Here is a 72089-nt window from a genome sequence, read left to right on the forward strand (position 1 = left end):
CAGCAGCAATAATTTTATTATTTTACACAAAGTTATTCTTTTTTCATCCACCTACCCCATATTTTCCCTATAAATAGGATATTATTTCCCCCTCATTTGGATAAGCTAGCAGCCCCTAAAAATTCTGTTAAAACATCACTCAAACCCTCTCCTTAAACCTAAACCCAAAAACTGATAAAAATCATTCCCTCTCAAATAGCAACCAATAAACTTTTTCTTCATTTCATTTTTTCCTCAAAACCTTCCATTCTCTAACATTCACAACTCATCCCCTTTATTAATTTCCAACCATAATCACCTTTATTCCAAGCCTCTTACTTCATATTCGAGCTCAACACCATAACAACTTAGTTTTTCACATTTGGAAATGATTGTAGCTCAAACTCATTAGCATTTTAGTTTTGTTTTTGTGTTAAAAATGGTTGGGTTTTCATGGGATGTTTTTTGAGAGAGGCTTGAGTCAAGTTTGAAACAAATGGTGTTGTTTCGTTTACACACTTTTTTTTGGACTTTTACTCTTACTACTTGTTATTTATCATTTTTAATCAAACTATTATTGTTGTCATTTTTTGTTTGTTTATTGTTTATCTTATTGTTATATTTATATTGGTTGATAAGATTTTTAACATAATTTATTAATGATCCTAAGGTTGAATAAATCTTCAATATTTCAAACATGCTGGTGAATGATCAATAACTCACTCTTGACACTTTGAGATGTTGATAGCTTGCCCTTGGTTGACTATTTGTTGAATCTTTTGATGGTAGATGAGACCTTTTGTAATTTTGACATTGTAACACCTCAAAATTTGCCCTCCTCTCTTGGGACTAGCTTAGCATATTGCATTTCATCTTGTAGGACATTAGTCATTGCATTCTTGCATATCATGTGAACAATAAGCAAGTCATCCTCCTAAGTCTTTATCAGAAGATTGAAAAGTTAAAAGATGCAAGCCTGAGGGTCTTATTGAATTGATCACTAGCCATCTGAGGGTTTGTGCTTCAATTGGGGTTTCTTGGTTCCTCAAGGAGATTGATCATCATCTTGGTTGAAATGGTACATCACCATCATCATGGTATTATCATCACCAAGAGGTTCATTGTTCCTGACAAGCTTCCTTGGGATTAGGGTTTTGACCTCTGGTCAACCCTAATCAGTTGCATTATGTCAGTCAGGGTTTTGCAATGAGATGAGGTCTTCATTGAGATGGGGATCATCATATGGTTTTGTTGAGCTTGTATAAGCTAGGGTTTCATTTTGGAGCCATTTCATCAAGAGATTGAGGCTCAAATTCATCTGTGCATGACCAAGTCATCTATCAACTGCAAAAGTCAACCACAAGTCAACTGTTGGATTTGGAGGTGGGAAGTGGTTAGAAATACTTCATTCATGTTCAAACAAGTCTCATTTGACATTTCAAACATCAACTTTGAAGAAAATAAAGTCAGGACAAAACTTTCCAAAAATAGAAAGTGACCTGTAATTTGAAATTGCCAAAAATGGAAAGGTTTTCAACTTAAGATTACATCATCAAGAAAGCTTCAAATGAAATTTTATTGAACATGAAAGTTGTAGGTCTTGTTCTCCCATTTCCAAAAAGTCCAAGATCATCAATTTCTCATGTGTGGTTGAGGAGATATGATCAAAACTTGGTCAAGTGAACATGGAACTTCAAAGGGGCATAACTTTCAAACCATAAGTCCAAATGAGATGGCTCTTTTTGCAACATTCTCCTTTTAACCTCTAGTTTCCAAAATTGGCATTACATGGCATGCATTCCATTCACATAAATATTTGAAAATTCAATTGATTTTTGGAGGGAAAAATGAAATTCAAAATGTGTGCATTATTTGAACATGGCATCACTTCCATTGGCTCCAAAACAGGTTTTTGAGTGAAAATAAGTGCAAATTCATACTGTTCATCCATGCATGTCCATGCATAAGGTGAAAAGTTCAATTTTGCAAAACACCTCCAAACTTAATTAATTTTCATTAGCACTTGGTTTAGGTTAATTAAACATGATTAGTGAGGCATATATAACACAAATCATAACAGAATTCATCACATTTTTCCAAATCTAGATCTAGAATTCTCAAAATCTCAAAATTCTCTCTCACTTTTTTCTCCAAATTTCTTCAAACACTTGCATTCTTCCTTGGTTCATTCATCATCCAGAGGTATTGTGGAGCATATTTGGATCAAGATTCAAGGGAAATCGTGGCTGAAGAGTTCATGTTCATAGATTGAAGCTTTCATGGCAGTTGGAGATTCAGTCGAATTCAAGAGCATTTGAGCCTCCATTTCATCATCATCCATCTCTAGAAGCACATTGGAAGAAGATTTAAGCCTTGCCAAGCCAAGAAACACGTGGATCCAAGTGCTGCACTTCAAGAGGTCACTTTTTCGACTTCCTTAATTCATGAAATTATTGATGTATTCTTGTAGTTCATTGAATGATGAGTGATCTGCACTTTGAATCGAGCAATTTGGTGCCATATCCATGGAGAACTATGTGATTTAAGTTTGGATGTGAAATGTTAGATCCTTCGATTCATGCATGTTTGTGTGTAATTTCATGAAATAATGATCGATTCTTGTTGCTTGATACATGATAAGTTGAATGATATACGTGATTTACATTTCTGGAGCGATTGAAAAATTTCTGGAAATTGGATGAAGTTGTTCATACTGTTCTTCGTCGCATGCATGCATGTCCAGGTTTGCTACAAGTTTACCTGCGAATTCTGTTGCAACCTTCATAGCATTATTTAGGGATTTTCCTGCGGATTTTCTGAAATGTGTTTTGAGCGCGCTAGGGTTTGGTAGCTTGAAACGGTGACGTTTAGCTTTGGCGCGCTAGGTTGGTTCAAATAGGCCCCAAGCTCGATTCCTGCTGAGCACACTTTCATTTTGCCTTGTTTCATCATTTCTTCATATTCATCATGGCTTGGCTTCATATTTCATTTCCATTTTTTCAACTTCATAAATTCACATTAAATTGAAAATAGTTCCAAAATTGATGAGGTTTTTTGCATTATGCTCCTCATTTAGTCTATTATTTTATGATCATTTTTTCCAAAATTGTGCATGGCTGGTTTTTATTTTGCCTTAGGGTTTGTGTATACATGTCATGTCTTGACATTGCCTTGGTTCTTCATTTGTGAAATGATCAATTTTAATCCAATGCTCATGAAATTTGACATGCTTAAACTAGACATCTTGATGGACATTTTGGTGTTGAGTTTGCATTTTTATCAATTATCATTTCTGGTTTGTGATTTTTCTAAGTAGGTGTGACAATTTGTGTCACACCTTGTGATGTTCAACTTGATGAATGAATTTTCCTTATCAAATGAATTCCAAATGTTATGATTTTTTGTATGGGGCTTGACATGAACGTTGTGAATGCTCATGATTTTATGTGGAATTTTTGGAATCATTTCTGATTTGATTGAGATTTTTCATTCTGGATGGTCATTTTTGAGCTTTTGAAGTGTCTTGAACTTCAATCTTTTGTGAAATGCTTGTGCTTTATCCTATGGATGTGAAATTTTGCACACTAATTCTAGACATGTTGAAGGTGGTTTTGGCTTTGGTTTGAGGTTTTTACCAATTACCATTTCTGTTTTAGGCTTGTGCTAAGTTGGTGTAACATTTGGTGTCACACATGTGCTTGATTATGCTTGCCTTACCTTATGCAATTTGATTACCATGCCTAATCATGTCCAAATGTTCTAATTTTTTGTGTGATGATCATGTTGTATGTTTTGTTTACCCATGAATTTTTCCAAAATTAATTGAATCATTTTTTAATTATTGTGCATTTGTTCATTCTGTTGTCACAATGTGATCACAACTTGCATACCTTGCCATATTTGGTTCATGAAATGAAATTGGTAATTGATATTGATGTGGGATTTTTGGATGATGTTCTTAATTGATTGAGGTTGATTCATGTCAATTTTCATGTTCTGTTTTGAATTTTTTCCTCCATCTTTGACCCTAGGCCTTGACCTAGTGGTTTGTCTCATCTTTGAGCTTTGATTTCAGGTTGAACATCCAGGTTATATGGTTCATGATGCAACCTCACTTGAGCATTTGATGCTTGCTTTTGACTACTAACATTGTGTGTTTTGTAGGGTTGTTAACTCATTTGAGCTTGAGTTGTGGCTTATGCCTTTGCTTATTGGGTTTGACTGTTGATATTAATGTTGTCTGTTTGTCTGTACAGTTGAACTGACTTGTGTGATGTTTCCACAGGTACATAAGTTGCTTAAGTTCAATTTGAACTTGCTTTTGCTTGGTTGCTTAACCACATAGGTATGATATTTATGACTTCATGTAGTTTGGAAGACCTGTCCTGTTACTTGGGCAGGCACCTGTCTGAAGCCCTCCTTAAGAGGCAATGCTTGTGAATGTTTATTTTTGTGCCAAGCAGGAAAAGTCCTTTGATAAGGCAATTGGAAGATAAAAGAGATGTGCAATCCATCTCCTGCTATTCAGTGTGTCATCCACTTTGCTCACACACCTTGTGTTGATGCATTGTGGATATTAACCCAAGATCTTTGTTGAGTCAGTCATATGTGAAGAAGAGTTCCAACTTTCTGAACTCCCACTTTCATTTGTCTGAAGCTCTCCCAGGCCAGGGATAAGAGCTGTGAGGTCTTACCCTCACTTCCCATTTCATCTGCTTCACCCTAACTCTCAATGTTAGGGTTAAGAGCTAACAACACCCTATTCCAGTTGGCTTGTTTGTCGAGGTTGATATGACCCCTTGACTAAAGCCCAGCCACCTTGTATGAGCCCAATTGTTTGTATATAGTGTGTGTGCTTGCTCTTGTGTTTGTATGACTTTGCTTGTGCTGTTTAGGATAGCTTGCTGCCTGTGCAAGTTAGATAGAAACCTCAACCTAGGACCATTGTGGATTACATGATAACTATTAGGCTCGAGTCAGTCTCCCTTTTAGTTTGTCATTTCCCAGTCTCTGGTTAGGAGGGAGTTTCTCCCCTGTTAAGGGGAACTACGTTGCCCTGATCCTCATACCAGATGAGGTACGTAGGCAGGAGGTCGTACGAGATCTCTCCGGGCACCCTTTTTCTTTTTGAGTGTGTTTGCTTGACAGTTATTAGGCTCGAGTTCCAGACTCCCTATTAACTTGTTTGTTGGTTTTCCTTCTCGTGTGTTAGGAGATGGATGTAAGTCCAGCGATTGGCATTCCGTATCCTACTGGTGTTTGTTGGTGTGGAGTCTGACGTAAGTCCAGCGATTGGCAGTTGGTTTCCTGTGTGTGTTTGTTGGTTCGGAGTCTGATGTAAGTCCAGTGATTGGCATTCGGTTTCCATGTTTGCCGGTGTGTGTGGAGTCTGACATAAGTCCAGCGATTGGCAGTCGGTTTCCTGCGTGTGTTTTGTTTGGCGTGCGTGAGCCGAACTACGGTAGCTCTGATTCTCATTCCAGATGAGATACGTAGGCATAGGATGCGATATCCTAGCGAGCCCTTTCCCCTCTTTCCACCTGTGTTGTTTCCAGTGTGTGTGTGCTTTGTTCGTGAGCAGTTTTGGCAACCTTTTTCTTTCCTTTTGAGCGTGGATCCCGTCGAGTACGCCAAATGCGTAGAGGTGCTAATACCTTCCCTTCGCATAACCGACTCCCGATCCCATCTCTCTTTGGTCACGAGACCATGTCTTTTCCAGGTTTACTTCGAGCGTTTCCTTTCCCTCTTTTGGGATAAATAACGCACGGTGGCGGCTCTGTTTGTTTTGTTTTTTGCCCGCCGGTTGTTTTTCGCGGATGCGACAGACATTAACCCTCTAACATTTATGATCAATTACTTGTGCTCTCATATTTAACTTATATACAAGTTATACATAAATCATTCTCTCATTATTTGACTTGTATACAACTTATACATAAATCTTTGTTTCATTACCTAACTTGTATATAACTTGTACGTAACTTAATCAACCATTAGCTTATAAATATTGAGTGATACAATCTTCTAGTTGTCAAACTATTGATAGATGGACTTGGTGTTGTATAACTTTCATTGTTACAAATATATTATTAGATGATCATTGATCATTTTCAATACTTTGCATCAATAATAAGTTATCCATTGATGCGACATATTTTAAATTTGTTGACCTATGTGTCATACCCTCAAATTTTCCCTACCCCATATCATCTTTTTAAGCCCTAATCCCTAAGCACACATCTCATACATATCATCTCATATGCATTTGTACTTAATGACCACAATAATACACAAGCCCAAGGCATGAGATTCATCTGCAAAGCCCCAAGATCCTCTGATCTTGTTAGGGTGTGTCCAAGCCACCTTAACCTTAATCTCATCCTCAATCATCCCAAAAATATTAGGGGATCACTAAAGGCATCTCACTCACTCCCCAAACCCAATTTGGGTGGTGAGTCCCCTTTGAAAAAGTTTCAAGATTCATTTGGTCCCCTAAGGACCAAACCCTAGTTCTTGGCCCCCTCTATGGCTTGTACCAATCATGATTCACCATGGATTTTGACCTTGCCATTGAGAATCCCTAAAACCAAAGTTTTTTCATGCCCCATACCCTCTATACATCTCAATTTGACCCTTGCATCTCAAACCCTAATTCATTTGGCTTTGGTTCTTGATAAAACTTGTAGCTTAAGAAATCCTAACTTGGGGATCCTTCAACCATTGACCTTGCTCATTTTTTATCATCCAATAACCCTACCATTCATTCAACATCATTTGTTGACCACTACACTCAAAATCCACCATTTAAACATCCATTCAATCCATATTACAAGTAGTTGGTTTGTTCATGATTTTTCAACTTTCAATGCTTTGATCTATCCATTAATTTGACCTAAAATCATCCCAAAGGTCCAAATATTATTTCCCATCATGTTATGATAATATTAACTCAAAACATCCACCATTGTGCCTTGGAAATCAAAAAAATCACAAAATCCCATTTTTAGGTCAGGTTGGTTGGTCACATTTTGGCAAGAATGGCCTATGGAAAGTTCCAAAGGTCATAACTTTCTCATTTCACAAGATTTTTAAATTCCACTTCGAGCCAAATGTCCTAAATAACTTCCTCTCCAACTTTGTTTCAAGGTACAAGACTTAATTCATCGAGGAAGGTCTTCAATTTTGCTATTGTCCAACCTGGTCCAACATGCCCACCATGCCCTAAAATCATGTCATGACCACTACTTTGACACATTGCCATTTCCAAACCATAAACCATTTTGACCTAGTTATTTTTGCATTCAACCAAGATCACATCAAGGAACAAATTTACCAAAATTGAGACAAAATGCACGAGTCAATTTTATTTGGCCTTGATTCAAAGTTGTTGACTTGCCATGATGCACAAACCTGACACACCTTAGTCAGAATTTGCAAATTCATTCTCCAAGTATCCAAACCAATCCAATATGATCCCAATGGTCCCCAAACATGTTGCATATGGTATTTTTGTGAAGGAAACTATCTTAGAATGTACCATTCCATGTCCCCTGGAAGCCAGTTTCGAGCGTGCTTCAAGTCACATGTACTTTATGAGCAAGTCACTTCTTTTCTCCCTCCAAACCATTCCATCACCTTCCTTATAAATAGGGGAAGGTGTTACACTTCATAACCAAGCTTGAAATCCTCTCAAACCTCTGCTAAAATTTCCACCTTGAGCTTCAAAAACAGAACATCGTGTTTTGAGTTTTAGAGAGTTTCAATCCCAAACCACCACTCAGAAACCTTTACTAACCTTCATTCAAGCTTTCCAAACTCCTAACTCACCTTCCCCAAGATTCATATAAGCTAAGACAAGTCATCAAAAAACCTCCCTGAGTTGTTTTTGATCAGGTAGTTCTCTTCACCCCCATCATCCAAATAGTTACCACCCACCTCGAAATGATCTTCTGATCATTTCCCCTAAGTTTCCAACTTTGATTACTGTTAGATACCCAAAAGTGCTAATTTGAGCTATCAAATATGGGTATCTTTCACTCCATTTCCTTGCTTAAATGTTCAAAACCACCCTTGTTTTAGATGAAATGCAATTCAATGATAAACGATCTTGGTACCTTTGATTTGTGTGTTATTGTGCAGGAAGTAGGCATGAAATAGAAAGTGAAGACACAAGAAATTTGGAAAAGGGATCAAATCAAACAAGCATTCATCAGCTTGCTCGCTAGGCGAGGGCTGTGGCGAAGCACTCGCTAGGCGAGCGTCCAGCGAGAGTCCAGCGAAATGCTCCACAGTGGCAAACATGACCAAACTCGCTAGGCGAGCTGCTAGCGAGGTGGGTAGCGAACACTTCCAGACTTGGTGAAAAGCGCAACCAGCACTCACTCGCTAGGCGAGGCTCTAGCGAGTTCCCAGCGAGCATTCCAGTAGCAAAACCTCTCAACCTCGTTGGGGCGAAGGTTGAAGCGTGTCCTTCGCTAGGCGAAGGTTTTGTTCGCTAGGCGAACATGACAGTCTGGGAAAGGCTGTTTCTCTGGGCGCAGATGCCTCAGGTGCCTTATTTTGGGGCTCGCTAGGCGAAGCAGTCTGCTCGCCTAGCGAGCATGACAGCCCAGAAACAGCACTATAAGTAGCAAGTGCCACTTTTGAGAGCCATACTTCTTCTTTCCATACTTTTGTACTTTTTTTTAGATATTTTTCCAGCTTTTGCTCTAGAGATCTTTTTGACCTAGATTTCATTTCTCTTCATCTCTTAACTATCTTTTACAAAAAGAAGGTGGATTCCCATCCAATCTTGATTATTCGACTTGGATGTTGATCAACCTTCTTCCGAAACTTGCCGACCAAGCTACCATGAAAATGAGTAGCTAAGTCCTCCATTTGTCAAGGTTAGATGTAGATGATCATTAGCTTTGGGTGTAAATGTAATGATCTTCATTTGTAAACTCTTTAATGGTGAATATATGATGAAAACTTTGTTCTTATTCAAAACTCTTTGTGTTGGTTTATGATCGAGAGATGTTTACCAACTCTTAACCTAGGTTTTCATCCAAACTTGTTTGTTAGCTAGAGATAGTAATGAATGATTTTGTTCACCATAAGGTTGAACCAAAAAGTTGTCATTTTGATAGATTGTGTTAGAGATAAACAATGGATCAAAATGGGAAAACTCACAATGTGTGTTCGAGAGAAACACATTGGGAGGACTTTGTGAAATAATTTATCATCTAAAGGAGTTTATAAGATTGTTGACCGAACAAATACATGCAAAGTGATCGTTGAACCCTAACTTTGGCAATATTTCTCAAATATTCAAACCATAACTTTTACCGCATTTTATTACATTTTTATGCAAGATAACGTGACAACCACCAAAACCCTATTGTTACCTAAAGCTAGAATTAATACAACCATCGAACGGCGGTGATATCTTACAATCCCTGTGGATACGATAACAAAAACCCGACACTAAAGATTACATCTAACAAAATGGAGCCGTTGCCGGGGATTGTAATTTTATATTGCGAGCATCGCAATGGTTGCTTAATTTTTAGCTTTTGAATTTTTGACTTGTGCTTGTAATTTGTTTGGTTTAGTGTGCAGCTTACGTTTTATGCGAGGGCAAATCCCTGTGGACGAACTTCTTTTTGATCCCGAGATCGAAAGAACTGCAAGGAGGAACAATAGCAAAACGAGACGTAGGAGGCAACAGGCTATACAACGTCAAGAGCAAGGAGAAAGTTCTTCTACCACAAATCCACCACCATTCATACCTAACATGGAGCCACCACCACCACCTATTTCTACTCCATGCATAAACAGTCCAAGAAACACCGCTCAGTTTGCCAACCACACAGGAAGGCAAGCTGAGATGAAAACGGGAACTCTCAATTTATTATATGGAAGTCCATTCACCGGAATGGACCATGAAGATCCCTTTGCTTTTCTCATAAAATTTTATGAGATAGCATTGGCGGTCGGAGTGGATCAGGCTCAGGAGCTCCCGTTGTTCAGAAGATTATTTCCCCACGCTTTGCTCGGCAAAGCAAAAGATTGGTACTTAGACCAAACACCAGCCGTCATGACAGACTGGAACGTGTTAGAAGAGAAGTTTATCGAAAGATTCTTCTCCCATAACCGGTTCATGGAATCCAAGACGGCCATCTCGGTGTTTGCACAAGGAATCAATGAATCCTTAAATGAAGCGTAGGAAAGATTCAAGTCCATGCTTCGGAAATGTAAAGGGCGTGGATTTGATGAACTGACTCAAATCCATATCTTCAAAAATGGACTTCAACCAAATTGCAAGACGTTGTTGGATGCTACCTCGGGTGGCTCTTTATTGTCAAAAAGTGCCGAAGAAGCTACAAACATTATAAATCAAATGGCTCTAAATGATCTTCAGAGTCAAAGTCGAGGCAACTCTTTGAAGAAGCCGGGAGTGCTTGAGCTAGGGACGAACGATGCCATCCTTGCCCAAAACAAGCTCATCTCACAACAAGTGGAACTCTTAACGCAACAAATTAAAGAGTTGAGAGAACCGTCTAAAGCTAAACAAATAGCTTGTTGTGAGCTTTGTAAAGGTGAGCATGACACCGAATTCTGTCCACCTCCGGGATTCGAAGATGTAAACTACATGGCAAACTAAAGGGACTACCAACCGAGACAACAACAACAACAACAACAACCTTATCAACCGCACCCTCAAAATCAACAACAACATTACCAAGGGAACCAAGGGTTCCAACCTAGGAGTAACTATTACCATAACCAAGGTTATGGAGGTGGTTCTTCTAGCCGTCAAAACCCTCCCCAAAATCCTTATATACCTCAACAACTGCCGGTCGTAACTTCTAAGTTGGAAGACACATTGACGCAATTCATGCAAATGTCAATGGCAAATCAAAAAAGCAACGACGCGGCTATAAAAAATCTCGAGACTCAAGTTGGGCAACTTGCTAAGCAACTCGCGGAACAACAAACCGGTCCTTCCTTTTCGGCAAACACGCAAACAAATCCTAAGGAGCATTGTAAGGCGATCATAACGAGAAGTGGGAAGGAGTTGATGAGTGAGAATAACAAAAGAGTTGAGAGTGAACAAAGAGAGAAAAAGAAAGAAAATGAGGAGGAAATAATGGAGGAAAATGTTGATGGTGAAGTGGGGGAGTGGAATGAGGAGGAAGAAGTTGAAAATAACGAAAAGAATGGTGAAGTTGAAAAGAAAAAAGTGTGGAAATTGAGAAAAATACGATTGATGAAGTAAGGGGGGAGGAAGTGAAAAAGCCTAGATGGAGGAGTGCTAGAGTTGCAAAGGGAAAGGAGGTAGTGAGCACTACTCCAATCCAAAACCTACCTTATCCTCATGCCCCGTCCAAAAGAGAGAATGAACGACATTACGCCCGGTTCATGGATATTTTTAAACAACTACAAATAAACATTCCGTTTGCCGAAGCCTTGGAGCAAATGCCCAAGTATGCCAAATTCATGAAGGACATGCTTACAAAAAAGCGGAGGTATACGGAACCGGAGACCATCGTCCTTGATGCGAGCTGTAGTGCAATTATTCAAAGGACGCTTCCTAAAAAAGAGGTTGATCCGGGAAGAGTGACTTTGCCGGTTAAAATTGGCGATATCTATGTCGGGAAAGGACTAATTGACTTGGGGTCGAGCATTAATCTTATACCTTTGTCAATTATAAAAAGGCTTGGCAACATAGAAATTAAGTCCATCCGAATGACGTTGCAATTGGCGGATAAATCGACAACCAATCCTCATGGCGTAGCCCAAGATGTTTTGGTTAAAGTCAACAAATTCTTTTTCCCGGTCGATTTTATTGTTATTGATATGGAGGAAGATGATGATGCTCCGCTCATCTTGGGCCGACCATTCATGAAGACCGCGCGAATGATGATAGATGTTGATGACGGTTTAATGAAGGTGAGAGTCCAAAATGAGGAAGTAACATTCGATCTATTCGAAGCAATGAAGCATTCAAAAGATAGAAATGATAGCTTTCGCATCGATGTGACCGAAGACGCTATTTTGAAAGTTTCAAAGCATATTCATGAGATATCTCCTATGGAGTTAGCTCTTGACAACTCATTGGAGGTTTTCACCGTTGATGAAGAGCTAGCTCTTGAGGAATGCTTAAAGGAACTTGATAGTTTAGACGACCTACAACCATGGGAAGTAGAGGAAGAAGACTTGAAGAAGGAGGTTATTGACGAAAAAGCGCCTATTGAATTGAAAATACTACCTTCTACTTTGAAGTATGTATTCCTAGATGAGACCGAAGCAAAGCCGGTCATCATAAGCAACCTTTTGACAACTGATGAAGAAACCCGCTTGATCCATGTGCTAAAGAAAAGTCAAGAAGCCATGGGTTGGACTCTTTCCGATCTAAAAGGAATTAGCCCTTCCTATTGCATGCATAAGACCTTGATGGAAGAGGATTTTAAGCCGGTAGCTCAACCTCAACGCCGCTTAAATCCTACCATGAAGGAGGTTGTTCGAAAGGAAGTTGTAAAGCTGTTGGATGCGGGGATGATTTACCCGATCTCGGATAGTCCGTGGGTTAGTCCTGTGCACGTTGTTCCGAAGAAGGGTGGAATTACCGTAATCCGAAATGACAAGGATGAATTGATCCCTACTAAAGTTGCAACGGGGTGGAGAATGTGTATTGGTTATAGGCGGTTGAATACCGCAACTCGAAAGGACCATTTTCCACTCCCATTCATGGATAAAAATGCTCGAAAGACTCTCGGGCCAACAATACTATTGTTTCTTGGACGGCTACTCCGGGTATAACCAAATTGCGGTTGACCCGGCCGATCATGAGAAGACGGCTTTCACGTGTCCGTTTGGAGTGTTCGCATACCGAAAAATGCCCTTTGGGCTGTGCAATGCACCGGCGACTTTCCAACGATGTGTGCAAGCCATTTTTGCCGATCTGATAGAGAAAACAATGGAAGTCTTCATGGATGACTTCTCGGTATTTGGTGGGTCTTTTAGTCTATGCTTGGCAAACTTGAAAACGGTGTTGGAAAGATGTGTGAAAACCAATCTGGTGCTTAATTGGGAGAAGTGTCACTTCATGGTGACCGAGGGGATCGTGCTTGGCCACAAAGTCTCTTCAAGGGGGCTTGAAGTGGATAGAGCTAAGGTTGAAGTGATAGAAAAGTTACCTCCTCCGGTGAATGTGAAGGGCATCCGAAGCTTTTTGGGGCACGCCGGGTTCTATCGGCGCTTTATCAAGGACTTCTCAAAGGTGGCTAAGCCTTTGAGCAATTTGCTAGCTAAGGACCAGGTATTTCTCTTAACCGATGATTGTTTGCAAGCTTTCGAAACTTTAAAAGAAAAATTGGTTACCGCTCCAATAATAGTCGCTCCCAATTGGAATGAAAATTTTGAACTAATGTGTGATGCGAGCGACTACGCAGTTGGAGCGGTACTTGGCCAAAGAAAAGATAAAAATTTTCATGCGATACATTATGCAAGTAAGGTTCTTAACGAGGCCCAAATAAACTATGCCACCACGGAGAAAGAACTACTTGCCATAGTGTACGCGCTTGAAAAGTTTAGATCTTATCTTATAGGGTCTAAAGTCGTAGTGTATACCGACCACGCGGCGATTAAATATCTGCTCACCAAACCGGATTCGAAGCAAAGGCTCATCCGTTGGATCCTCTTGTTACAAGAATTTGATGTGGAAATTAAAGACAAGAAGGGATCGGAAAATTTGGTGGCGGATCATTTATCCCGCTTGGTGAATGTGGAGGTTACCGCATCGGAGAAGGAAATCCGGGAAGAATTTCCTGATGAAAAACTGTTTAAAGTTCAAGTTAGGCCGTGGTTTGCAGACTTTGCGAACCACAAGGCTAGTGGTTTTGTGCCTCCCGACCTAACTTCGAACCAAAAAAGGAAGTTTCTTTCGGATGCCAAGTATTATCTTTGGGATGACCCGTACTTGTTTAAGTTGGGTAGTGATAACCTATTAAGGAGATGCGTTACTGGCGATGAGGCGCAGAGCATCCTTTGGCATTGTCACAACTCGCCTTACGGCGGACACTATAATGGGGTGAGAACGGCCACTAAAATCCTCCAATCGGGATTTTATTGGCCCACTATTTTCAAAGACGCACATACCCATGCACAAAGTTGTGATAGTTGCCAGAGAAGCGGAGGGATTGGTAAGAGAGATGAGATGCCTCTCCAAAATATCCAAGAAGTCGAAGTATTTGATTGTTGGGGCATCGATTTTGTAGGACCATTCCCGCCCTCTTATGGGAACGAGTATATGCTTGTCGCAGTTGATTACGTCTCTAAGTGGGTTGAGGCGATTGCCTCACCTCGGGCGGATGCGAAAACGGTGATAAATTTTTTAAAGAAAAACATATTTTCCCGTTTCGGAACCCCCCGAGTGTTGATAAGTCACGGAGGGTCACACTTTTGTAATGCACCGTTGGAAAGCATTTTAAAACATTCCGGTGTATCACATAGGGTGACAACTCCGTATCACCCGCAGGCTAATGGGCAAGCCGAGGTCTCTAATCGAGAGATTAAGAGAATTCTCGAAAAAACCATGTCAAATTCAAAAAAAGAGTGGTCCCAAAAATTGGATGAAGCGTTATGGGCATACCGTACCGCCTTTAAAGCTCCAATTGGCCTAACTCCCTTTCAATTGGTGTTTGGTAAAACTTGCCATTTGCCGGTTGAATTGGAGCACAAAGCCTTGTGGGCCCTGAAATTTTTAAATTTTGAAAATGAATTGGCCGGCGAAAAAAGGAAGGTGCAGCTACTTGAGTTGGAAGAGATGCGCAATGCCGCATATCACTCAAGTTGGTTGTACAAAGACAAGGTTAAAAAGTACCATGACAAGAAGCTCCGCAAGAAAGAATTTGTGCCGGGACAGTTGGTCCTCTTGTTCAATTCTAGGTTGAAGTTATTCCCTGGAAAGTTGAAATCAAAATGGTCCGGGCCATTTCGGGTCAAAGAGGTGAAGGAGTACGGGGCTATTGTCATTGAGAACATGGACAAGAAGGATAGTTGGACCGTGAATGGCCAACGTTTGAAAGTTTATCTCGGCGGTCATGTGGATCGCGAGAGGTGTGCTATTCCGTTGGATGTTCCTCTGTGAGCATCACACCGTCGAGCTTAGCCGACGTTAAACAAGCGCTTGTTGGGAGGCACCCCAACATTGTAAGTATTTACTGTTTTCCTGTTCTGTTGTGTTGGGTTTCCACTTGTTAAAACCATGCTGAATGTACCTGGATTGCTGCCTTTGGAAAAGGCAATTGCTGTCATGCTTGCTTGAGGCTCGCTAGGCGAGGCAGTAGCGAGCTGATTCGCTAGTTGCTCGCTAGGCGAAGCAGCAGCGAGCGCTGCTTGACAGCACTTATTTAAAATCTCAGCAGGCCACTCATTTTGGCCCAAACACAACTTTTCTGTTTTTGCAACTCTGCTGAGGCATTTTAATCGAGCACTCTCCACACTCTCTCATTTTCATCTCTCACATCTACACTCATACCCTAATTGGAAGATTGCAAACCTTACTCCACTTCACATTTCAATCAATCTGTGTAACTAAGGTTTGCCCTAATACCATGTCTTTATGCTTAAGCTTTGTTTATTGCTGATTTGAATGTCATTTAGAATGAAGTTGTTGGTATGGGAAACTTTAGGTTTGCATGTGGGATTTTAGGTTTTGCAATTAGGAATTTTAGGTTTGCATGTGAATCTGTAATTACCAATAGCATAGAATGTTTCTTTAATTGATAGATCATTAGGTTCTGAAATTGAAACCATTAGCATGTGGGTTTTGGGAAGATTTCTCTGAAAATACTGAAGAACCCAAAAACCCGTAAGGTTCGCTAGCAACTCGCTAGGCGAACCAGAGGCGAGCGTTCGCTGCCACTTCGCTAGGCGAAGCAGCAGCGAGCATGACAGTTCTTTAAATTTTGGTGTTGCTGTCTAATCTGTTTTGTGTGTGTTGCTTCCTCTTTATGATTTTGCAGATGGAATCTAGATCCGGCGCTTCAAAGAAGAGAAAGGGAGTGAGCACTTTCCGTCTAGTAACGATCCAATTTGATACCGACAAATTTGTCGGGGCAAAGCAAGCGGCAAGATACGTTGCTCTGGAGAAGCGGAAAATTCTACCGGAGAAGAGATTCATCATCAACCCTCAAGGCACAAACAGAGCATTCGCCGGGTTGATTGACACAAAGAAGTGGGATCGGTTAATTTCCCCACTCGAGCACTATGATATCGCAACGGTACGTGAGTTCTATGCGAACGCACTACCGGATGATGACGAGCCGTTTACTTGGACATCTCGAGTGGCCGGCCATCCCGTTGCGTTTGATCGGGATGCCATTAACCGAGTCCTAGGTGATCCGCTCCAACTGGGAGCCGAAGAGAGGGACACATACCACACAGACTTACGGCTTCACCGGGATATTGAAGCCATTTCTGCCGCCCTGCTATTAAGAGGGAAATCTGTTGAGCTGAACCCATCTGGGGTTCCCATGAGGTATCATAGGGAGGACATGACTCCCTTGGCTCAACTGATTCTGCTGATGGTGCTGACAAACATCCAACCAAAGTCCCACACTTCTACCGTGCCGATCCCAGTGGCACATTTGGTCCATTGTATCCTCACCAATGCCCAGATCGATGTGGCGAGGATTATCGCTAATGAGCTTAAGTCCGTGATTGAGAGCGGGCTAAAGTCGGGGGCTCGTGTGAATTGTCCCCTGACTTTCCCGTGCTTAATCATGAGTTTGTGCATTCAGGCAAGGGTGAGACTACCCTCAAGGGGTCAGGTAAGGATCCCGTCGCCCATTGATGACAGGTATGTGGCCAAATATTGCAGGGCGAAGAATGTTAGAGGCAGTGCAGCTGCAGAGAGTACCCGGGCTTCTGATGGTCCTGGTACTTCTACTTCTGGACCAGATCCTTACCTGCAAGCTGTGTGCGATAACAATTGGGAATGGATGGCGGCAACCCAGCGTGCCATGATAGATATGCACGATTCTATGCAGCGGTTACAGCTGCAGGGAAGTGGTGCTCATGCATTGATGACGCATGAGCAGTTTCTGCTTAACGCCAACTGGCCTGTGGACAGGCCTGTGTATGGTGAGGGGGCGGGCGCTGGTGCGTCTTCTGGTGGTGCAGCTGATGATGATGATGATGATGAGGCTACCGGTTCTGAGACCGGTAGCGAGGAGGATTCTGAGCCTTTGGAGGGCTAAGTTTTTATTTTTTTATTGTTATGTTTTATTTTGATTGTATTTCCAGAATTCTGTATTTTGATTTTGGCTTTGTACTTTTGGGGTGTTTTGTCCCCCACGAACAAATTTAAATTTTGAAGTTTATATTATTATTTCTGTTTTAAATTTTGTTGTTTTAATAAATTTTTGGTTGATTGAGTGACAAACCTTCTAGATTGGTTGCTCCTCAAAGAAGTACCCAATGAAGGTGCATCCGAGCTTGGATGACAATGATAAGAATAAACAAGTGAATGAGGCTAAGGTACATGGTTACCTCCGGCTAGAATTTTAGAATGCATTAAGAACTTTACTCTTTTTGGTAAATTGAATATTGTCTTTTTGCAACATAATTGAATGAATGTTTCATCTAGAACTTAAGACCACAAATTGTGAGGAAACCTCCATTGTACACTTAAATGCTGGATTCTAATAAGTTTTGTTGATTCATTTGATTCATGCTTTGTCTTTTATTATTGTGAAAATGTGGAAGCAATTAGAAATGATCAAGGCACTTGTTTTCTATCGAGCACAACTACATCCAAAAACAACTTACCTGTGAGCAGAGAGAGTATTCGTTAACCCCTTTGAGCTTAAACAGTTGAATCTCAGCTTGAAATAAAGCGAGATTTCAAAAATCTTTTTTTTTACAACCCGGAAAATCTTGATTATTATTCTTTTGCCGTAAAAAGTTAAGAGCATTCACTTAGGGTGAGTAAGAAATAAGTTGGGGAGAATCGGTAAGTACCACAACTCTTGAAAAAAAGAAAAACCGAGCAAGCATAAAAAATATATATATATATATATATATATATATATATATATATATATATATATAATATATATATATATATATATATATATATATATATATATATATATATATATATATATTATATATATATATATATATATATATATATATATATATATATATATATATATAGAAAATATAGAAAAGAAACATCTGTTTTGTAAATATGATGTGAAAGAAAAGAACAAAAATAGAAAGAATGAAAATGAATGCTTGCTTGGAAGAAAAATAGTGAAAAATAAAAATTGAGTTGTGAAATAAGAGTTGTGAAGGTTTCAAATGAGGAACAAATGGAACGAAGTCGAGATGTGTGAATAATGTACAGTGAATGTCTCTTTTGCATCGGAAATTTCGTTTTCAATGGCCTTAGAAATGACCCTTGTTTGTTAACCTAACCAAGCTTCAACCGAAAAGCCCTTAGTGATCTTCGTGCTTCCACATTACCATTTATAATTGTTAGACATTGTATGAATCAACTTGATTTCTTCATTATTTGTTAGAGAGTGAGATTATTCCCGCGGTTGCAAATGCGTAAATTCTTCAATCCTTATTCGAAGAGGAGAGATAGGGTGATTCATTCAAAATAATATTGTTGTAGATAGATACATATTTCGCATTACTATTAAGTTTTAGTTCTTGTGTATTATTTTATTCGAACCGTTGGAAATTTGTACCTGCTGATTCGCTTGTGTTTGAGCCGTTTTATCCGACTTCGGAGAAACCTTTTTCTTAAAGCAAATCCTCTTGTCCTTCAAGAGGCATACTTTGCTTGAGGACAAGCAAGAATCTAGTTGGGGAGAGTTGTTAGATACCCAAAAGTGCTAATTTGAGCTATCAAATATGGGTATCTTTCACTCCATTTCCTTGCTTAAATGTTCAAAACCACCCTTGTTTTAGATGAAATGCAATTCAATGATAAACGATCTTGGTACCTTTGATTTGTGTGTTATTGTGCAGGAAGTAGGCATGAAATAATAGAAAGTGAAGACACAAGAAATTTGGCAAAGGGATCAAATCAAACAAGCATTCATCAGCTTGCTCGCTAGGCGAGGGCTGTGGCGAAGCACTCGCTAGGCGAGCGTCCAGCGAGAGTCCATCGAAATGCTCCACAGTGGCAAACATGACCAAACTCGCTAGGCGAGCTGCTAGCGAGGTGGGTAGCGAACACTTCCAGACTTGGTGAAAAGCGCAACCAGCACTCACTCGCTAGGCGAGGCTCTAGCGAGTTCCCAGCGAGCATTCCAGTAGCAAAACCTCTCAACCTCGCTGGGACGAAGGTTGAAGCGTGTCCTTCGCTAGGCGAAGGTTTTGTTCGCTAGGCGAACATGACAGTCTGGGAAAGGCTGTTTCTCTGGGCGCAGATGCCTCAGGTGCCTTATTTTGGGGCTCGCTAGGCGAAGCAGTCTGCTCGCCTAGCGAGCATGAAAGCCCAGAAACAGCACTATAAGTAGCAAGTGCCACTTTTGAGAGCCATACTTCTTCTTTCCATACTTTTGTACTTTTTTTTAGATATTTTTCCAGCTTTTGCTCTAGAGATCTTTTTGACCTAGATTTCATTTCTCTTCATCTCTTAACCATCTTTTACAAAAAGAAGGTGGATTCCCATCCAATCTTGATTATTCGACTTGGATGTTGATCAACCTTCTTCCGAAACTTGCCGACCAAGCTACCATGAAAATGAGTAGCTAAGTCCTCCATTTGTCAAGGTTAGATGTAAATGATCATTAGCTTTGGGTGTAAATGTAATGATCTTCATTTGTAAACTCTTTAATGGTGAATATATGATGAAAACTTTGTTCTTATTCAAAACTCTTTGTGTTGGTTTATGATCGAGAGATGTTTACCAACTCTTAACCTAGGTTTTCATCCAAACTTGTTTGTTAGCTAGAGATAGTAATGAATGATTTTGTTCACCATAAGGTTGAACTAAAAAGTTGTCATTTTGATAGATTGTGTTAGAGATAAACAATGGATCAAAATGGGAAAACTCACAATGTGTGTTCGAGAGAAACACATTGGGAGGACTTTGTGAAATAATTTATCATCTAAAGGAGTTTATAATATTGTTGACCGAACAAATACATGCAAAGTGATCGTTGAACCCTAACTTTGGCAATATTTCTCAAATATTCAAACCATAACTTTTACCGCATTTTATTACATTTTCATGCAAGATAACGTGACAACAACCAAAACCCTATTGTTACCTAAAGCTAGAATTAATACAACCATCGAACGGCGGTGATACGATAACAAAAACCCGACACTAAAGATTACATCTAACAATTACTTAATGTTTTTCATTTAATTTTTAATCTAGGTCAAAGTTGTTATTCTGGTTCTTTGTATAATACTCCACACTCAGAGCCAATCAACGGCACGTGAATGTGGAGGTTCATTCATTTTCATGATTGGGTAAAGATTCCATGTTTAAATCCCATGAAAAACACTTATTTTCAATTTTGGATTCTGAGGTTGCAAGGTTAAAGATGAGCTTTGCCCGCATTTTTTGAATTTGAAAAAAAGTTATGTCCCATTATGATTGGTTGATTCTCGCGAGCATTCATTTATAACCATTGTTTTATTATTTTATTTGTTCAACATGTTTGTTAACACGACCGGGCCATTGGCCCACTGGGAGAGGGGGTTGATCCCCCCATGACCCCAAGTCTAGGGGTTCAACCCCTGGCGGGTGCAAACCATTTGTTTCTTTTGCTACTTGTCTTATTTTATTGATTTATTTTCACCATTTATTTCTATTTTATTTTTATTTTTTATGTCACCTATTTTATTTATTCTGAAACTTTGTTCAATATAGACCCCCATTATTTTTGCCTCTAGTATTTAATTTTGTTTTATTTCAAGTCATTTGTATATTTTTTTAGAGACTTATGGAGTCTTGAACTTATGGACTAATGAAATCCACCTAGGTCATGCTTTGATTGGATTAGGGTTGATCAAACCTTCCATACTTCAAACCTACCATTGGATGATCAAGTATTTGTCCATGATACTTTGAAGCATGGATAGATTGCCTATATTTCAAATAACTTGGGTCATTTGACTTGTGGATGAAGTCTTACTTGTACTTGTTGACTTGTGGATTCATCTGATACATTGTTATTTCACTTGGTTTATACTAACCCACTAACATTATACTTACTTGTTTACATCATACACTAACCCTTTATTAACTTGTTTATATTTTACTTTGTCCTTATAACTTGCTAACTTAAAAACTTAATCAATCATTAATCTTTTAACTATGGGTTTTGCATAGTCTTCCTTTTGTCAATCTATTGATAGAAGAACTTGAGGTTGAATAACTTTCATTGTTACAAATCTATGGTAAGTTGATCCATTGATCATCTTCCATACTTTGCATCAACTGATAAGTTATCCCTTGATGCGCCATATTTTGAATCTATTGACCTAAGGATAGATAATCCTCAATTGTTGGTCCATTCTTCATAATCTTAACTTCATTAACTTTGATTATTACTAAACTCTTGTTATTATTATTACCATTGTTATATTTCATTATCATTTACCTTTTTGTCATTTACATTTAAATACTCATTATCATCATCATTGAATAAACTTCATCATGCATTGTTTATTTTACTTGCCATTTACTTTGTTGTTATCATCATTTGTAAAAAAAATGAAAACATGATAAAATTATAAGACCAAAAATAATTTATTCCACTTAATCCATTTGGACTTAGAGGATCCCATTCTAGGACCTTTGCTTGGAGCCCTTTTCCATTATCTTTGTGACACTCTGTGAACTTAGGGTTTCATCTGTACTTACATCCCGGTTGTAAGAATGACATCATGACACCACCTTAGGGGGACATGTTTGTAAGACCATTATCCTTTATTTAACTTAGGTCAGTTTTGAACACACAAGGCTTTCTCTTGGGCTACCTTACAATGAGACCCTTTACTTTCTTGTTGGTTACTTTACATTCATGTCGCATGAGCCAAATTTCTCAATCAAATAAACAAACCCTTGATTCAACGTCAAGTGACTTTTTTCATAATCAAATTCAAAACACTTAATAAATACGATTAGTATTGTGCACTACGAGCCTTAAGAGGTGGAGAATGAGTGAGAATGAAGCATTTCTACCCTAACTCTGATTATTTTGGACGCAAGACGCTTGGCTTACTGTCTAGAATATTCACCTCCGCTCCTAGACTTTAGTGCAATCTAATCACAAACATTCTTTTCATAAACCTTCGTTTAAGGTAAAATCGACACAACCCATCAAACCTAATTTTTGTGCCTTAGGGCACCCATAAAAAAAACCCTTTTTTAAGGTAAAATCAATCAACACACAAACATTTTCTACTATGGACTACGAAGCTCTGATTCCTCATCCCCGATGAGTGATACGTAGGCACAAGGGCCACAATCCTTGGCGAGCACCATAATAAAAATCCCAAAATCCCTTAGTTTCACACACACATTCTTTTGAAAATAAAATGATAATGAGATAAATCCCTACGTATGTAAACAACCCAAATGGTTCCCATGGAGTACCATGAATGTGAAGGGTGTTAATACCTTCCCCTTGTGTAACCGACTTCCAAACTTTAATCTCGGTTACGAGACCGATTCCTTATCCTTTATCTATCACTTCCAGTGCGTGTATCTTTCTTGAGGGTTTTATTGACTATTTCCCCTCTCCTCTCCAATAGAGGCATACAAATAAAATTCGGTGGCGACTCTTATGATATTGTCTTCCCCTCTTTGTGGAGGTAATTCCTTCTTTCAATCCGTCCAGTTCCCTCGCTCTGAAACCCCGGTAGCGACACAATGGATAGATAATCCTCAAATGTTTACCTTGTATATATTACTAACCACTAACCATATTTCATTAGCTTTGTTTACTATTAACCTTTGTTATTGTTATTTTGTTGCTATTGTCTTGTGGTTTATTTTATGCCATTAATACTCACCAACTTTTGTTATTATGATATTATTATTTTTACCTTCTGATGCGCTTTTATGTAATTACCTTATAATTTACATTAAAATTCTTATTATCATCATCATCATTGTATATACTCCTAATGCATGTTTACTTTATTGCTTATTTTATTGTCATCATACAATTAAAAACAACAAAAACATGATCAAATGATAAGACCAAAAAGACTCATTCCACTTGTAATTAACTTGGACTTAGAAGATCTCATATTAGGACCTTTGCTTGGAGGACCTTTCCTTATCTTGTGATACTTGGTTTTTAACTTTGGATTTCATCTGTAACTTACATACTTGTTGTAAGAATGACATCATAGAACCACCCTAGGGGGACTCGTTTTAAGACCATTATCCTTTATTTAGCTTAGGTCACTTTTGCACGCACAAGGATTTCTTTTGGGTTACCTTACAATGAGATCTTTTACTTTTCTATTGGTTACTTTGTATATCTGTTACATTACCGAATTTCAAAATCAAACCAACAAACCCTTGATTCAACGTCAAGTGACATTTTTCTTAATCAAATTCAAAATACATAAAAGCTACGATTGGTATTTGTAGCGGGAAATTCATGATCATTAAGCTATTGATAAGCTAGAGATCAATTAACAAGAGTCGTCACCGCGCTTTTATTGTTTCCAAGGGAAAAGGGAAAAGTACGAACAAAACCCAATAAGTAAGAAGTTTTCAACTAAAAAACTAATAAAAATTAGAGATCACAGGTAAGGGGTTTGGTTACACAGAGGGAAGGTGTTAGCACCCAAAGTGTCCTAGGTACTCCTAGGGAGCCCTTTTTGTGTGCATATGTATTTTTGTATAAAGTGATGTTTACAAACAAATAGATGGGGGGATAAGAAAAGAATTCATTAATTATATTTTTGTGTTTGACAAGACCTTCGGTCTTGTGCCTACGTACCAACATAAAAATGAGGGATCAAAACCTCGTAGTTCGTGATACAAATTTCAAAATTGGTGCATTGATTTTAACAAAAATTAAGTTTGAAAGGCATAAAGGCCTAAAATGGTTTGAATGAGTTAGTTCTTTTTGGCTTTTTGAAAGTTTAAGTCAAGTATAGTTAAGTTTATTCATAAGTTTGATTTAAGAAAATAAGTTTGAAAATGCAATGGCATAAGGCCAAAGTTTCTATCTTTTTGCAAAAATGGTCAAATTTTAGAACAAAAATAGTTCACACAAAGAAGATTTTTGAAAATGGAGGGAGAGATTTTGAAATTAAAGAAATGGGGAGAAGATGAAGAGACTACCCTATGCACACAAATTTTAAAAGTTTAGAGTTGAAAAGATTTGACCAAATGGGTAGCAATCCAATAGACAAAAATGTCAATAGAAACCCAGAATTCCCTTGGACTTTTAGAATCAAGCAACACACAAATGCATAATTATATTATCTTGAAGAGCAAAGGCATCAAATAAAGATGGCCTCATCCAAGCTTATCCATTCCATGATCTTCTTCAGAAATAGCCCATGTAACAGATGAATTTCACAAGTCACAGGTTCAAAATAATAGCTTCACAATGATCATGTTGTAGATTAACTTAGAGAGATCTTGAATGATGTATCAGATAAATTTCAGATTGCAAGCACTTGGTTCTTCAACAAGTTGGCATTGGCCAAGTCCATTAGCATAGGAAGGTTGCCTAGATTCTAAGTCCATTTGTCCAAGATCAGGCCAACAGTCCACTCAAAGTTTTTTATGGTTTTTGTAATTATTATGTACATTAATGGTCAAAGACCACACAAACAAGCAAAGTATATACAACCAAAATATATCACACAATGTGATCCAAATGGACAAAATGAAAATTGCATTAACATAAACAATTAAAATGATATGTACAATGGCAAATGAAATAAAGTACTAAAAGTAAATTGCATTAAGATAAAAACTTGAAATTAAAAGTCAATAGTTAGTAGGTTAGAGGTTAATTTTGTTTTGCTTTTGCTTTCAAGACATTCTTTGGAGAACACTCAACCCACTTATCACAAGCATGTATCCTTGAACCAAAACATCTTCCAAAGGAAGGAAAGAAGGCCAAGTTTCAACACAATACCATGAAAGAGGGGAGACTTACAATCTCACTAACTAGAATGCTTATGCCTTTTGTGTCAAAAATTTAACATTATGTTAAGCAATCGTAATTGGACTTATGTAGAAGTTACAACTATTTGAGGCCGGGAAATAAATTTTTGGTGTTAATGCATGTTAGAGACATAGTATAATGAACTATGCTCATGAAACATACCACACACAAAAAAGAATATGCAAAAGGTGTGGCCTAATCTCATCCATACTTATGTCAATTCTTCAATCAACTAGCATTAGGACTTTGAGATGTCATAGGCCAAATGGAATGAATGAGTTAAGAAGAGGAATGGAATGAAGTAGGAAGGGGATGAATGAGATCACAAATTGGTAAAAGGAGGACTTTTATTAAATTAATATCATTCATTCATTTTGGGAGATGGAATGTACATTCCATCAATCCCCTAAATTCAATGATATTAACTTGACAAAGTCAAATCAACCTTGACCAAGGCCCAACAACAATAAGCAAGCTCATACAAGTCAATACAAATGGTCAACAAAATTAAATTGGCATTTATTCAATTAAAAATAGTAAAATAGTGCATTTAATTCAAATATGTTTTGTCCAATTCCTAAAATCTCATCAAAACACCAAAGAAATGGCCATGAGATTTATCATAGGTCAAACAAGGTCAAAGGACCTTGGAGAAAAAATTTCATAATTTTTGGATATTTAAAAATATTTTTAAGCAATTAAAAACAAATACAAAATCAATTAATTCATGAAAAATATTAATAATGATCCAAAAAATATTTTTAATTCAGAATATGAAAGAGAAAAATATTTGAATTTTTTTGGTGAAAGTCCCATATTTTTTGGATCAATATTGAATTTAATATGAATTATTGAAAAACATGTAATAAAAATAAAAATCAGAAAAGTCTAAATTACGTGGACCATCAGATCTCCCTCATTAATTGAGGTGGCAGATCTGATGATCCAAAGCGCGCGTTCCACATGTGCCTTAGTCAACTGCGCTGCATAATTGGTATTTAAAAGCAATGATCAAGATTAAAACGTAACATATGGATCCTGTGGTTCTCATCCTTGCCAAGTCATCGCCGGAGCCAGAGCTCCGGTCATCTTCTCCGGTGGACCTCACCGGACTGGTCCACCATGAACCATCACCATAATGAAAAACAAGGACATGTTCTTGAAGAAAAAATGACATTGAGCTCGAATCTGACCTCCATTCATTCCAATTCCAAATATATTGAGAGATATATGGATTTGAAATTTGAGGTACATGAACTGAGTTGCTTCGATTTGACCTCAAAGCAACTCAATCTTCTTGCCTACATTGGTAGGACTTCAGACAACCAAAGAATCAATAGAATTGAGCAAGAATTTGATAAAATCGAAGAGTTTAAAATTTCTGAAAATTACCTTCAATGTAGGTCTGAATTCGATGGATCTTGAGCTTGCTTGTGCTTGGACTCACTCCACTTGCTTGCAGAAAGAGGATTGGATGGTTTAGAATCAATGGATTCATGGAGAATTGAATTCCAAAACAGTGGAGATTCAAGCTCAAATTCAAAAGAATTTATCAGGCTTATCCTTTTAGAATTGAGGGTTTGCAATGGGGGATCAAAGCTGGCGCAATTGTGTGTCTATTTCTGAGCAATTGAAGCTCTATTTATAGCTGAATCATGTGATATTTGCACACTCACTTTCACTTTCCAAATTTGGAAAATGGTGATGTAATGCTGCATGGGTGCGTGTAGGCCCATGAAATGATAACTTGAGGTCCATAATTGAAGATCAGATACACTAAAGTAGGCTTGGATTGCAAGGCACATGTACATTGATGTTTGAAGTTTGATCCATGCCAAATGATATCAGCCTGTTTAAGCCATGCGCAGCCTATGCATTTCTCATCCAAAATGAATGAATTTGAGCTCTTTGAAAAGGTGAGATCAAGAGGAACAACTTTGATGTTCAACAATTTTTCATTTGGAGCTTGGACCTTGGAGAAATTTGAGGTGGAAGTTTGGAAAATTTTGACATATCAAAATTTTTCTGTGTCAAGCCATATGTCTCAATATTCCACCTTACTTAACTTTTTATATGAGCTTCAAATGAGAAAAGCGTCTTCATAAAAGTTGTAATTATCTCAAATACCTTCAAAATGGTCACCAATTTCATGTCATTTGGAATTGAAATGATAGAGTTATGCATTTTTGAAGTTTGGAAAAATCACTTGATCAATGGTATAAGTCAAAAGTGACCTATAATGTAGCCTCATATCACATGCTCAAAAAAGTTTAATTAGCTCCCACTCCAAACATCAAAGTTGAATTAGACACATTGAATTTGATTGTTCAACTTGGAAATCTTTCATCTCATAAAAATTGAGCAAGTTATGGCTTTGGGAAGTTGACTTTCAAATTAGGGTTTAGACAAAATGACCTATAATGTTTCAACATAGAAAATGATTTTCCAAGCCAAACTAGCTCTAGGTCTAAACATGAAAGTTGTTTATAATGTTATTTAGAGTAAGTTTTATATTGGGATTATTTTCATATGGTGAAAATTGTATGAGATAGGGTCTAGGGAGACCCAGTTTTGATCAAATGAATTCATCTAGCCAACCACCATCAACCAATTTCCTAATTTCCAAATATCTTGACTTTATTGGCTCATGGTAGATCATATATGCATAATATGATGAAATTTAAAGCATACCTTGAAATATTTGATCAATTGGTGAGATAGCTTGTTGGAGAAGTTACTCAAGATACCTAGTCAAACTAGGGTTTCCAAGGCAAATCACCCTCAAACTCTTGAAGAAAACTTGATCAATATATCATGTAGAGGTCAATGGGACTCATATATCATGCTTGTAACCATTCTTGAATCAATTCTTGGTTGTGCTCTTTGTTCATAAGGGTCTCAAAACCCTAGATATGAACTTGATGAATCAATGAGATCATGCCCTTCCTACAAAAGAGTTAGGCAAATACAAAGACATTTTTTTGGTATTTTAGTTAGTAAAATGATAATATACAAGTATGATATAATCACAAGGTGCTTGGTGATCTCTCCTAAAATAAACCCAATGAAGGAGGGGTAAGGAGGATGCCAAGATATGATCTCAATGCTAATGCTTATGATGGAATTGCATGAGGGATCTTAGGGTCAAAATTGGGGTCTTACAATATTGTGCACCACGATCCTTAAGTGGTGGAGAATGAGTAAGAATGGAGCTTTCCTATCCTTACTTTGATTATTTTGGACCCAAGACGCTTGACTTGTTTGTCTAGAATATTCGTCTCCGCGGATAGACTTTAGTGTAATCTAATCACAAATATTTTTTCATAAACCCTTGTTCAAGGTAAAATCAACACAACCTATCAAACCCCATTTTTGTGCCTTAGGGCACCATACCGAAAACCCTTTTCTGAAAGGTAAAATCAACCAACCCACAAACATTTCTACTCCGAACTACAGAGCTCTGATTCCTCATCACCCGATGGGTGATACGTAGGCACAAGGGCCATAATCCTTGGCAAACACAATAATAGAAAACCCAAAAACCATTTCTTTCACAATCTTTTTGTAAATAAGAATAAATAGAAATAAGCGAGATACATACCCATGTACGTAGACAACCTAAATGGTTCCCATGGAGCATCATGGACGTGAAGGGTGATAATACCTTCGCCTTACATAACCGACTTCCGAACCCAGGTCTCAGTTGTGAGACTGATTATTTATCCGCAATTTTGCGCTTCCCGTGCGCATATCTTTCCTCTTGAGGGTTTTATCGACTATTTTCCCTCTCCTCTCGCATAAAGGAAATCCAATAAAATTCGGTGGCGACTCTGTGTCATTTTCTTTTTGACATTTGTCAGTCGGCTCGCTCCATTTTTCCGGTAGCGACAAATGGTAATATTACTATTTTATTTCTCTTTACACATCTTTTTAAACAGTTTCCCTTCAATTGGTTAAATTATAACTAAATCTTTCCAAAACAAAATTCATTTTCTCTTTTCCCAATGTCCCAAATCTTTCTCTATGTCTCTCTCTCTCTCTCTCTCTCTCTCTCACACACACACACACACACACACACATACATAGTCCTTTATCTCTTTCTCTATCTCATATTCATTTCTCTCTTTCTCTCTATTGCATTGCTTCCCTCTTCCTCTTCTTCTTCTTCTTATTCCTTCTTCCTCTTTTTCTTATAGAAATCAAATATAAACAAGCGATGATCTACGACATCGGTTTACAAATTTTAATGATACTTGCAAGGATCTTCTAAAAAACAAATCCAGATCCGCTATCAACAATCTCGTTAATGAAGCCCTAGCCAAAGCCGAAAAAACAATCGAAGTCATCCTACATATGTCGCTTCATATATTCTCAAAGCTATGGTTATAAATCCTACACATGGCCGAAGAATCCCAAAGTTATAGTTGATGAGACATGGTTTCCAGATCCAGATTTCTGTAGGGAATCATAGGTTAGCGCATGCGATTTTCATGTCTGTTACTAAATCAAGTTATTGATGAACTGTTACTATTATAAAGGATCAACAAAGGTTGAATGACTGAGTTTTTTAGTACCATTTATGTTGTATATTTTCCATGTTTTCATGGCTGCTTTTCAGATGATTTTAATGTTTGTTTTTAAAACTTCATCTTAAAAGAACTTTATGATGCAGTGTTGTACCTTCTATATGACAAATATCAATATGTCGGGCCTTTCAGGTACCAGGTGATGGAGTCATCATTTCCACCCCTACGGGAAGTACTGACTATTTTTCTTGAATGAATCTTTTGTTTTTTCGGTGATGTATCCTATGAATCTTTAATTTTATATTTCATTTGGATGATTTTGATTATTATCATCGTATGAAAACAATATGAATGTTGAAATTTCTTTGTAGTGAGAACTTGTGCATGCTTTGGGTGGTCCTGTAGTTAAAGAGGTGTTCCACAATGTTAAGGATCCTGAACTTCTGATGATACATGACAGATAAGAAAAATTAGTATGCAATTCCATTATCCATGTTAGCATTTGGATTATCAAACTTCAATTTTCCTTTAGTACATTCTGACTTTGTTTACTTGCATGAAAATATCAGAACATACTGTGCTGAGATAACACACAATGTGTCAACTAGGAAACAAAGTATATCGTTGAACGTGCAGCACAATTGGATGTTGTTGTTACAAACGAATTGGCCAGGCTGCCCAACCAAGAGGATGCATAATTTTTTAATTTTTTGTACCTGCATATTTTTATATACATAAATAATTATAGGCACGAACTTATTATAACGAAAACATGAAGTTATTAATCATAATATTGAATAATAACAGGAATAAATTTATTATTGATTCAAACATTTTTGTAAATAATATCAAAATAAAAATAATATTTATATATGAAAAAAATATATTATTAGATTTAAATATTTTTATATATGTAAAATATTATAGACACAAATTTATTATCTCTTTCAAAAATAATAATAAAAAATTGTTAAATAATTTTGTCTTTCTTTTATTTTATTTTTATTATATTTTGAAATCAAATGTGCATATCATATCAGTCCCGGTTACTTAGGTGTCCTACTCCAATTTTATATTTATGATTCAAATATAAAAAAAAATACGATGTGACACTTATAAATTAATTAAGTATATGCTACAATTAATTTTTTACTTGAATATGTCTACAAATGTGCTTATAAAATCATATGCATGCAGTTATGTCGTGCAAAATAATATAATACATGAATGATGTGCGTCAATAAAATTCCAATAAATTTTGTTTTCTCATATAATGAAAGTTATATAAAATGGGGAAAAAGAAATTATTGATCCAAATATTAAATAATAAAAATTTATTAACCATATTTTTTAAATGAATGAAAACGATTAAAAGAATTTATTAAAAAAAATTGACTAAAAATATAGTCTCTCTTATAAAATAATTGTCTTATTTATAAAAGAAACTAAAAAGATTGATTTATCTAATACATGTTTTAATAATTTTTATTTTTAATCATATTATTTATAACATTATTGTTATGTATTACTATTTTAATTTAAATTTATTATTATTTTAATTTTTTTTTTAACTTTCTATTTCTATGACCGTCCATAAATAAATTCGTTTCCCGCATGTCCAAAATTATATCCCACCTAAAAATATGACCCATGCGTTCATAGGTACATATTTATTATTTGTTACTTTTAAAAAAGTAGGTCTAATACCATTTACCCCTAATCTATTTTTAGGTTTTAAATATGAAAGAGAAATTGAACCAATAAAACCTGATGTATTGGATACAAATTTTATACTATATATATTTTGTTGACCAAACTTTCTCTTCAAACTAATATTTTCCATTTAAATATTAAAAAAATTCCTGCATTTATTTCATTTATTAACTCTTTGGTTTTTCCCTAAAAAAACCTTATTCAAATACCAAAGCAAAATACTCAACATTTAGATTTTATCTCTCTAACACCTTTGTTTTCTCTCAGACAAAATACACAGTATTATTTTCTACAATGGTGAGAAATATGAGTGACAAACAGAAAATTGGATGTATGAAAAAGTGGTTCATGTCTTGTCAAATTGTTCTTAGCATGATATTAGTTCAAGTTTTTGCAACTGGAATGCAACTTTTATCAAGAGTCAGTTTGGTTCATGGTACTTACATTTTTGCTCTCATTGCTTATCGATATATTGTTGCTGCTATCTGTGTTGTTCCCTTTGCACTCTACTTTGAAAGGTATAATTCATTTTTCAATTCTATATTTTATTTGTAAGTTCTTTCATTAATATTTTATATAGTAGCACTCTTTCCCCATAAAATCATAATTCACTATGTTTTGTTATATGTTTTTCTTTTATCTTTGTTCGTGTTTTTTTATCTCAATTTTTTCCAACTCATTACTTTTCCTAGTAAGTATTAAATAAAGTATAACAGTTTACACATGCGGTCATAATAACCTATTGGTTAAAGATGCTTAACTTTTTTTTGAAGAAACGAAATGTTTAATTATTAATAAAAATTAAAATCAATTGAAAGCTAATGGGTCAATATATATATTTTAAATTAAAAGTCTTTATGAACCATTATTCAAAGGTTTATATACAACACTAACAATAATATATTTAAATAATAATTAATTCAAACACATTTAATAACATTTAAACCTATAGTAGGTCAAACATTTATTTATGTTGACATGCATTATACAGAGTTTACATTTTAGACTGATTTTTATTGACTCTTTAATTATTTATTTATTTATTTGTTTTTCTATTTATGTATATATATACATTTTTTTGCATTCACAAATATGCACATAAAACGAGGTGCAGAAAACGACACTTTAATATTAAATAAAATTTATTAAATAAAATTTATGATGATAAAGACACTTTTAAATATTTTTACAATTTTTAATGCATAAAAGAGGGCGTATTTATAAATGTTAAAAGTTTTGGATTTATTTGAGGATTATGATGCTAATGGTAATATAATATTTGTTGGTTAATTACAATTGTAGGGGACTAGAGAAGAAGTTTAATTGGAAAGTTTGGTTTTGGCTTTTTGTTAACGCATTGGTGGGGTAAGCTTAATGTTCCTTGTTTTTTTTATTAGTGAATAGAGCTGTCTCTTTTAAAAGTTTATTAGTAATTAGCCATTATTTTATTTGTGAATTAGATCAAGTAATTCAATTAGTTCTCCCAATACAATTTTTATATTTATTTCTATATTGTGGTGATAAAACCATTCAAATTACTTATACTATATGTTAGAATAATTGGGCCAAGATAGAATCGAGAAGTTTGAATTACGGACCTAAATATTTACCTTTTTGCTAAACTTACATATCATATATTCCATCTCATTTATGTTTAGGGGAAAACCATACATTTTTAAGGCTCGTCTTTAATCTCTTATTCAAATCCTCTTTCTCTTCTTCAAGAAGTACTATATCATCTTTAAAAAGTATATATCATGGTACAATCTCTTGAACGTGTCATTTGAGTACATCTAAAATTAAAGTAAAAAGGTGGGGGTTTATGGTTGAACCTTTGTGCAATCTATTGAAATGGAGAAATCACCAGTTTCTCCAACATGTGTCTGCGTACTAGTCGATACCCCTTCATACATATTTTGGATAGCTCGGATATTGGAAATCCTAAGTTATTTCTTCTCTAGGGCTTCCACAAAATATCTCTAGGCATTCTATCATATGTCTTCTCCAAGTCAATAAAAATTAAACGCAAATCTTATTGGTCAATCAGATACTACTCTATCACACATCGTAATAGATATGTCGTTTTTTTGGTCGACCTTTCAAGCATAAAAACAAATTAGATCTCAATACTTGAGCCTTTTTTCTTAGTCTCTGTGTCGTCACTCTTTTCCATAACTTCATAGAATAATTTATAAGTTTAATCTCCCTATAATTTGTACAATTTATATACCCCTTATTCTTATAGATTAGAACGAAATTACTTCTTCTCCATTCAACCAACATTTATTTTGACCTCATAATTTCACTAAAGATTTTAGTAGGTCACTTAATACCTTTATCTCAAAGAATTTTCCACATTTCAATAGCTATCATGTCTGACCCAACCGTATTAATGTTGTTCATTCTTTTTAATGCTTATTTTACTACTCCCTCTGTTCCTTTTTAAGTGTCATTTTTTGACTTTTTACCCATACCAACAAAGTTAATCATTATTGTTACTTTTTTTAACAACAATTCTCATTTTACCTATAAGACCCTTAACTATTTATTACATTCATTTTACTTTTTCTCTCTATATAATAATTACCTATGAGTGATTTTGACAAAATGAAATTAATACTACCTTGAATTTTGTAAGTGACAATTAATAAGGAACAAAACTTTTTCAAAAAAGAGACTTAAAAAGGAACAGAGGGAGTACTTGCATATGAATCTTATGACAGCAATTATAATTTTGATCATCTCCCATAATGTTGGGTCTGTTAGAGTCTGGTGAGATATCATATCCTTTATTAAATAAGTTGTAGAAATACGTCATTAGTCTATCCTTCATATTTGTTTCTTAAACCAAGACTTTGTCTTCTTAATTTTTAAGACACTTCATTTGATTCAAATCTCTTTTTTTTTTCTCTTCCCTTAGCAACTACTTAATTCAATATATATATATATATATATATATATATATATTTCTCACCTCTTTGGTTCATAAAAACTAGTATAAACCATTAAAATCTTGGGTTATTTATTTCACTCACTATCTTCTGGTCTCTTTCTTATACTTTTTCCAAATTTTATCATTTTTATTCCTGGATCATTCTTTAAAATATTCATTTTTTACTTTAACTTTACTCTAAAAACTTATTATTTAGATATTTTTCTTATCTTTTGGACAATCTTGTTTCATATATTATTTGCACTTTCTTGTGGTTGTATAAACCCCCTCTCCAAGATATTGTGTTTGAAACTCCCTTGTTTTCACCGTTCAAATGCAACCACTTGATCAATGGAGTTCTCATGTGATTTATCCTATTCACTATTCTATTGACTCTTACATTTTTAATCAATATGTTGGCTAGTCTTGCTTTCTCCCAATATAACTTTACGGTCCAAACAAATCTTTTCATCTGAGTTCCTAATAAAAAAGAAATATATATGAGAATTTGGCACCCCTCTCATATATTAATAAGATAATATTCTCTTTTCCTATGACATGTATTAACTATAATAAAATAAAAAATCCACGAAAAATCCATGATGGATTTACTCTTCGTATTTACCACTCCGAAAACATGCCCATAATTCACACCGTCAATATCTCTTGCTACACTCCCTACATGTTCATTTAGATGTCCTATTAAAAAAAATCTCTCCTTGAGATATATCCTAAAATAGCCATTTAAATTTTTCCAAAATTTTACTTTAAGATGTTCTAAGAACTCACATAGTTGTGTAAGCACTCATAATATTTTTTACGACAAATAAAACAAAAAATAAAGAATTAATTATTATTCATATGCTTAAATTTATAATAAAGTGATGATACTTATATGGCAGGATGACTATGTCTTTAGGATTATTTTACTATGGTCTTCGAGACACATCTGCTGCTTACTCAGTCAACTTTCTCAATTTGATTCCTATTTGTACATTTTTCACTTCTATTATATTCAGGTATTTAAACTAAAGACAAAATTTTCTCTATAAACAAATTAATTTTCAATATACATACTTTATTAGCATTAATTTTTTAATGAGTTTGTAGAATGGAGAGCTTAAAGATTGGAACGTGGGGTGGTAGAGCAAAGTTTTTTGGGGCAATTTTATGTGTTGGCGGAGCATTAACTACAAGTCTCTTCAAAGGAAAAGAATTTCATATTGGTCTTTATCATAGCCATCATGAAATTGCAATTTCAACATCCAAAACTCACATGTTTTTTGGCACTTTATTTTTGGTTGGATCTTGCTGCTGTTACACAGCTTGGTTTATTATTCAAGTATGTCTTTATTCCTATTTTTTCAATTCACTATAATTAAAATATTAATCATCTTTAGTTTACACATTTTCATAATTATTTGATTCTTATTAAAATTATAATTTGTGTGAACATTACTCATATTATCCTTAGTAAATAGTTGTCTTCACTTTTAACAGGTGAAGTTGATTAAAGTATTTCCCTTGAAGTATTGGGGAACAATGTTATCATGTGTTATGGCAGGAATTCAATCCGCATTAATAGGATTATGTATAAATTCCAATATAGATGCTTGGAGATTAGGATGGAATCTACAACTCATTACTATTCTATTTACGGTAAGATCATTTATTTTTGTCAAGTTTCAATTATATATCAAGTAAACTAAACTATATGATTAAAATTGAAAATTTACATCTAAAATTAAATTTATTATAATTAAAATAAAACTAAAAGGTTTCAAATTTTGATTGTATGCCATCACAATTATACTAATTATGTCTATGAATGGTTGTTGTGTCGAGACTAGATTGTTTAGATTTCAAACTTATCAATTTAAGTTTTTAAAATTATATTGATATATGAATTTTTTGATCTCAATCCACTGATTTGATGATTAGGTGGAAACGTGTGATCGTGACTCCAATACATTTTAACTCAATTTTATACTATTATTCAATTTTAATCTTCTTTCTCTTAACCCAACATGTTGAGCTTGACTTAACCTCACAAAATAAATTAGTCTTACAAATTATTTTTATGTTTGTATTGAGAATTTACTATAAATAATAATCATGAAAACTAATGAGATGAATTTATTTATGTAGGGAGTATTGGGTACTGCAGCTATATTTTGTTTAATATCATGGACAATTACAATCAAGGGGCCTACTTATCCTTCAATGTTTAATCCACTTGCTCTAATCTTTGTGGCCATATCAGAGGCTATCATACTTGGTGAACCATTAAGAGTTGGAACGTATGAATACTTTTCCTTCTTGGTATCTTTATATTTTTATTTTATTTTCTTTTAAATTATTACGATTAGTAATATCAAGTATATAGGATAATGTAATAAAGCTATATTTATTTAATATTTTAAAAACTATATTGGAAGTTTATATTTTAATAAATGAATAAATCGAAGTATATAGGATAATGTAATAAAGCTATATTTAGTTAATATTTTAAAAATTATATTGGAAGTTTATATATTAATAAATGAATAAATTGAAAATCTATTGGCAGGTTATTAGGCATGATTTTGATTTTATTGGGACTATATTACTTTTTATGGGGAAAAAGGAATGAGATGCAAAGTTCGCCTCATACAAATGTTGCAGCAGATGTATTATCAACACGCATGATTGATGGTGATCCTAGTGTGTCTAAATCAACAGTGGCTGTTGCACCAATTTCTTCACCTTATGATAGTGTACTTGAAATTGATAAAGCGATTCAGAATTGATAATATTATTATGTGGTAGAAAACCCGAGTATTGCACGGGTTATATTACAATAAATGTTTTAAACATTTTAATAAATAAAGAATAAACAATTTTAATACATAAGTAAGTGATTGAAATATTTAAATGGTGTAAGTATATAATAATTTTATGTCAACAATGGAAGACCTCATGGAAGGTTGAAGATTGAAACACAAAAATTTGAAGAAAGTTGGAGAATTCTAGTTTTTCATCTGTATCAACATGACTATTGTATTTGATCATGCATTTTATCAGTTAAAGATCATTTATTTGCATGCAGTCAATTAAAATCAAAGAGGTCGAGAGTTTGACTCTTTTTGACCTTGGTTAATTCTTCCATGTTACGCTGTTTTTCATTTCTTTTCATCCATTAACATGTGTTGGAGGAAAAAGTCAAAGTATTTTTTTTTTTACTTTTGACTTTGACCTTTGAGTGTTAATTGCATTTTAGTTTGGTTTTCTCTTTTGATTTTCATTTTGTTTTAATTTGGTTTTGATATTGACTTGTTATTAATTAAATATTATGCTTTGACTTGTAATTAGATAAAAGATCAATTTCCAAATAAAATATGAGTTTGTACTATTGGTGTAAGTCCTAGAGGTCAATACTTTTGGTATTTGTATCAAATTATTTATTAATAATAAAAGGTTTTTTCTTTATTATGTTTGTTTAATAAAGTCCCTAGAATAGATAGTCCATTTAATGTATCAAGTGTGACTTAATCATGAGATCTCATTAAACATAAGAATATTATTTTTAAAGTATCCGTAGTCGAGCTTTGTTGTGATATGGGATAACATTAAAGCATTAAGATTATTATATATATAAACTGATAATCACATCTCATGGATCATGGATAATGTGTTATCAAGTCTTAAACATATGTATGAATATTATGAGTAATATTTATACTGGATTGACCCGCTATGAGAATATCATAGAGAATGTTACGCAAAGTGTCATAAGTTATTCTTTTGGTGATAGTGGTATATACCACCCTTCTACCTGAAACCATTATGGATCCTAGATGTAGAGTCGAGTGCTTTATTGTGGATCAAACGTTGTCCGTAACTGGATGACCATAAAGATAGTTGATGGGTACTCCACGAAGCATGTTGAGGGACATGAGTGACCTAGATGGAATTTGCTCATCCTGCGTAACAAGATAAATATCTACGGACCCAATATTAAATTGGACAAGGATGACACGGTCTATGCCTTGTGTTCAATATAGACATAGGGGCAAAAGGGTAATTGTACACATAAGTATTATCACAAAAGGATTTGTCAGATCACATGACATTTTTGTGTCTTCGGTAGCAGTGATGTGTTGCTAGATACCACTCACTGTTTATTATGTTAAATACGTGATTTAATATAATTGCTAATGTCGCGAAAACCTACACTAGCTCGTCATCCTTACGTGCTACTCACCATACAACATGTCATGATCACCATGACCTCATATCCTGCAATTTGAAAGTCAGTCATAACATACACATGTATAACAAAATTCCATTAAAATCAATTAACTTCACACTGCAGGAAACACATTAAGTCTATACACAAACCATATCACAATCATCATACATACATACCATTTTCCAATCAAAAATCAAAGAAACTAAGACGTACTCAATAAGAAAGTGATAAACATGTGAGTTATCATACATGTTAACATCAACCATATCATCACACAAGTATCACAAATTCAATCCAAATAGCATAAACTCTAACATGCCTTTTTCACTCAGTTCATCCCCACCCTTCATTATATAAGTCACATAGATTGCTCCTTATTTCCCCCCTCATATCTCTTTCTTCATCTCACTCATTCCCTCCTGTAGCGGGGTATTCGTTACCATTGGAGATATTGACTAAATCCAAGATAAACCATACAAGTCGAGTCGCCACCGCACTTTTATTTATCCAAAGGAATGGTTAGAAAGCGAACAAAAACCTAATAGTTTTAACAAAAACTAATAAAAGAAACAGAGATCTGGGTAAGGGGGTTGGTTATGCAATAGGAAGGTGTTAGGAACCCAAAACATCCTAGGTACTCCTAGGGAGCCCTTTTCATACTTGTTGTAAGGTAGTTTGTCTTGTGAAAATTTTATTTGTGCAAACATGATTGAAGAGATGAGAAGAGAATGTACAAGTTATTTACATTTTGTGTTTGGATGGATAAACCCATTGCCTACGTACCCTCTTATAAAAGATTGGGATCAAAACCTCGTAGTTCGGGGTAAAAATCTCAAAACAAATTGGTGAATTGATTGGTCCAAAAGCCTTAAGGTCTTTTGTTATCAAAGGGAGAAAACTCAACCAAACCACAAATCCACCATGTGAGGATAGCTTCAACATGCTAGTGAGGGGTTAACCCTATAATAAGCATGGAAGACTCATTGTCCATCACTAAGGATATAGGTGAGTATTACATCTACCACAAGGATAACTCAAACCTAATAGCTAAAGGTTATGGAAAATTTTGATTAAGAAAGTGGCCATTGGAACCACAAAAGGGAAATTTGAATGGGTTATATTTACCAATTAGAAGTATATATAAAAGTAGTCAAAGTTGACTTAAAGATTCAATTCAAAATGAGTGTTATGAAAAGAAAGTTTGAAAATCAAAAGCATAGGGCTTAGGTTTCTAATGTTGAAAACAAAGGTTAAATGTTTGCACAAAAAGGGTTTTGGCTTGGGTTAGAGTGGAAGGATGAAGAAGAAGGGCTAAGTCCTAAGGAAAATAAAAAGATGAGGGATAAGAAATGAAACCACACTAGGAGTTCCTCTCTTGAGATCATATTGATGATCCAAGTAGCTCCTATCCTTTGGATTAAGCAAGCACAAAGTATAAGCAATCAAACAAGTCTCATAAGAGATCCTCAATGTATCTTGTATTTTCCACTTGGATGAACATGGTAATGATACTCCAATTAAGCTCAAATGGAAACTCCTAGTTCAAGAGCACACACATCAAAAGTTCCATGGGGTAAAACACTCTTCTAACCAGAGACCAGGGAAACAACAAACTAAAAGGGGATTAAGACTCGAGCCTAATAGTTGTCATGCAATCAACATCCCTAAGTTGAGGTCTCTAACAAGAACTTAACTCACAAGTAAACAAATATCACACACTATATCCATACAAGAGGCTCAAACAAGGGGTGGGCTTTAGTCAAGAGGGGTCATGTCAACCTCGCCAAACAAGCCAAACTGTAAAGGGTAATCTGTAGCTCTTAACCACTAACATTGAACGTTAGGGTGAAGCTGATCAAAGTTTAAATGAGGATGAAACCTCATGCTCTTAACCCTGGCCAGGGTGAGCTCATGACAAAGAAAGCGCGGGGATCCAGAAAGTGGGATCCTTTTCCACTTGACAGACTCTGGACAAAGATCTAGGGCACATGTTCAGAAGCATCAGCACGTAGTGCGAGCATAAAGAACGACATACTGAATAACGGGGGATTGGCTACTAATCCCTTTTATCCGTCAATTGCCTCTTCTCTTGGAGGTCTTATCAAATATAACACATGCCTCTTCTTGGAGGTCTTTGAGCATAATTTTAAACAAACACAAACAGAGCCTCTGAAGGAGGACTTGCCAGCAAAATGCCTGCCAAAAAGGTGACAGGACTTCAGACTACATGAAGTAAGAAGCTAACTACCTGAGTGGTGTGTCAACCACAATCCAATGCTCAAGCAAAAGCTAAAGCAAGCAAGCAACTAAGGTACCTGTACAAACACTAAACAGTTAGTACTTCAGTTATACAACCAGAAAACAAGCAGTGAAACTCTCCAACAGTTACACAATTCAATGAATAAGTGCCTTGGCACTCAAATGAGCTCATGGGTTCACCACATCAATTAAACCCTACAAAACAAACATAGGTTAGAACTCAATTCATTTTGTATCTCACAAAGTGAGAACAAATCCAACCATCAATGATAAGTGTCCAAACCTGAAACACAAAACAAAGTTAGTTTATGTACAAAACCCTAGTGCAAAGACAAGATTCAAAACCTAACCAAAAAAACCAAACCAGAACCCAATCATTGGCACATTACACCTTCCAACAAATCATTCAATGTCCTCAAAAGGACCAGCATCAAATCAATAATCAAATGCCTCAAATTGCCTATGCCATGCAATGACCAAAAATATGCATAAAATGAACTTCCAACTTAGAAAATTCATATCAAATCAGAAATGCATGCAATGACTGAGATTTTTCATATAAGTTCCTTATGCCATGAAAGTTCAATATGCAAAAGATCAAATCCAGAATGATGCAAATGCTATGTGAACAAAATTGCACCAATTCAATGTAAAAAAATGTGACACAAATTGTCACATTTTTCTCCATGTGTCAAAAATGATGATAACATGTGAGAAAAATTCCAAACCAGTGACCAAAAATTCATATTATGTATGAATGTCATGTATGCAAAAGATTGGATCAAAATGTTCAAAAATGAGGATTTCACAATGCATTGAATACAATATATCAATTTGGCACCACATGGATTCAAAAAGTCACACATAAAAATCCAGACATCCAAAATTCATGAAATCAGCACCATAAAATAGTAGACATCAATACAAAACTATGAAAAAAAATTGGGACTCATTTGGATCATTTTTGTATTTTTCATGAATTAAACAAAATGATCTAGACAAATGAAATAAAACAAGAAAAAGGAGGGAAATGCATTTATTTGAATAAATCCAGAAAAATCATGAACCATCAGATATGGCGCGCAGTGGAGATTAACGCTCCACATTCAAACATCAAAACGCGCCGTTTCATTAAACGACTCAGCATCCCACTCAGCGGTCAAACACACGCGTGGCTTGGTCAAGCGCTCCTCATCCAATCAATCTCACACGCAAGGCACACATGGCATACACGCATGCAAAACCCTAGCACACGCAGACGCCGGAGCTACAGCTCCGGTCGTCTTCTCCGGCGAGCCCTACGGTGGCTCCGCCATGCAATTTTCCAGAATCTCACCAAACCTATACCGTTCCACTCGTCTTCCAACGTTGAATCCAAATATGCACTTAGTTTCTCCTACATCTCCCTAGGTTTTGCAGATCGAAGACAATAAGTTTTGAGATCTAAACTTCCAGTCAGCATAACTTCCTCAATACTCACTCATTCTCAAATCTAAACACATATTCGTGCTCTACTCAACAAGATCTACAGTTCTATAATCAAAAAACAGCAAAAGGAGAGATCGAAAATTGCATCACCTGGAAATGGAGCTCTATGAAAACGCGTTCTCTCAAGCTCTACTGCTCTAGATCTTCTCTTTTGGACTTCTTTTGAAGCTTTAAGCAAAAAGCAATGGCTGAAACCTCTTGAATGTGCTTCAATTTTCAAATTCCATCATCATGATAATGCACATGCACTGCTCGAAATCTTGATGAATTGCTCCAAATAATGGATGATTCTTGATCAGTGAAGCATGAGGATCAAGAATATGCAAGGATCTTTGAGAGTTATGTGAAGAAAATGAAGAATCGAAGAGAGAGAAATTTGAGAGAGTTCTTGAATTTTGATTTGAAATTGGTTGTTCTTTTCAGTTAGGATTAGGGTTTTGCTATTTATACTTCATGCTAATGACAATGCTAATCATCTTTTCCATTGGTTAATCATGATTAGTGAGATATGAAGCAAATTGCAAAATTGCAAAATGAGCTCACATGCCCATAATACACGTGATCAGTTCCATGTTAAGCTTCCAATCCACTTAAGAACATCCAAGGGTCATGATTTGAAGATCAATTTGCTTGCATCTTAAGCCAAGAATGAATGGTGGAGATTTTCTTCAATTTGCACATGTGTGAAATAATAAATATACAAGCCTTTCTCATACATGGCAAAGCTCATTTTGAGGTGTCTTGAAGATGAGAAGCATTTTGCAAAAAGAATGAACCAATTTGAAGCCTTACATCAAAAGTTAGGCCATTTTGAATTTCCATGCACACCTTGTGATCAAATGACCATAACTCCTCAACCATTCATCACATGCATGAATTAGGGCTTTTTGGAAAGGGGAGACAAAGATCTACAACTTTCATGTTTACCAAAAATTCATTTGAAACTTCTTTGACATTGACAAGTCAAGTTGAAAGTGGACCAAAACTTACCAAATTTGGAAACTTTGAATTATAGGTCATTTTCCATTTTTAGTAACTTTTACCATGACCTTTGAATCTTCAAGATGGATGTTTAGAATGATGAATAGACCCCATTTGAACATGATTGAGGTGTCTCAACTCATTTCCCCACCTCATAGCCCTCAGTTGACTGCACAGTTGACTTTTGGTCCTCAGATGACCTTGAAATGTCTTGATTAACTTGAGCCTCTACCACTTGGTGAAATTGCTTCAAAATGAAACCCTAGCTCATGTAAGCTCCTTATAATAATCATGTGATCCTCATCCCAAGAAAATACCTCATCTCTTGCACAAAGGATCTTCTTGAAACTCTTGACCTGGTGATTGCTTAAGCTACAAACAAAAGATGTTAGTGACATAATTTTTGTGCTTTTGGTTAGTAAATAAAACAAGAAAAACAATGATATACAATTCAAGCATGCTTGGTGATCTCAAACCACTCACAAGAGATCCCTACCCAAAGGGAAAGGGAGCCAAGATGCTCAATGATCCTTGAAGCTATACAATGCAATGTTATGATGCCATGAGGGATCTTAGGGACAAAATTGGGGTCTTACAGATGCCCCTATTTAAGGTCATTCTAGCCGGAGAAGTGAAGGTAAAAATCTTCGTCTCGAAGAGGTAGAATGGGCTTAAATAATAACAAAGAGACAAATTTTGGTCCCTAAGAGACCTCATAATGCAAATGTATGTATGCAAAATAAACAAACTCTGTGGGGATATGTGTCCACAAAGAAGAAAAGACATCCGGAGAAATTGACAATCCATAGGAGTAATACGCTCACTAGGGATAGAGACTCTGGGAACTCTCATAGAGATAAGAAGAAGAATTAAAAAAAATGCGTGAGCAGGTCACGACTTGAAACTTGGGGAACAGAATCCCAAAGGGAGTAAACCCAATGGAAGGACATCGAGCTGACTCGAAGGTGCATGTGTTGGGGAATATGCCAACACAGCAAAAGGCGATCCACAACAGATACCTCGCTGGGGATGTCTAAAAAGACTCTCCTGGGGAAGCAGCGGGATGAGGTGTTACCGGTTACTGGGTAACAAGCTCAATGAGACATGTGATCTGATCACCGGTATAAGGGTGAGAGAACAACAAGCTCGGGAAGAATGAATATCTAAGACCGGTATAAGGGTGAGAGATATCAATCAACCAAATCATCTGAGGAAGACCTAAAAGGTATATCTCAACTCAGGAAAATCTGACTTCACAGGGGACCAAAGTCATAATAGGGAGTAGAAGGAAGGAACACCAGGGATACCGGTTACTGGGCATATAATAGGTGACCAACCAAAGCATGAATTGGGGAATATTCCCAAAACACTCATCATCCAAAAAGAGGGCAGAACACAAACTCGATTATGGGATGGACATTCGATTCCAAAACAGGGATACGAATCTTACTCGACTGGGGAAGAACAAAAGGCTTCGACCAAAGAGTGCATGAGATATATTATCTATTACCGTCGGAACATAGATAATATACTCGCATGGAAGATTATCCACAACCGGTTACCGGGTTAATAAAGGATAAATTGACCGACAGAGAAAGGCATCGGGATACCAAAACTAGGTATATAATGATGACCAAACAAGGGGAGCAACAAACATCACCGACAAACGGAAAATGAAAGAGGACCCGCTGGGGATAAAATTGCTTAATCAGAGCAATTATCCAAAAGAAGGAGGGAATATCAATACCGAATATTGGATAATGATAACCGTCAAAGAGGGGATTACATCTACCGGATACTGGGTAGAAAACCACGGAAGAGTAACCGTCATCAACTAGGATGAACAACAATGGTTAACTCTGCAAAGGGGGAAAATAGGGTTTACAACTACCGGTATAAGGGTAGAAAACCACAAACTCCGCTGAGGATAAGGTGAATAATTATTGATTACTGAGCAATTATTCATTTACCACAGGGAAACACCAGAGACAGTCACAAGAGGCCAATTTAGGATCAAACCAAAAAGGCAAACTGAATCAAGACTCATCCTAATGAGGATATAACTCAATAGGGGAACCCATCCCAATATATGTGTTGGGAGGAAGCAGAAACAGCCGTCGTTCACGAGGATATAACTCAGTGGGGAATATGGCAGGAAAGATAAACACTTTCTGCTTAAAGGGGCTGACTCTATATTGAGGGATCAGACACCGACATCTGCTTGGGAAATGTATTACTAACTAGCAGAGGATAACAAACAATAGATATATGGCAAAAAATGCAATATGAATATCCAAATGTTTGAAGGTTATATGCACATATGCGTGATTTATGTATGATGAATGTTGACAAACAGACATTCTAACATAAACAGCTCCAAAGGAAAAGGCACACAACCGTCTGGTACTACATCTCAAGGGAAGAATACCAAAATTCCAATGGAGAGTATCCAATCTGCCGGGGAATCAGAGATACCAGGAAATCACAAAATCTCTGGGGGATGAATCATCAGTCAATCCGGCTGGGGATAAAGTTCATTGCACAGGCAGAAACTGCTGTAGCACCTCAAATTTGCACCTCCCATTTGTACATACATTTCATTTTTAGGTCATTAACATTGCATTCATATTGCATAGTCCATTGCATTGCATCAGTCAAGACTGATCAGGAGAATCCATCTGTGCAAGAGATCAAGGGTTTTTCCATGGGATGAAGGCCCTATGGTTGTTCTAGAGAGTTTACATGAATCAAGGTTCATTTTGATGCAATTTGGCCAAGTGTTGAAGGCTCAAAGTCCACAGTGCATGATCAAGTCATCTGAGGCCCATTAAAAGTCAACTGCAAGTCAACTGAGGGCTAGGAGAGGGAGAAATGGTTTGAGACACTTCATTCATTTCCCAAAGAAGGTTATTCAACATGTCAAACATCTACCTTGAAGATTTTGAAGCCAGATCAAAAGTCTCCGAAAATGGAAAGTGACCTATAATGTAAAAGTTTCCAAAAATGGCAAGTTTTTGGACCAACTTCAACTAAACTTTCCAACATCAAATAAGCTTCAAATGAAATTTTGTCCAACATGAAAGTTGAAGATCTTTCTCTCCCATTTCCAAAAAGTCCAAGATCATGAATTTCTGATGAATGGTTGAGAAGATATGATTGAATCATCATCAAGTGTGCAAGGCCAAAATGTGCCACGTATCGATCCATACGAGTTATGTATCGATCCATGCAAGGCAAAAAGTGCCATGTATCGATCCATACGAGTTATGTATCGATCCATGCAGGGCAAAATATGCTATGTATTGATACATACGAGTTATGTATCGATCCATAATTCTGTTTTGATTATGCATTGGCTACTGTTCACGTGTGCATGCTTCACACACCCTCCAATTTGTCATTTTTTTGCCATGCACCTTGTTTTCACTTAATTTCAACTTAACTAAGCATGATTAATTTGGATTAAGGGTGGATTAGTACAACATATAAATACCTAAACCCTAATAGAATTGAGGAGGTTAATCATTTTTCACATTTTCTAGATCAAAATTCTCTCTCACTTCAAATTTTTCTCTCATTCATAATTCAATTTTCTTCCAAATAACATTGCATTTTAACTTCATATTCTTGTTCCTGAGCTTGAATTTAGTGTAGATCAATTGCTGTTTTGAGAAATTCGTGCAAGGATCAAGTGGTGGAAGTTCATGAAGATGACAATGGAGTTTCTGTTTTGAGCTAGATCTAGAGCCATTCACGCTTCAATTGCTTCATCAAACATCATTTCAAGTATTGTGGAGTAGATTTGAACACTTCAAAGCTGTAGATCGTGGCATTTCAACGGTTCTGCTCTTCAAGAGGTCATAATTCGCATCTCTTAATTTTGAAATTCATTGTTATATTGTTGTAGATCTTGTTGTCCTGATGAATCTGGTGAAAGAATCATGAAATTTGATGCACTATTGACTGAGTTAGGATAGATTCAAGTTTCATGCATGAAATTTCCATTGCTCGATTCTCCTTGATTTTGTTGATTCATGCTTAGCTCTTGTTCGATTCATCATCTACATGAAAAATGCAACATAATGATGTTTGAGTTTTGATTTTCTGGAGAAATTTTTCTGGACGTGTATGAACTCTGTTACTGTTCATCTTCTTCCTCATGAAGAAGATGAAGTTCATGATACAGCCACGGTTTCTGGCTTTTGGAAACGTTTTCCTGGTTCTGCTATGCGTGTCCTAGGGTTTCAATACTACTGGTCCATGTGTTTGCATTGTTGGCATTTCCTTTGGCTTAGATTGTGTTGACCGTGCCAATTGTGCGCTTGACTGATGACTGTACAGTCCAGTCATTAATGAAACGCTGCGTTTCATTGTGTATGGCGCGCCACATTTCAAATTCACACTGACTTCGATTCCTGGCTGGCTCAATATTTTCAAATGCTTCATCATTTTTTGCATTTTCCCTCCTTATTTCATGCCATGCACATTTTGAACTTCAAATTTTTCATTAACTTCATAAAATCATAACAAATTGAAAACTCATCCAATTTGATCCCAATTTTTTGCAAAATGTTCCGTATTCTGTCTAGTTTTTTATCATCATTATTCCCAAATTTGTGCACGGCTGGATTTTATTTGGTGCTAGTTTGATTGATCATATGTCTAATTGTGACCTTGCCTTGCTTATCTCATTGTGAAATGCTCAAAAATAACCCAATGAACTTGAAATTTTGCATGCTGATTCTAGACACATTGCTGGACATTTTGGTTTTGGTTTGGTATTTTTCCTATGTTCCATTTCTGTTTCATGCATGTGCTAACTTGGTGTGACAATTTGTGTCACACCTTTGAATGTCTAACTTGTGAAAATTAATTTCCATGCCAAATGATCTCTGATTCTCCTGATTTTTTGTATGTGGATCATGTTAGATGTCTTGAATGTTCATGATTTTTTCCAGATTTATTTGAATCATTTCTGTTTTGATTTGAATTTTTCATTCATGTTGATCATATATGAGCTTTGAAATTGCCTTGAACTTCACTTGATCATGAAATGCTTTTGATGATTTCTTTTGATGTGAGCCTTTTTAGGATGTGTCAATATGTGTTTGAAGTTACTTTGTGTTAAATTTCAGCTCCTGTTTCAAATTATTTCTCCATCTTTGACCCTAGGCTTTGACCTAGTGGTTTGTGGCTTACATTTGAGTTTTGATTTCAGGTTGAACATCCAAGTTGCATAATTGATGATGCTCCATCATTTGAGCATTGATGTTTGCTTTTGATTACTAACACTTGTGTGTTTTGTAGGTTGATGCTAACTCATTTGAGTTTGCCTTATGGCTTACACATTTTGTACATTGGGATTGTCTGTTGCTTATTGACTGTTGTCTGTTTGTCTGAGCATTGTACTGATTTGTGTAGTGTTTCCACAGGTACCTAAGTTGATTTAAGTTCATTTGAACTTTGCTTTGCTTGGTTTCTTAACCATTTAGGTATAATCCCTAATCTTCATGTAGTCTGGAAGACCTACTGTTATTGGTAGGCACCTGTCTGAAGTCCTCCTTAAGAGGCAATGCTTGTGATTGTTTAATTTTTGTGCCAAGCAGGAAAAGTCCTCTTAAGAGGCAATTGGCAGATAAAAGAGATGTGTAATCCACCTCCTGCTACTCAGTGTGTCATTCACCTTGCTCACACCATGTGTTGATGCATTGTGAATAAGAACCCAAGATCTTATAGAGTCAATCATTTGTGGAGAAATGTTCCTACTTTTTGAACTCCCACACTTTCACTTGTCTGAAGCTCTCCCAGGCCAGGGATAAGAGCTGTGAGGTCTTACCCTCACTTCCCATTTCATCTGCTTCACCCTAACTCTCAATGTTAGGGTTAAGAGCTAACCACACCCGATTCTAGTTGGCTTGTGTTTCACAACCTAACCTTGTATGAGCCCCATTGTTTGCATATAGTGTGTGTGCTTGCTTTTTGTGCTTGTATGTGTTTGCCTGTGCTGTTTAGGATAGCTTGCTTCCTGTGCAAGTTAGATAGAAACCTTAACATAGGGATCGTACGCATGATAACTTCTAGGCTCGAGTCGTAGTCTCCCTAGTAGTTTGTGTCTCCCTTTGTATCTGGTTAGGATAGAAGTTCTCTCCCTGTGTAGGGGAACTACGTCGCCCTGATCCTCATACCAGATGAGGTACGTAGGCAGGAGATGAGCTGATTTCTCCGGGCGCCCTTTTTTTTCTTTTTCAACCCCTTTGTGTGTGTTAGGAGTCTGACATAAGTCCAGCGATTGGCAGTTAGTTTCCTGTGTCTTGTTTGCTTGTTGGAGTCTGACGTAAGTCCAGCGATTGGCAGTTGGTTTCCAGTGTGTGTTTGTTGGTTCAGAGTCTGATGTAAGTCCAGCGATTGGCATTCGGTTTCCATGTTTGCCTGTTTGTGTGGAGTCTGACGTTAGTCCAGCGATTAGCAGTTGGTTTCCTGTGTGGTTTTGTTTGGCGTGTGTTAGCCGAGCTACGAGTGCTCTGATTCTTCTTCTGTCGGAGAAGATACGTATGCATAGGATGCGACATCCTAGCGAGCACGTTTCCCCTGTCCCGAACTACGTCGACTCTGATGTCTGTGCCTGACAGACTATGTAGGCCCAGGATGCGATATCCTGCCGAGTTAGTTTCTTTTGTCGTTCTGTGTTTCTTTCCAGCCTTGTGTGCGGTGTTGAGCAGTTTTTAGCAACCTTATCCTTTCTTTTGTGCGTGGATCCCGTCGAGTACGACGGATGTGTAGGGGTGCTAATACCTTCCCTTCGCATAACCGACTCCCGATCCCATCTTTCTCTAGTCGCGAGACCATGTCTTTCCCAGGTTTACTTCGAGCGTTTCCTTTCCCTCCTTTGGGATAAATAACGCACGGTGGCGGCTCTGTTGTTTCGTTTTCCCGCCGTTTTTTCGCGTAATGCGACAGCTGGCGACTCTGCTGGGGAAATTAGAGAAGTTGACCTCTTGCTGGTCCATCTCCCCTAAGCGAGTCTCTCCTAGCGCTCTCTAGGATAGGGTTTGGTTGCTTTTGCTGTTTCATTTATTGCATTCATTTATTTATGTTTGCATTTATGTTTGCATTTATGTTTGCATTCATCATATATTCATCTGTGTTGGTTGTGCTGTGTTTGTCTCTCTGTTGGGGTGGGAGTTACATGAGGTAAAAGGCCCAATACCCAGGCTATGAGTGAACTCTAGGACATCTAGGAATAAAGTGATTCATGGGAAGCGGGTGGTATTGCGCCACTTAGCGGAACTTGATATCACGAGCAGTTCAGATCCTGATGGGGTATTATCGACACATACATCTGGTGTGTACATGATGATATTCTATGAAAGGGTTGTTTATCCTGCGTTTCTCTCGACCTTACCCTGGCCTAGTTACACCCGTGAGTGGGGAGGGAATGATCATCATTACAGGTACAGTTGGTGACTTGTTGGTGACTTGGTTCTGCAGTTTGGGTCTCAGATGACTTTGGGTCTCAGATGATTTGTGGTTCTGAATTCAAACCGAAGCTTTGATCCTGTGCTCCGAGAAACACAGTCATCCAGTCGTGTCTGCATCATTTGCATCATAGCATGTTTATTTTCAAAAAAAAATAATGCAAAAAAAAATGGAAAAAAGAAAAGAAAAAGTAAAGCTAATCTCTTCATGCATATCATTTCTCAGGTTCATTCAGGAGTCTATTCACTGTGAGAGATGGCATCCGTTCCAGAGTTGAAGCGGAAGACTTGCTCCTACAGTTTCCACCGTGAGCCTTTGACGTCTCTGGTAGAGTTGAGCAACTTTGTGACCGGCGGTAATCAGAAGGTGTTTGCTGATCAGTATGGGGATTTGTTGACACTGTTGAAGATGGTGGTAGATCCAGTGCCGTTGCAGACTCTTCTACAGTTCTACGACCCAGAGCTCTGTTGTTTCACTTTCCAGGATTATCAGTTAGCGCCCACTCTTGAGGAGTACTCCATTCTGATGAATGTCCCGATCCAGTATCAGGTGCCTTTCTTGGATGTTCCGGAGGAGGTTGATTTCAGGATTGTTGCCAGAGCTTTTCATCTGAGTGTCAAGGAAGTGAGTGATAATTGGAAGTCAAGTGGTGAGGTGGTAGGGTTGCCTTTGAAGTATTTGTTGAGGGTGGCTAGAGAAGAAGCGAAGAAGGGAATTTGGGAAGCTTTGCATGCTCAGTTGGCTATCATGATTTATGGGATTGTCTTGTTCCCGAATATGCCTAACTTTGTGGACTTTGCTGCAGTCACCATCTTCATTGGAGGAAACCCGGTTCCTACTTTGTTAGCTGACACTTACTATGCTATTCACAGTAGGCATGGTAAGGGTGGAGCTATCAGATGTTGTCTCTCATTGTTGCTCAGATGGTTCATGTCTCTCCTACCAGTCAGTGGACCTTTCGTGGATGCTCAGAGCACTCATAAGTGGACTCAGAGGGTTATGTCTCTTACTTCTTATGATATCAGGTGGCAATCTTACCGGATGGATGTGCGTAATGTCATCATGAGTTGTGGGGAGTTTCGTAATGTGCCACTTGTAGGGACTAAGGGTTGCATCAATTACAACCCGGTTCTTTCTCTTCGCCAGTTGGGGTTTATGATGAATGGAAGACCACTTGATGCTGAGATAGCTGAGAGTGTGCACTTTGAAAAGCGAAGTGACCCTGCTAGATTGGAGCAAGTAGGAAGAGCTTGGAAGTCCATTGATGTCAAGGATGCAGCTATTCTGGGGAAAAAGTTTGCAGTTGCTATGCCTGATTACCTTGATTGGGTCAAGAAGAGAGTTGAGACTTTGTTGTTGCCCTATGATAGGATGGAGCCATTGCGAGAGCAACCACCCTTGATCCTTGCTGAGAGTGTATCTGCTGAGCAGTACAAATAAGCCTTGATGGAGAATCGTCGGTTGAAGGAGAAGGAACAAGATACTCAGATGGAGCTTTACAAAGCCAAAGCTGACAAGTTAAACTTGGCTCATCAACTCAAAGGCATGCAGGGTGAAGATGTTGCTAGATTGAAGAGCAAGAAGAGATCCTATGAGGAGATGGAGGCCTTGTTGGATGCAGAACACCGTGAGTGTTTAAGGTTGCAGAGAGCTGAAGCCAGTTATCAGAAGAAGATCAGAGACCTGGAGAAGCAACTCAGAGACAAAGACATCCAACTGAAGAAAGAGGTAGACTTGAGACATACATCTTGGAGGAGAAGTTGTGGAGCTCAGAAGACAACTAAAGGAGAAGCTCACTCCCCTGCAAGAATGTTCAGAATGTGACCTGTTGATAGACCAGTGCCATTATCTGAAGACGCTCATTCCGGGAGGACATCTTTCCTAGCTTGTATCTGTTGTTTATGTTGAGAATCACCTCCAGGCTTGTTGGATGGGATTCATTGTTGTACTCTGATCGCTTGGATCTTTGAACCTTTGTTGTATGATCCTTGTTGCTCATATCTATAGAGTTGGCTGTTGATGTTTCACCTTGTGCTCAGTTATCTTGTGTATGTTGCTGCTTTGGTTGTATTGCAGGTTGCCATTTCTTGCAAGATGGATAGGCTCTCGAATGCTGGAGAAATGAACATATCATGTGCATCATACGCATCATTAGCATCATACACATATCATTTTGCATTACAGGTGTTCTTGCTCGAGATTTCTCACTCTGGTTCCTGTGTCAGGCAGGATAGCTGATCAACATCCGCACCGCTATGCAACCAGACTGAATCAACAGAGGAACATGGACCAAGTGCAAGCAGAGTTGGCTGAGATGAGGGCTAACATGGCCTAATTCATGACAATGATGCAAGGGGTCGTTCAAGGGCAAGAGGAGCTGCGTGCCTTAGCCCAGAGACAAGAAGCTATGCTCCCACCACCGAGTCGTGCGTCGCCAGTGGGTGTTCTCGTAAATGATAATGTTGTTGCTGCTGCTCCTGTAACACCCCGATAATAAGATGTATTTATTTAAATTAAATTAATAATATGTTTATTAATTTAATTAGAATATTTGAATTATTATTATTATTTTGGAATAATAATTATTGGGATAATTATTTATTGGAATAATATATAAGTTGGAATTTAGAAAAATCCCATTTTTGGTAAAAAGGTTAATTTCACGTGAAAAGGGAAAAGAGGCAGAAAGGGCAAAAGGCAGAGCAAGAGAAGAGGAGGAGCTTGAAGCTGCGGATTTGCCGGATTACTCAGGTAAGGGGGGTTTATCATCAATTAACGGGTATTCTGGGATGATATGTACTGGGTAGTGATAGACCATTGTTTTACCTCTGATTGGATGATATATGTTGAATTTGTGAACTGTTGAGAGGAACGAAAATTGGATTATAATTGACGAAATTCGTAGGAATTAGAAGAGATAATGTTAGGATTGGTGAAGAGGAATAGGATATGATTCGTGTAGATGATATGGACGATTATTTTGTGTAATTTGGAATGTAGAAGGTTGGATCGGATAGGTTTCGTAGCAGAGAAAGCCATTGCAGATCTGATAGCTCTGGTCTCTGGTCATACGCGTATGGCACTAGGCAATACGCGTATGAGATGTTGGTACGCGTATGGGGGGAAGCCTTACGCGTATGGGAGAAAAAGATGACATTTTGAACGTAAATTGGTCTCTGGTGGTACGCGTAAGGGGAGATTGTTACGCGTAGCGTACGCGTATGGGATAGGTGGTACGCGTATGAGTTGGGCGAGGAAATGCGCAATACGCGTAAGAGAGTAGGCATTACGCGTATGGAGTTGGCCAGGTTTAGGCAATACGCGTATGGCATGGACAGTACGCGTATGGGCAGAGTTGGGATTTTCCTGAACTGTTGTTGTGCAGTTTTTGGTTGTTTAGGCTGAGTGATGTACTTAGCTGAGATATGATGTTGTAGGGATCATTTCCCGTTGTTTTGAGTGGTATAGGTATTAGTAGAGCGGGTTAATACTGTGATTGATTATGTGGCATGATATGATATGCTTTTGCGATTAATTATGTTGATAATGTGTGATGGTATACATGATGATGTGAATGCATACGTTTGTGAATAGACTGTATTATGGCTTAGAGTGTGAGCATGTGTCTATTCTTGATTGTTGTTGATGTTGCATTGCTAGGTGATTAGCATGCATGTTGTGGCCCATTTGGGGTGGTAGCTAATTCCCATGGTGAGGAATTAGTGAGTATATCATTTGATTGTTGTTGTTGATGTTTGCATGCTAGGTGATTAACGTGCATTTCATGGCCCATTTGGGGTGGTAGCTAATTCCCATGGTGAGGAATTAGTGAGTGAGTCACTATGTCTCAAATGAGTGGGACTAGTGAGCTTGGTAGCCGTGCCTGGATTTGGACGGTGAGGTTGAACTATATGTTCACAAATAGTCGGTACCGCATGCATAGAGTCCCATTGCATAATGAATGTATGGCATATAATATGAATGGATGTATTCCAGTATTATATGTGTATTGTGTGTTGTGTTATTGATGTTGAATATGGTTGAGAATCTATTGTTGAGTATGATATTTGAACGAATATTGTTGTTGCTGACTGCGTAGTCTGATTAGGGTGAATTAATGTGTTAATTACTTGGCATTACATATTGTTCTATAATGCTTATTATATTGATTGAGGAACTCACCCTTACGCCTATTTTTCAGGTAACGAGAAATGAGTTGAGTAGAAGCTAATGCTTGGAGTCTAGAGTAGTTTCTTATGGGTCATGCTCTGATAGATGTAACATCGGGAGGGAATGTTTTAATTAATTTGATATTGGTTGTTGGATGATTTACATGTATAGTGTTACATGTTTTACATTGATGTTGAATTTGATTCCGCTGCGAATTATGCAAAAGACCTTATTTTGATTTAAATAAATGAGCATGACAGGATATTTGATGAATGTAGTGAAATGATTGTGTGACACCCTTCGGGGCATAATTACTCTGATGAATATATGTGTATTTTAATTATAATAATTTGGGGTATTTAGAAGGGTGTTACATTAGTGGTATCAGAGCATAGTCGGTCGAGTCGAGTCGTAATTATTCTGTTTCCCCTGTACGGGATAGGTGTTGTGTAACCCTATCAGTACTTATTTATTTAGCTTGTTTGGGTTTTCAGAATAGAGATGGCTGGAAGAGGTAGAGATGATGCTGCAATTGCTGAGGCTCTGGGTATGCTAGCTGGAGTACTTGGAGGAAATCCGAATGTTGTGGGAATGGGAGCTGCTCGTCAACTGAGTGAGTTCCAGAAGAACAATCCTCCAATGTTCAAAGGAGCATACGATCCAGATGGTGCTCAGAAGTGGTTGAAGGAGATAGAGAGGATCTTCAGAGTAACTGAGTGTGCTGATAACCAGAAGGTCAGGTTCGGTACACATATGCTGTCAGAAGAAGCTGATGATTGGTGGGTTGCTACCCGCACTGAGTTGGAAGCTGCTGGAGATGCTGAGATTTCTTGGGCTGTGTTCAGAGAGAGATTTCTGAGGAAGTATTTTCCCGAAGATGTCAGAGGAAAGAAAGAGATAGAGTTCTTGGAATTGAAGCAGGGTAACCGGTCTGTTACGGAGTATGCTGCTAAGTTCACAGAGTTGTCTAAGTATTATACTCCCTATGCTGAGGCTGCTGGGGAATTTTCCAAATGTGTGAAGTTTGAGAACGGGTTGCGTCCCGAGATCAAGCAGGCGATTGGGTATCAAAGGATTAGAGTGTTTTCTGATTTGGTTGACTGTTGCAGGATTTTCGAACAGGATTCCAAGGCTAGAGCAGAGAGCTATCAGCAAAGGGTTGATAGGAAAGGCAAGAATCAGATTGATCGTGGAAAACCGTATGCAGCTGGCAAAGGTTTTCAGAGACAGAGTGGGATGAAGAGGCCTAGTGGGGGAGATTCTAGTGCTCCTGCTAAGTGTTACAGATGTGGTCAGGCTGGACATCGTATCCATGAGTGTACCAGTAATGAGAAGAAGTGTTTCAAGTGTGGAAAAGGTGGTCATTTAGCTGCAGATTGCCGGTTGAAGACTGTGACTTGTTTCAACTGTGGAGAGTTGGGTCATATCAGTCCACAGTGTCCTAAGCCGAAGAAAGAGAATCAGTCAGGAGGCAAGGTTTTTGCCTTATCGGGTTCTGAGACTTCTGCAGATGATCGTTTGATCCGAGGTACGTGTTATATTAATGGCTTTCCTCTTGTAGCTATTATTGACACCGGTGCTACTCATTCTTTTATATCTTTGGATTGTGCTGTGAAACTTAAGTTAGAGATATCTGAGATGCGTGGTAGTATGGTGATTGATACTCCTGCGAAGGGTTCAGTGACTACTACTTCAGTTTGTTTGGGTTGTCCTTTGAGTATTTTCGGTAGGGACTTTGGGATAGACCTTGTGTGTCTTCCATTAGTGCAGATTGATGTTATCTTGGGTATGAACTGGTTGGTGTTTAACCGGGTTTCCATCAATTGTTTTGATAAGACTGTGATATTTCCTGAGATTGAAGAAGGAAAGAGTTTGTTTCTATCGGCCAGGCAGGTGAATGAAGAAGTAGCAGATGGGGCGGAGTTGTTTATGCTGTTAGCGACTTTGGAGGCTAAAGATAAACTGGTGATTGGCGATCTCGCTGTGGTGTGTGATTTTCCTGATGTGTTTCCGGAAGAAGTGAATGAATTACCGCCAGAGCGTGAAGTTGAGTTCTCGATTGATTTAGTACCTGGTACTAGACCGATATCGATGGCTCCGTACCGTATGTCTGCTGTTGAGTTAACTGAATTGAAGAGTCAGTTGGAAGATTTGTTGGATAAGAAATTTATTCGTCCGAGTGTGTCACCGTGGGGTGCACCAGTGTTGTTGGTCAAGAAGAAAGAAGGTACTATGAGGTTGTGTGTGGACTACAGACAACTGAATAAAGTGACGATCAAGAATCGGTATCCTTTGCCGAGGATCGATGATTTGATGGATCAGTTGGTTGGTGCAAGTGTGTTCAGCAAAATAGATTTGAGATCTGGGTATCATCAGATACGTGTGAAAACTGAAGATATTCAGAAGACTGCTTTCAGAACAAGGTATGGACATTATGAGTATTCTGTAATGCCTTTTGGTGTGACTAATGCGCCTGGAGTATTCATGGAGTATATGAATAGGATTTTCCATCCGTACCTAGACAAGTTTGTTGTGGTGTTTATCGATGACATTTTGGTGTATTCGAAATCTGAAGAAGAGCATGTTGAGCATTTGAGAGTGGTTTTGGGAGTTCTACGAGAAAAGAAGCTATTTGCTAAACTGTCTAAGTGTGAATTTTGGTTAGAAGAAGTTAGTTTTCTTGGGCATGTGATTTCAAGAGGTGGTGTTGCTGTTGATCCTTCTAAGATAGAAGCGGTATCTAGGTGGGAAGCTCCGAAGTCAGTTTCTGAGATAAAGAGTTTCCTTGGTTTGGCTGGTTATTATAGGAAGTTCATTGAGGGATTTTCTAAGTTGGCATTACCGCTGACGATGTTGACAAGAAAGGGGCAAGCGTTTGTTTGGGATTCGAAATGTGAAGAAGGTTTCCAAGAGTTGAAGAGAAGGTTGACTACTGCTCCTATTCTGATATTACCGAGTTCGTCGGAACTATTTGAGGTTTACTGTGATGCTTCATTGTTGGGTTTAGGTGGTGTGTTGATGCAGAATAAGCAGGTTATAGCTTATGCTTCGAGACAGCTGAGGGTTCATGAGAGGAACTATCCGACACATGATTTAGAGTTGGCAGCTGTGGTATTTGTTCTGAAGTTGTGGAGGCATTATTTGTATGGATCAAGATTTGAAGTTTTCAGTGACCATAAAAGTTTGAAGTATTTGTTTGATCAGAAAGAGCTAAATATGAGACAGAGGAGATGGTTAGAATTTCTGAAGGATTATGACTTTGGTTTGAATTACCATCCGGGTAAAGCAAACGTGGTGGCTGATGCATTGAGTCGGAAATCATTGCATATGTCTATGTTAATGGTTAAAGAATTGGATTTAATTGAGCAGTTTAGAGACTTGAGTTTGGTGTGTGAGAGTACTCACAATAGTGTTAAACTGGGAATGTTGAGATTAACAAGTGGTATTCTGGATGAGATCAGAGAAGGTCAGAAATCTGATATGCTTTTGGTTGATAAGTTGACTTTGGTGAACTCAGGTCAGGGTGGTGAATTCCGAGTTGATGAGAATGATGTTTTGAGATTTGGTGACCGGGTGTGTATTCCGGATGTTGCCGAGCTTAAGAAGAGTATTCTTGAAGAAGGACATCGTAGTGGCTTGAGTATTCATCCTGGAGCTACAAAGATGTATCATGATTTGAAGAAGTTATTTTGGTGGCCGGGAATGAAAAGAGAAATTTCAAGTTTTGTGTATTCCTGTTTGACTTGTCAGAAGTCGAAGATTGAGCATCAGAAGCCGTCTGGGCTAATGCAACCGTTGGCTATTCCAGAGTGGAAGTGGGATAGTATCAGTATGGATTTTGTTTCTGGTTTGCCGAGGACAAGTAAGAATTTTGAGGCTATTTGGGTGATTGTTGATAGATTGACGAAGTCGGCTCATTTCATTCCGATCAGAATGGATTATCCGTTAGAGAGGCTAACCGAGTTGTATATTGAGAAGATTGTAAGTTTGCATGGTATTCCGTCGAGTATTGTTTCGGACAGAGATCCTAGATTTACATCGAAGTTCTGGGAAGGTTTGCAGAGGGCTTTGGGAACTAAGCTGAGATTAAGTTCTGCATATCATCCGCAGACTGATGGTCAGACTGAGAGGACGATTCAGTCACTGGAGGATCTTTTGAGAGCTTGTGTTTTGGAAAAAGGAGGTGCTTGGGATAGTTATTTACCTTTGATTGAGTTTACCTACAACAATAGTTTTCATTCGAGTATTGGTATGGCACCGTTTGAAGCCTTGTATGGTAGGAGATGTCGGACGCCCTTATGTTGGTATGAGTCCGGTGAGAGTGCGGTGGTTGGACCAGAGATTGTTCAACAGACTACGGAAAAGATTAAGATGATTCAGGAGAAGATGAGAATTGCTCAGAGTCGTCAGAAGAGTTATCATGATAAGAGGAGGAAGTCCCTTGAGTTCCAAGAGGGAGACCATGTGTTTCTTCGTGTTACTCCGATAACCGGTGTTGGTCGAGCTTTGAAGTCGAAGAAGTTGACACCTCGATTTATTGGTCCTTATCAGATTTTGGAGAAGATAGGAGAGGTAGCCTATCGTATCGCTTTACCGCCGTCGCTTGCGAATTTGCATGATGTTTTTCATGTGTCTCAGTTGAGGAGATACGTTCATGATCCGTCGCATGTAGTCCAAGTAGATGATGTACAGGTGAGAGATAACCTGACTGTTGAAACATCACCTATGAGGATCGAGGATCGAGAGTTGAAGCAGTTGCGGGGTAAAGAGATTGCCTTAGTGAAGGTAGCTTGGGGAGGACCAGCAGGTGGCAATGTGACTTGGGAACTGGAGAGCCAGATGAAGGAGTCTTATCCGGAGTTGTTCGCTTGAGGTATGTTTTCGAGGACGAAAACTCTTTTAGTGGGGGAGAGTTGTAACACCCCGATAATAAGATGTATTTATTTAAATTAAATTAATAATATGTTTATTAATTTAATTAGAATATTTGAATTATTATTATTATTTTGGAATAATAATTATTGGGATAATTATTTATTGGAATAATATATAAGTTGGAATTTAGAAAAATCCCATTTTTGGTAAAAAGGTTAATTTCACGTGAAAAGGGAAAAGAGGCAGAAAGGGCAAAAGGCAGAGCAAGAGAAGAGGAGGAGCTTGAAGCTGCGGATTTGCCGGATTACTCAGGTAAGGGGGGTTTATCATCAATTAACGGGTATTCTGGGATGATATGTACTGGGTAGTGATAGACCATTGTTTTACCTCTGATTGGATGATATATGTTGAATTTGTGAACTGTTGAGAGGAACGAAAATTGGATTATAATTGACGAAATTCGTAGGAATTAGAAGAGATAATGTTAGGATTGGTGAAGAGGAATAGGATATGATTCGTGTAGATGATATGGACGATTATTTTGTGTAATTTGGAATGTAGAAGGTTGGATCGGATAGGTTTCGTAGCAGAGAAAGCCATTGCAGATCTGATAGCTCTGGTCTCTGGTCATACGCGTATGGCACTAGGCAATACGCGTATGAGATGTTGGTACGCGTATGGGGGGAAGCCTTACGCGTATGGGAGAAAAAGATGACATTTTGAACGTAAATTGGTCTCTGGTGGTACGCGTAAGGGGAGATTGTTACGCGTAGCGTACGCGTATGGGATAGGTGGTACGCGTATGAGTTGGGCGAGGAAATGCGCAATACGCGTAAGAGAGTAGGCATTACGCGTATGGAGTTGGCCAGGTTTGGGCAATACGCGTGTGGCATGGACAGTACGCGTATGGGCAGAGTTGGGATTTTCCTGAACTGTTGTTGTGCAGTTTTTGGTTGTTTAGGCTGAGTGATGTACTTAGCTGAGATATGATGTTGTAGGGATCATTTCCCGTTGTTTTGAGTGGTATAGGTATTAGTAGAGCGGGCTAATACTGTGTTTGATTATGTGGCATGATATGATATGCTTTTGCGATTAATTATGTTGATAATGTGTGATGGTATACATGATGATGTGAATGCATACGTTTGTGAATAGACTGTATTATGGCTTAGAGTGTGAGCATGTGTCTATTCTTGATTGTTGTTGATGTTGCATTGCTAGGTGATTAGCATGCATGTTGTGGCCCATTTGGGGTGGTAGCTAATTCCCATGGTGAGGAATTAGTGAGTATATCATTTGATTGTTGTTGTTGATGTTTGCATGCTAGGTGATTAGCGTGCATTTCATGGCCCATTTGGGGTGGTAGCTAATTCCCATGGTGAGGAATTAGTGAGTGAGTCACTATGTCTCAAATGAGTGGGACTAGTGAGCTTGGTAGCCGTGCCTGGATTTGGACGGTGAGGTTGAACTATATGTTCACAAATAGTCGGTACCGCATGCACAGAGTCCCATTGCATAATGAATGTATGGCATATAATATGAATGGATGTATTCCAGTATTATATGTGTATTGTGTGTTGTGTTATTGATGTTGAATATGGTTGAGAATCTACTGTTGAGTATGATATTTGAACGAATATTGTTGTTGCTGACTGCGTAGTCTGATTAGGGTGAATTAATGTGTTAATTACTTGGCATTACATATTGTTCTATAATGCTTATTATATTGATTGAGGAACTCACCCTTACGCCTATTTTTCAGGTAACGAGAAATGAGTTGAGTAGAAGCTAATGCTTGGAGTCTAGAGTAGTTTCTTATGGGTCATGCTCTGATAGATGTAACATCGGGAGGGAATGTTTTAATTAATTTGATATTGGTTGTTGGATGATTTACATGTATAGTGTTACATGTTTTACATTGATGTTGAATTTGATTCCGCTGCGAATTATGCAAAAGACCTTATTTTGATTTAAATAAATGAGCATGACAGGATATTTGATGAATGTAGTGAAATGATTGTGTGACACCCTTCGGGGCATAATTACTCTGATGAATATATGTGTATTTTAATTATAATAATTTGGGGTATTTAGAAGGGTGTTACATGGACCAACAGAGGAACATGGACCAAGTGCAAGCAGAGTTGGCTGAGATGAGGGCTAACATGGCCTAATTCATGACAATGATGCAAGGGGTCGTTCAAGGGCAAGAGGAGCTGCGTGCCTTAGCCCAGAGACAAGAAGCTATGCTCCCACCACCGAGTCGTGCGTCGCCAGTGGGTGTTCTCGTAAATGATAATGTTGTTGCTGCTGCTCCCGCCAATGATTACGCCATGGGTGATGATTTGAGGGGTATTCGGATCAATGGACAGCCTCTTGCTGCAGAGACTGTTAATGCCAGAGCTACCTGGGCTCCCGTTCGCCATCCTGCTCCGTTGGTTGACAGACAGGAGGACATGTTCACATTGCTTAGTGAAGACGATGATGTTGGAAGAGTTGAAGAGAGGGATCGGAAGGTTGATTCCCTTGCTGAAAAAATCAGAGCTATGGAATGTCAGAACTCCCTGGGGTTTGATGTTACGAACATGGGTCTGGTGGAAGGTTTGAGGATCCCTTACAAGTTCAAGGCACCTTCCTTCGACAAATACAACGGTACTTCTTGTCCTCGCACCCATGTGCAGGCCTATTACAGGAAGATCTCTGCTTACACAGATGACGAGAAAATGTGGATGTACTTCTTCCAGGATAGCTTGTCTGGGGCTTCCTTGGATTGGTACATGGAGCTGAAGAGAGATTCTATCCGAAGCTGGAGGGATCTGGGTGAGGCCTTCCTGAGGCAGTACAATTATAATATGGACATGGCGCCGAGCCGGACTCAGTTGCAGAGTCTATGTCAAAAATCTGGTGAAAGCTTCAAGGAGTATGCCCAGAGGTGGCGTGAGTTGGCTGCAAGAGTACAACCCCCTATGCTGGAGAGGGAGTTAACTGACATGTTCATCGGTACATTACAAGGTGTATTCATGGACCGGATGGGAAGTTGCCCATTCGGTAGTTTTTCCGATGTGGTGATTTGTGGAGAAAGGACAGAGAGCTTGATTAAAGCTGGGAAGATTCAGGATGTTGGTTCCTCATCTTCAAAGAAACCATTTGCTGGGGCACCTCGCAGAAGAGAGGGTGAAACCAATGTTGTGCAACACCGGAGAAGTACGAATAGAGGGCAATATCGCCAGGTTGCCGCTGTAACCATTCCAGCACCTCAACCTCGTCAACAGCAACAACAGAGGGTTCAACAACCACAACAACAACAACGTCCGTATCAGCCTAGACAGAGGATGCCGGATCGTCGATTCGACCCGTTGCCGATGACATACGCTGAATTGTTACCCGAATTGCTCAGATTGGGGTTTGTTGAGTTGCGCACAATGGCTCCATTGACAAAGATACCACCTGGGTATGATGCCAATGTACGTTGTGATTTCCACTCTGGTGCACCGGGGCACCATATTGAGAACTGCAGGGATTTTCATCATAAGGTCCAGGACTTGATTGACGCCAAGACTATCAATTTTGCTCTTGTGCCGAATGTTGTGAACAATCCTATGCCTCAGCATGGTGCGTATAGGGTGAACAATCTGGAAGGTGATGAAGCTGAAGACTTGGTGGTCAGTGTTGATGAGATTCAGACTCCGTTGGTTGTTGTGAAGGATCGTTTGTTGAATGGGGGAGTATACCCGGGTTGTGATCAAGACTGCTCAGATTGTGCCGGGTCAGAGAATGGTTGTGTACAGTTGAGGGCTGGTATTCAGAATCTGATAGATGAGGGTTGTCTGCAGTTTAGTCGGGCTGTTAAAGATCGTGGGGTGGTGTCAACTGTCACCATTTATTTCAAACCGTCCGAGGGACGTGGCCAGAGAACTGTCAGTGCGCCTGCAACTAGTGGTACTCCTGTTACCATTTCTGCGCCAGTAACCGTCAGTGCTCCAACTACAATCGTTGCTTCGGGCATAAGGGCTGTTGAAAATAGTAGGGTTGTGCCATGGAAGTATGACAATGCTTACCGTAGTAACCGAAGGGCTGAAAGTCAGGTCAGGCCAGTTAGTCAGACTCCTGTAACAATTGGTTTGCCAGCTAGAGTTCCAGTGACTGTTGGTCCAGTTGTGGACAATGTTGGGGGACCTGGAGGTTTCACGAGGAGTGGTCGTCTGTTTGCACCACAACCGTTGAGGGATAACAATCCCGAGGCTCTCGCCAAGGCTAAGGGTAAACAAGTTGCTGTTGAGGAAGAACCTGCTCAGAAGGAAGTGCCTGAGGGCTCGTTCGAGAAAGATGTGGAGGAGTTTATGAAGATTATTAAGAAGAGTGACTACAAGATTGTAGATCAGCTGAATCAAACTCCGTCCAAGATTTCTATACTCTCATTGCTGCTATGCTCTAAGACACACCGTAACGCCTTGTTGAAAATGCTGAATCTGGCTTACGTGCCTCAGGAGATTTCTATCAACCAGTTGGAGGGTGTGATTGCCAATGTGAGTACCAGGCATGGTTTGGGGTTCACAGATTTGGATCTGACGCCTGAAGGTCGCAACCATAACAAGGCCCTGCATATCACTATGGAGTGTAAAGGCGCAGTATTGTCACACGTGTTGGTGGATACTGGCTCGTCTTTGAATGTGTTGCCTAAGAAGATCCTGAGTAAGATTGATGTGGAAGGGGTTGTCCTTACTCCGAGCGATCTGATTGTTCGTGCATTTGATGGATCCAAACGGTCTGTTTTTGGTGAAGTCACATTATCGGTGAAGATTGGCCCGGAGGTGTTCGGTATTATCTTCTATGTGATGGACATCCAGCCAGCATATAGTTGTTTATTGGGGCGTCCTTGGATACACGCAGTTGGGGCAGTTTCGTCAACTCTCCACCAAAAGCTGAAGTATGTCTGGAACGGTCAGATTGTGGCTGTGTGCGGTGAAGAAGACATTCTGGTGAGTCACCTATCCTCTTTCAAGTATGTAGAGGTGGATGGTGAGATCCATGAGACTTTATGCCAGGCATTCGAGACGGTTGCTCTCGAGAGGGTGGCTTTTGCTGAGCAGAAGAAGCCAAGTGCCTCAATTGCATCGTACAAGCAGGCAATGGAAGTTGTCAACTCTGGTAAGTCAGAAGGCTGGGGCAAGATGGTGGATTTTCCTGTCAAAGAAGACAAATTCGGTATTGGTTATCAACCTCTGCAGGCAGAGCAGGATGAGCAGAAAGGGCCGAGTACCTTCACCAGCGCTGGGCTGATGAATCATGGTGATGTCTTTGCAGCCAGTAGTGAAAACTGTGACAGTGACAATGATCTAGACAACTGGGTTCGCCCGTGTGCACCAGGGGAGTCGATCAACAATTGGACGGCAGAAGAAGTGGTCCAAGTTACTCTTCAAACAGAGTAATTTTCTTTTGTTTTTCATTTTGCACAAAACCCTACGTTCTGCCCAAGGCGTAATGGTTCATTGTAGGGCCTCATCATGTCTTTTCAATGATATCATCAATAAAGGACGTTTTGCAAACAATTTTGTGATCCCTGTCTTTCTATTTTTGTTTTCATTTTTCAAAAAAAAATAAAAATGGCAATGTTTTTGTTTTTGTGACTTTCTTGAACTCTTTTTCTAAAATAAAGCATTAAACATGCAGAAGTGATCTTACGGACTCCACTATGAACAGTTCTGTTATGGCTCAGTATGATTTCAATAATCCCATCTACCAAGCTGAAGAGGAGAGTGAGGAAGACTGTGAACTCCCCAAAGAATTGGTCAGATTGTTGAAGCAGGAGGAAAGGGTCATCCAACCTCATCAGAAGGAGTTGGAGATTATTAACCTTGGTACTGAGGATGCCAAGAAAGAGATTAAGATCGGGGCTGCTTTGAAGGAAGACGTCAAGAGAAGGTTGATTGAGATGCTGAGAGAGTATGTGGAGATATTCGCCTGGTCGTATCAAGATATGCCTGGGCTGGATACCGATATTGTGGTGCATAGGCTACCTCTCAGAGAAGATTGTCCTTTAGTCAAGCAGAAGCTTCGCAGAACTAGTCCTGATATGGCTGTCAAGATCAAGGAAGAGGTTCAGAAGCAGTTGGACGCGGGTTTTCTGTCAGTGACAACTTATCCCCCGTGGGTGGCCAACATTGTTCCCGTGCCGAAGAAGGATGGCAAAGTCAGGATGTGTGTCGATTACCGAGATTTGAACAGAGCGAGTCCGAAAGATGATTTCCCATTACCTCACATTGATGTATTGGTTGATAATACTGCTCAATCCTCGGTTTTCTCCTTCATGGACGGTTTCTCTGGTTATAATCAGATTAAGATGGCGCCAGAGGACATGGAAAAGACGACATTCATTACACCTTGGGGCACGTTTTGCTATAAGGTGATGCCATTTGGGCTAAAGAATGCCGGTGCTACCTATCAGAGGGCTATGACGACTCTCTTTCATGACATGATGCACAAAGAGATTGAAGTGTACATGGATGATATGATTGCGAAGTCGCAGACAGAAGAGGAGCACCTGGTGAACTTGCAGATGTTGTTTGACAGACTGAGAAAATTCAGACTGAGGCTGAATCCGAACAAGTGTACGTTTGGTGTGAGATCCGGGAAGCTGTTAGGCTTCATTGTCAGTGAGAAAGGGATTGAGGTTGATCCAGAAAAAGTAAAAGCTATTCAAGAGATGCCTGAACCAAAAACAGAAAAGCAGGTTCGTGGGTTTTTAGGGAGATTGAACTACATTGCACGGTTTGTATCTCACCTAACTGCCACGTGTGAACCGATATTTAAATTGCTAAGAAAGAATCAAGCAATCAGGTGGAATGATGACTGTCAGAAAGCTTTTGATAAGATAAAAGAGTATTTACAGAAACCTCCAATCCTCATACCTCCAGTTCCTGGGAGGCCTCTGATAATGTACCTATCAGTGATTGAGAACTCGATGGGGGTGTGTATTGGGACAGCATGACGAGTCTGGTCGAAAAGAGCATGCCATATACTACCTTAGCAAAAAGTTTACCGACTGTGAAATCAAATATTCGCAGCTTGAGAAAACTTGTTGTGCTTTGGCCTGGGCTGCTCGCCGACTGAGACAGTATATGTTGAATCATACTACCTTATTGATTTCTAAGATGGATCCAGTGAAGTACATCTTTGAGAAGCCAGCTCTTACCGGACGTGTTGCCCGTTGGCAGATGATCCTAACTGAGTATGATATCCAGTACACGTCGCAGAAGTCCATCAAAGGTAGTATTCTGTCAGACTACCTTGCTGAGCAACCGCTCGATGATTATCAGCCGATGATGTTTGAATTCCCTGATGAAGACATCATGTATCTTAAGATGAAAGATTGTGAAGAGCCTCTTGTCGAGGAAGGACCTAATCCTGATGACAAGTGGACACTGATGTTCGATGGGGCTGTGAATATGAATGGCAACGGTGTTGGGGCAGTGCTTATCAATCCAAAAGGTGCTCATATACCTTTTTCTGCCAGACTGACTTTTGACGTAACCAACAACGAGGCTGAGTATGAGGCTTGTATCATGGGGATTGAAGAAGCCATCGATCTAAGGATCAAAACTCTGGACATTTATGGAGATTCCGCTCTAGTGATTAACCAGGTCAATGGAGATTGGAATACTCACCAGCCGCATTTGATTCCTTACAGAGATTACACTAGAAGGATCCTGACTTTCTTCAAGAAGGTGAAGTTGTATCATGTCCCCCGAGATGAAAATCAGATGGCTGATGCCTTGGCTACTTTGTCTTTGATGATCAAAGTCCATTGGTGGAATCATGTGCCACATGTTGCGGTGAATCGACTCGAGAGGCCTGCGTATGTGTTTGCAGCCGAGTCTGTTGTTGATGAGAAGTCGTGGTACTATGATATCAAGAACTTCCTCAAGAGTCAGGAGTATCCTGAAGGAGCGTCAGAGAATGACAAGAAAACCCTGAGAAGGCTAGCTGGAAGATTTTATTTGAATCAGGATGACGTGTTGTACAAGAGGAACTTCGACATGGTTTTGCTCAGATGCGTGGATAGACACGAAGCAGACATGTTGATGCAAGAAGTGCATGAAGGATCTTTTGGTACCCATGCTGGTGGTCATGCAATGTCCAAGAAATTGTTAAGAGCCGGTTATTATTGGATGACTATGGAATCCGATTGTTTCAAGTACGCTCGGAAGTGCCATAAATGTCAAATCTATGCTGATAAGGTGCATGTACCACCAAGCCCTCTGAATGTCATGAATTCGCCTTGGCCATTCGCGATGTGGGGTATTGATATGATTGGGAAGATTGAGCCTACTGCTTCTAATGGACATCGCTTCATCCTGGTTGTGATTGACTACTTCACCAAGTGGGTGGAAGCAGCTTCCTATGCTAATGTTACCAAGCAAGTGGTTGCCCGGTTCATTAAGAAGGAAATCATCTGTCGTTATGGGGTTCCTGAGAGAATCATTACTGACAATGGTTCGAATCTCAATAACAAGATGATGAAGGAGCTTTGTAAAGATTTCAAGATTGAACATCACAATTCTTCTCCTTACAGACCGAAGATGAATGGTGCTGTAGAGGCGGCAAACAAGAATATTAAGAAGATTGTGCAGAAGATGGTCGTGACGTACAAGGATTGGCATGAGATGCTGCCTTTCGCTTTGCATGGGTACCGTACTTCAGTACGTACGTTGACTGGGGCAACCCCTTACTCCCTTGTGTATGGTATGGAGGCAGTACTACCTGTTGAAGTGGAGATTCCCTCTCTGAGAGTCCTGTTAGATGTCAAACTTGACGAAGCCGAGTGGATTCGAACAAGGTTTAATGAGTTGAGCCTTATCGAAGAAAGACGGTTAGCAGCTGTGTGCCATGGGCAGTTGTATTAGAGAAGGATGAAGAGAGCCTTTGATCAGAAAGTGCGTCCTCGAAGCTATCAGATTGGTGATTTAGTTTTGAAGAGGATCCTTCCTCCCGGTACAGATAACAGGGGCAAGTGGACTCCTAATTGCGAAGGTCCATACGTTGTTAAGAAGGTTTTCTTTGGTGGAGCCTTGATGCTTACAACTATGGATGGTGAAGATTTTCCGTCCCCTGTTAACTCAGATGTAGTCAAAAAATACTTCGCATAAATTGACCCGCTGGACAAAAAGAATAAAAGAGTCCAGGCAAAAAAGGGCATCCCGGCGAACCGAAAAAAAAGAAAAGGTTCGGGCAAAAATTAGGGATAAAAAAATGAAAAGAATTTGTACACCCGGTAAGTCGAAAACCCGCAAGGGCGGCTTAGGCAAAAGAGGGATTAAAGCGAAGACTACAGTCTGAGTTATTTGTACTTCATCGCGCTTCGTCGTTTACCATCTCGAAGGATAGGATCGGTCCAGTCATTCTTCTCAGAAAGCAAGGAGTTGAGGAGGAATTGATGATCTGTGAGTCATAGCAGAATTGGGAAATAGTGGATGCCGTGTTCACATTGCCATTAGGATAGTTTATTTTCCTTTTGTGCGCAATTACCTCTTTCTAGGAATTGCTTCCCGATGTATTCGCCTTTTCAGGCCCATTTTCAATCAATAAAAGTCGTTATTCAGATAAATTGCTCTCTTGTTTTTATTTTTACTGTTTTGTTTGCAAAAACGTCCGAATTTTTGATAAACATTGCATATAAAAACGTGAAGGCTAGACAATAACGTGCAGAAAGATAAAACATTTGAAAATCATTTTGAATGTTGAGGACACTTGAGCGTATCTTGTCCATGTAATCCCCTGGGGCATGGATGTCTTGTTGGTTGCAGGTTATCACCTTTGGTTCCTGGCTGGAACAGTAGCCACGGTGTTGTTCAGAGATGTTGTCAGCACTGTCCAGTGGTGTGGGATGGGGACCTTCCCCCAGCAGTTGAAGCAGGTTCAAGGCTATTCTATCCCCCGCAGGTCTAAAGTTTTAACTCCCCAGCAGGTCTGGAAGTGGGTGTATCCCCGGCTAGTTTGAATATTGTTAATCCCAACAGAGTTGGAAGGTTGCTGTATCCCCAGCGGAGGTGTCAGCGGAGTATTTTATTCCCCAGCAGTCTGGATTGAAATACTTCTATCCCCAGCGTGGTCATGAGTGCTTTTCCCCGGCAGGTTCGTGGATGTCTCCCCCAGCATGGTCTGGTATGTTACTTCCCCAACAGAGTTATGCCTTTCCCCATCAGGGTCGTGAATGTTTCCCCTAGCAGATCTCCCTAGCAGAGGGTTGTGTTGATGGTTTTCCCCAGCAAGTTCCCCGGGTGGATCAGGTTTGGCAAAAATTATCTCCAGCAGAGTTTATCCTACCTGTGGATTGGCAGCTCTCCCCAGTAAAATCGCTGTCGCATCCGCGAAAAACAACCGGCGGGCTAAAACAAAACAACACAGAGCCGCCATCGTGCGTTATTTATCCCAAAAAAGGGAAAGGAAACGCTCAGAGTAAACCTGGAAAAAGCATGGTCTCGCGACCAAAGAGAATGGGATCGGGAGTCGGTTACGCAAGGGGAAGGTATTATCACCCCTCACGTCCGTCGTACTCGACGGGATCCACGCTCAAAAGATAGAAAAAAGGTTGCTAAAACAAACATCACACACACAAGAAACACAGGTGGGAGAAGAGGGGAGAGGGCTCGCTAGGACATTGCGTCCTATGCCTACGTATCTCGTCTGGAACGAGAATCAGAGCTGCCGTAGTTCGGCTCACGCACGCCGAAACAAACACACGCACAAAAAGGCAAACATGGAACCCGAACGCCAATAACTGGACTTACATCAGCTTCCGAACCAAACAAACCCACACTGGAAACCAGATGCCACTTGATGGACTTATACCGGACTCCAAGCACACAACAAGAGGATACGGAATGCCAATGGCTGGGCTTACATCCGTCTCCTACACACACAAGAACAAACAAGCAACAAGTTACTAAGGAGTCGGGAACTCGAGCCTAGCAACTGTCAAGCAAACACACGCAAAAAAGGAAAAGGGTTTGACAAAAAGGGTGTCCGAAGAGATCTCGTGCGACCTCCTGCCTACGTACCTCATCTGGTATGAGGATCAAGGCAACGTAGTTCCCCTCAACAGGGGAGAAAGACTAACCAGATAACAAAGGGAGACACGACTAGGGAGCTGGACTCGAGCCTAGATGTTATCATGCATCATTGCCCTATGTTATGGTTTCTATCTACTTGCACAACAGCAAGCTAATCCTAACCAGGAAAAAGCAAAGCATGCAAGCATAAACAAAACAAAGCAAACATTTCAAATAGCACACACTATATCCAGTCAAAGTGGACTCAAACAAAGGGTTAGACTGCCAAGGCAAGTCATCTGTACAAGGGTGGTGTTAGCTCTTAACCCTGACATTGAGAGTCAGGGTGAAGCCAGATGAAATGGAAGCGAGGGGTGTGCCTCACAGCTTTTATCCCTGGCCAGGGAGAGCTTCAGACAAAGGAGTGTGGGTTCAGAAAGTGGGAACCCTTCTACACTCATGACTCTGACTCAACTGATCTTGGGTTAATGTCCCAATGCATCAACACAGTGGTGTGAGCAGAGGGACGACTCAACAAGAATAGCAGGGGATGGATTGCACATCCCTTGGGTTCTGCCAATTGCCTTAATCAAGGTCTTTACCTGCTTGGGGACAAAAATAAACAATCACAATCATCGCCTCTTAAGGAGGACTTCAGACAGTTGCCTGGCTAAATAACAAGCCAGGTCTTCCAGACTACATGGAGACAAGAGAGTCTACCTCAATTGGTTTATACAACCAAACAACAGCAAGCAAGTTCTCAAGGAACTATTAGCAACTAATGTACCTGAAATCAATCAAATACAATCAGTATACCAATCACAAAGTCAAAACAAACAGACAAGAACCAACAGTCAATGTATAATCAGACAATGCACTATGCAAAGCACAATCAACTCAAGTGAGCCAAGCATCCTACAAAATAAAACAAGTTAGTTCACAACAATTAACCAAATCAAACTCAATTAACTTGAAGCAATCTCCTTAAGGCATTTGCATCTCAACCTGAAAAGCCAAACTCAAATATGAGAAACAAGACCACTAGGACAAGCCTAGGGTCAAAAGGAGATGAAAAATCCAAAACGGCAAGTGAAAATTATCCAAAATCACAATCAAACAATTTAGAAACAAATCCAATTGGTCCCATGCTCATATCATTCATTATCATCATTTCATAAAAGAAAAGGCACAAAACATGCAATTTGCGACCTCAAAGGACCAAACAGAATGATCTCAATC

General features: G+C 38.6%; 1 protein-coding gene across 1 annotated transcript; it reads left to right on the top strand.

The window, feature by feature from the left end:
* The first annotated feature begins 31588 nt into the window (after positions 1 to 31588).
* Positions 31589 to 37214, top strand: LOC127121257 (WAT1-related protein At5g64700). The gene is made up of 7 exons (XM_051051814.1): positions 31589 to 31908; positions 32693 to 32755; positions 35225 to 35341; positions 35433 to 35664; positions 35823 to 35981; positions 36471 to 36622; positions 36892 to 37214. The coding sequence occupies exons 1-7, from the start codon at positions 31685 to 31687 to the stop codon at positions 37109 to 37111; spliced, it is 1167 nt and encodes a 388-aa protein (XP_050907771.1). The 5' UTR covers positions 31589 to 31684; the 3' UTR covers positions 37112 to 37214.
* The last annotated feature ends 34875 nt before the right edge of the window (positions 37215 to 72089 follow it).

This window comes from Lathyrus oleraceus, chromosome 2 (assembly GCF_024323335.1).
Source record: "Lathyrus oleraceus cultivar Zhongwan6 chromosome 2, CAAS_Psat_ZW6_1.0, whole genome shotgun sequence".
Classification (NCBI taxonomy): domain Eukaryota; kingdom Viridiplantae; phylum Streptophyta; class Magnoliopsida; order Fabales; family Fabaceae; genus Lathyrus; species Lathyrus oleraceus.

Bases quoted from the DNA above. Each gene is read 5' to 3' on its own strand.
- LOC127121257 (XM_051051814.1), top strand. From the start codon at position 31,685: ATGGTGAGAAATATGAGTGACAAACAGAAAATTGGATGTATGAAAAAG. The intron at 32,756-35,224 runs GTAAGCTTAATG...CTTATATGGCAG, and splicing joins TTTGTTAACGCATTGGTGGG to GATGACTATGTCTTTAGGAT. The intron at 35,982-36,470 runs GTAAGATCATTT...TTATTTATGTAG, and splicing joins TCATTACTATTCTATTTACG to GGAGTATTGGGTACTGCAGC.